Source organism: Phaseolus vulgaris, chromosome 7 (genome assembly GCF_051622355.1).
Source record: "Phaseolus vulgaris cultivar YP4 chromosome 7, ASM5162235v1, whole genome shotgun sequence".
NCBI lineage: Eukaryota > Viridiplantae > Streptophyta > Magnoliopsida > Fabales > Fabaceae > Phaseolus > Phaseolus vulgaris.
Window position 1 is genome coordinate 2,492,710 of NC_143504.1, and position 72,089 is coordinate 2,564,798.

General features: G+C 29.2%; 5 protein-coding genes across 12 annotated transcripts; 1 reads left to right on the forward strand and 4 right to left on the reverse strand.

Moving 5' to 3' along the window:
• Window positions 1–894: 894 nt before the first annotated feature.
• Window positions 895–2,949, reverse strand: LOC137828834 (uncharacterized). Its single transcript, XM_068635566.2, has 4 exons — window positions 2,629–2,949; window positions 1,961–2,154; window positions 1,803–1,869; window positions 895–1,667 (listed from the first exon to the last, which is right to left on the reverse strand). The coding sequence occupies exons 2-4, from the start codon at window positions 2,107–2,109 to the stop codon at window positions 1,350–1,352; spliced, it is 534 nt and encodes a 177-aa protein (XP_068491667.1). The 5' UTR covers window positions 2,110–2,154; window positions 2,629–2,949; the 3' UTR covers window positions 895–1,349.
• A 4,805-nt stretch (window positions 2,950–7,754) lies between these two features.
• On the reverse strand, window positions 7,755–10,918 carry RPL15 (ribosomal protein L15). The gene is made up of 4 exons (XM_068635568.2): window positions 10,760–10,918; window positions 10,359–10,686; window positions 9,289–9,440; window positions 7,755–8,143 (listed from the first exon to the last, which is right to left on the reverse strand). The coding sequence occupies exons 1-4, from the start codon at window positions 10,817–10,819 to the stop codon at window positions 7,913–7,915; spliced, it is 771 nt and encodes a 256-aa protein (XP_068491669.1). The 5' UTR covers window positions 10,820–10,918; the 3' UTR covers window positions 7,755–7,912.
• Window positions 10,919–25,672: 14,754 nt separating this feature from the next.
• JAG (C2H2 and C2HC zinc fingers superfamily protein) lies at window positions 25,673–28,163 on the forward strand. Of its 2 annotated transcripts, XM_068635570.2 has the most exons (5): window positions 25,673–26,014; window positions 26,134–26,228; window positions 26,741–26,872; window positions 27,152–27,239; window positions 27,392–28,163. In XM_068635570.2, coding segments are annotated over exons 1-5 (768 nt in total). In that variant the 5' UTR covers window positions 25,673–26,012; the 3' UTR covers window positions 27,843–28,163. The 2 variants fall into 2 exon arrangements, with proteins under 2 accessions (XP_068491671.1, XP_068491670.1); XM_068635569.2 differs by lacking the exon at window positions 25,673–26,014 and having other exon boundaries at window positions 26,096–26,228.
• Window positions 28,164–53,732: 25,569 nt separating this feature from the next.
• On the reverse strand, window positions 53,733–58,118 carry LOC137828010 (Regulator of Vps4 activity in the MVB pathway protein). 3 transcript variants are annotated; one of them, XM_068634402.2, is made up of 6 exons: window positions 57,981–58,118; window positions 57,382–57,514; window positions 57,183–57,286; window positions 55,591–55,762; window positions 55,346–55,486; window positions 53,733–54,359 (listed from the first exon to the last, which is right to left on the reverse strand). In XM_068634402.2, the coding sequence occupies exons 1-6, from the start codon at window positions 58,028–58,030 to the stop codon at window positions 53,985–53,987; spliced, it is 975 nt and encodes a 324-aa protein (XP_068490503.1). In that variant the 5' UTR covers window positions 58,031–58,118; the 3' UTR covers window positions 53,733–53,984. The 3 variants fall into 3 exon arrangements, with proteins under 3 accessions (XP_068490503.1, XP_068490505.1, XP_068490504.1); XM_068634404.1 differs by having other exon boundaries at window positions 57,629–58,016; XM_068634403.2 differs by lacking the exon at window positions 57,183–57,286 and having other exon boundaries at window positions 57,368–57,514.
• Window positions 58,119–59,751: 1,633 nt separating this feature from the next.
• On the reverse strand, window positions 59,752–63,389 carry LOC137828471 (caffeoylshikimate esterase). 5 transcript variants are annotated; one of them, XR_016523273.1, is made up of 8 exons: window positions 63,019–63,389; window positions 62,847–62,876; window positions 62,618–62,747; window positions 61,924–62,070; window positions 61,718–61,848; window positions 60,972–61,227; window positions 60,413–60,511; window positions 59,752–60,257 (listed from the first exon to the last, which is right to left on the reverse strand). XR_016523273.1 is itself a non-coding variant. In XM_068635073.2 (8 exons), the coding sequence occupies exons 1-8, from the start codon at window positions 63,310–63,312 to the stop codon at window positions 60,039–60,041; spliced, it is 1,188 nt and encodes a 395-aa protein (XP_068491174.1). In that variant the 5' UTR covers window positions 63,313–63,385; the 3' UTR covers window positions 59,752–60,038. The 5 variants fall into 5 exon arrangements, 3 of the variants coding, with proteins under 3 accessions (XP_068491174.1, XP_068491175.1, XP_090161100.1); XR_016523272.1 differs by having other exon boundaries at window positions 60,968–61,109; window positions 63,019–63,388; XM_068635073.2 differs by having other exon boundaries at window positions 60,972–61,109; window positions 63,019–63,385.
• Between the last annotated feature and the right edge of the window lie 8,700 nt (window positions 63,390–72,089).

Here is a 72,089-nt window from a genome sequence, read left to right on the forward strand (position 1 = left end):
TACAAAAAAGTGTTATAATATTAACTAAAAGTATTTGTCAACCATCAAACTTTAAGAAATGATTCTATAGGGAGTCACAAATATAGATATAGATTGAAACATAAGAATTTTCTTTATACAATTTTACAAGACTATATATTCATTTTTTGTTAATTTAATATATTAATGCACAAGTACAAACATGAAACGAGATAAATAATTAGGATACATAAAAACGTTAATTCACCCATTATCATATTTTTTTTTATAAAAACTATCTGTGGAAACAAGATTAAACTAATTATATAGAACACACTTATTTAACTCTGTATAAGTATCAAATAGGATCACGACAGTCCTTTCTTGTCAACCACATCTCAATCATTTTGAAATAAATTTCATTCATATAAAATATTAGTAGGAATTTAATTGAAAGAATAAAGATAAACGGATACCAGATAACTCTATTTTATTATTTTATTAAAGTGAACCTATGTTGTCATGTTTCCAAATACAGATTAATTGCTGCACCTAATTAACAAGCAGTTTCTCACCGAGATTTCCCTGTTATCAAACTACTCTACAATTTCTTCTAGTAATATAATAATCTATATTAAAACATAACAAATATATAATTAAAACAATAATATATTAAATTATAAAGTGAGAGTAATTTTTTAAAGGTGTAAACACATCATCACCTCACCCTGCTTTCAACCAAACAAAGAACTCATTGTGTTGAGAACAAGTACAACAGATTCCAAAACAGTTTTGAAAATGCCACAGCACCTAAGAAAAATGACCAGCAAAAAACTCGTTTTCCTTTATGCTGTCCCCCATCGCAACTCTATTGTTCTTTAATTCTTTGACACTATTTAATGCATAGCGTAGAGTATAAGCAAAGTCAGAGGCAAATTTTTAATTAAATAATAATAATATTATTATTATCATACAGTCAACTTGTTCTTTTTTTTTTTACATTCAACATTCTCATATAAAAACCATTTTGTACAAATTTTCCATCTTAAGTTGCTAATAGTTACAATTTAAAGACCCATAACAAAAAGAAATCTTACCATTCTCTTGAAGACTTCTATCTACAAAAAAGAGAATGGTATTTAAACACAGACCTCTGATCTCAAATCAGTCCTATATCATTATTTGGATACTAGACAATATTTCTTTACACATGACATGATCAACTGAGTATATTTACAAACAGACACAAGATAATACTTTATCTCTTCCTCTGAACTCAAAAGATCCAAAAATTACTTCTTCTTTCCGTGTTTATTGTATGAAGACTGGTTATGTTTATGTTGAACTGTTGAACTCAATCCTAATATTAAAACTGCGAGAGAGGACAGGATCTATGCCAGGGCAGGGATGCTGCAATTTCGTCTATCCCTATCAAGGCAATCGAATCCCTCAACTCTCACAACAGGATTGTTACCAAAATTAGCTCGAACACACCCTCCCTTCCTTGAAGAGGATGAGGGAGATGGTGGAAGACCTGATGCCGTCGGAACCACCACCCACGACTGCGGTGAGAGAGGAGAAAACGTCTCATCTCCAAATCGAGCATCTTGAATCAAAGGGTTAGTTGCTCTGCTAGGCGGCGACCCACAGAAAAATGGTGGCGAGGAGGCTGCCACTGGCCATGAGTGCTCTACATCAAAATCACTGTCCTGAAAAACCATCAACACACAAAATCAATTAAATCTGAACGCAACCTTCATATCAAAACAACAAATTAACCTAAACCACATGGCTCAAAACAAAAGAGAAAAACCAAATAAAAAACATTAAAGAACAATACCTACCTTGTTGAGTATGTTGTCCAGAGGATTCGAACCAGAGGAGGTTGAATCACACGGCTCGACCTGGCAGCTGCAGAGAAACAAAGTATGCAAAGTTTAGCAATAATAATTGTAATAATATTTTGAAATAGAACAAGGAGAAGAAAGGAAAGCGCCTATACCTGAGATGCCATCGGAAGTTTCTAACAGGGTGATCGTTGACGGGAAAGTTGAAGAGGCCGCAGAGGCCGACGCGGCGGGGCTTGGGACAAACCACGCTAATCTCATCGTGTGATGGAACGACCACGTTTTGGATGGCAAACTGCTTCATCTTCCTGCTAGGATTTCAATCTATGTATTTAATTACAACTAAAACCTGCTCCACACCAACACAAGTAGCAAAGGAGAGAATAATTAGAAGAGGTCATTAAAAGAAAATTCAAAAACAAAAAGCAATAAACAAATCAAGCGTGTCAAACCAAATTTGGTAATAATATATTAAACGCAAAAGCACATGTAACTATTTGAACAGCTGAAGGTTCAGATCTAGTAAAATTGAAAAACCTAAAGACAAAAACAACTCATAATCACGCGTGGAGTTTCTTTCTGAAATCTCAATCACCTAGCTCCTACCATAGCTACACACCTCACCTACAGATCTAACTAAAACAACAGAATTATTTGCGTGATTTATTTATGCAAATAAAAAATGGTTACATGAATTGAGACAACATAGATCGAGTGAGATCTGGAAAAGGAAATTGCTGGTTTATGATTATTAAAATTAAACTTGAATTTGGCACAGACAAGGATTATAGATCGAGAAGAGTGGTGATAGTAGAAGCAGTACCTGTGAGGTGAGGTGAGGTTTGATTAACTAACTGTACAGAGGCTGTGAAGAAAAGAAAAGGATTTGAATTGAAAGAGGAAGATTGAGAGAGAAGGGACAGAGAAAAGTGAGGGGAGAGGGATGGAGAAGATTGAACTATGGCTTGCAACCACACTTCCTTTATATTTATCTTATATTTATAATTTATAATTTATTTTAAGGGGAGATTTTTATTTTAATATGTATGGTTAATTCATGCGGACGGTGCCTCCCGCGATAAATCACATCGATTTTGGCACCCATGAATCATGAATACTTTGTCTTCTTAAAATATTAACTATCATACTATGATGTGAAAAATATCTTAAATATCAACCCATCCCTTGGGAATGAGAATGAGTCTTGTATGGTGGAGCATTGCGCAACGCACTACGTTTAACCTCCTCCCTACACGTGGCACCCTCTCCCCCTTTTACAACCCAAGGTCGGCAAACTCATACTTTACTATTCTTTTTCCTTTGATCCTTTTCTTACCACCCTGTTAAGACTCCATCATTCAAATCCTTTATATCATCATACCATACTATTCAAAATAATTAAACCCTTTCTCTAACAATGTTTTTCAAACTTATTTCTCCTTTCTCTTTTCTTTCTTCAAACTACTTATTTTTTTCTCTTTAAATTCTTTTATCATTTTTCTTTTTAACTTTTCTCACTCCTATTTTAAAATTTGTGATGTGTTTTTATGCGTATTTTTTTTTTCTGATTTGATGTTTATGATTATTAGGTGTTTGACTTATTTATGTTTGTTGATAAAGATGAGTTTAGTTGTCGGAATATTTTTTTTTTTTTAGAATGTGATTCTCTTAAAATGTTAATTTATTTGTATTATATTGCGTTTATGTCTCCTATCTTGTCTATGTCAATATAGTTGATGTGTTGTAATGTCGGTTGAATTTTCAGGTATTTAAGTGTTAAAAAGTTTGATATATATAAGAGATACGATACTCTTAAAATATCTCATTTTATTTTTTTATAAAATTCCTATAACCATTTTTATACTTATTCAAATGATTTATTCTAATTAATTTTATGTTACCTATCTCACAACCACATCACATCTATCTTTCCTTTATGTAATAATGTATCTATTTCATTCTATAAGATCAGATATCATATAGATTTGTTTTAACATTTTTATTAGTCGTATCTCTCTTATATTGCTTATAATATTAATTATATGTAATATAACCAATAACATGTACTATAGCCTAGAATGGTGATTCAGTAACCATTTTTTTTATAAATGTTAGTATACATATTCTACTTTCGGAAATATAGTTTCTAACCTTTTATATTATTACTAGTGAAAACTTAGTAAATACTATAAAATATTTAGTGTGGCATGTTATTGTTGTTGTAATCATAAACAATTGTTGTAATAGTAACCAATTGTTGTTGTAAATTTCACCAAGTTTTAGTTGGTAAGAAAAAACAATGAGTTTAAAATAACATGTTGACATTTTTAATTGACTTTCCTTTTTAAGTGTATATTAATCTCATGCAATTACTTATTTGATTTTAAAAAAAATAAGTATATCAAGTGAGAAAGTTGGAGTTTTACCACGATATTAATTTAATTGCATGGTCTTTATCCCAAATTTAAACACCCATCTCACTTAATTTTTTTATATCTGTTTTTCAAAAACCAAAGACAAATTCTTGCAGCAATGAAATCCATTTTTTTAAAAAATATGAAATATTTTGACATATTTTTCTATATACGAAATTGAGATCAAATATCTAATGTTCGAAAGAGAAGATATTTCCTAATCATGTTCCAGCATGTTAATCTCATTTGATATATCTTTGCATTAATTTCGATCTTTAAGTTCGGTGTTAATTTTAATAAAATAAATATTACATTTTCATTTGGTATATATTGATTTGTTATATACTGTTTTCATTTATTTAATAGGGCTATTAAAACTAAACAAAACGAGATATAATGTTTCACCATGTGAATCTCCCGATTATTTTGACTTGAGTAACAATTTTGTTTTTACTAAAAATCTATTCATTATGTTTTCGATTTGTATAGGGCAATTTTTAATTTTTAATTATTCCATAGGTCTGTTATTAACAAATTTATATACACTTAAGATGATTTTCACTTAAAAAATTCCTCAGATAAAGTTGTCATATAAATCGTTTTTTTTTTTGTTTTAAAAAATTGAACGAAGTAATAGCTTTATTAAATGTTCTTTGCATTCTTCTGACCTTCTCAATTTTTAAAATTTGTGGACTTCCAATATTTATTTTTTCACTATATTTTTAGTGAGTGTAATAATATATAACTGTACTTGCTTTATTACACATCAATTAAAAAAATTAGACACCAATGAACTACCGTTGAATTATTATTGTTTTTAAATATTTATTTACGATAGTTCAATCTGGATCTTATTCTAATAATAATAATAGAAATGTGTTGAAAGATGGGGAGGGCTTGTTTGTACAAAAGAAACCCTAAAAGTCAAAGAACAGAAAGAATGTTAGAGACGGGCAGATGATGAGAAAACAGTGAGAAATTGAAAAAGGAAAGAGATATTGAAGTAAGTTGAAGATGACAGTGCTGGAAAGAATTCGAATAAAGATAATCAGATATTGTGACGCAGTGACTTTTTGGCCATTCGAATTTTGACCCTCAAACTGACCCAACACATATGCCATCTACATAAAATACAAATAATTTTTTTTTATCAGCCCATAAAATACAAATAATAGTTAACGGATGAATGTATTTGTTGCAATTTGATTAGGATTTGTCAGCAAATTCATTCCTTATATAGCAGTTTTTTAGCAAATGACATGTTACTACAACAAATATAGAAAAAACTTCCAAATATTATGTTTTAAACAAGAGTATATGAGACTTTCGATCCAAAACATTGAATGAATGTGGTTAAGAATAAATATATTTTTTATGGGTGTGTATTAAATTTTTTTTTTAAGTATTATCTGGTATATATATTGTGAGGTCATGAGATGATCACTGAGGGGCTGTGAAGTCATGGGACGATCACTTAGGGTCTGTGAGGTCATGGACTAATCCAATTAATATATTATAACAGTCCAATCCGAGAAATTAATGACGATACCCGCAAAATCTTCATAAAGAATAGAGTGCGAAATTGGTAGAAGTGGGTGTTACGAGAATTTATGAAGGAATTAAGTCATGAAAGAGAACCGTTACAAAGAATGGCAGTGGAGAAGTTTTCTGTAAGAAAGAAAGGAGGCCGAACAGGAAAAGGAACCAGAAAATTGAAAATCACTGTTTCCTAATACATTTGATGCTCTAGCTAAGGGTCATTTGTCTTGGCTAGAACATATATATACCAAAATTCCAACTTCTCTGATTATGATTTTGTCTTAGTTGAGTAATTAATTGGATCTGCAAATTGAAAAACGTCTCATAAATTACCAACTATCGAATCAAGCCCATAAAGAAAATCCATAAATTGTCAATTATCGAACCATACCCATAATCTTACCTATTCTTAAAAAAAAAAAAAAAAAAAACATATTGACGAAGAAATGAAAGACATATCTTTTCTTGCATCTAACCCCAAAGTAGTGCAATCATATTCTATTAACTGTATGCAAATTACCTATCGGTAAAGTTTACTTCATATGATTCTTTTACCAAAAATTTAAAACAAAAATGGCCTTGATATGATTTACTTTCTGTCATCAACATATTATTTATTAATTGCATAAAAAGCATATTATTTATTAATTATATAAAAAGCATGTGAGGGGGTGGCCAAGTTAGGCTTACGATTTGGTGAAAAGGACAGTTTTTGGTTTGAAAGGATTGGCACGCGTTGGTCCCAAAATCAAGTTGGTGTTCACACAACACAGCTTTTGGCAGTGGCTTTTAAGAGGAATAGATCCAAAATCAACACTAATGGGGAAGCATTATAAACGATGCCCATGCTTAGCATTACAGAATCATTTTGTTGACGTAAGTAAGCTCGTAAAAAAAAAACTAGTGGGTGTCTTAGCGTCGACAATAATACTTTATTTTCACGTGCTTCATATCCACTGGACATAGGGTAAGCCAGCAATGATTTGACATCAAATTGCTAAATTTTGTTGACCATTTTCTTACAATTTCAATTATGAAAGAAAATAAAATCCTGGGTCTTCCACAATAATAGGATTACGTTGTTTGTTTAACAAGCAAAATCAATGAAAGTTGTAAAACAACCACGAAAAAAAAATAGGAAAAATGGTTTTAAGAAAAAAGACGTAGTCTTTTGTCTGTTTGAGATAAAAGGGTAGGGGAGAAAGGATATAAGAGGAACACATGTGAATTTGGAAGAGGTTATTAACGATAATTTGATGAAAGGAAAAAGGTAAGGTGATATTGAAAGTTTGACTTATTTATTATAAGTCCATGAATTTTGTAGCATAAATAATATAATACCTTTTATTTGAAATGTCACATATAAACTAAGACTTGTATACAACTAACTTTGTAGGTCATCTTAAACATTAAAAATTCTTATTTCTCTTTTCTTTTTCATTAAACATATAATTATTAAAACTTTCCACTCTATTGTTTTCTCCTTCTCCATTCCCTTAGTTTTTTTTTTCACACCATCCAAACAAAACAAAGCATTAGTTGTTCTCAACTTGTAAGACTTTGTTTGGAAAATGCCACAAGCGAAAGAAAAAGGAAAGTGGAAAAAGGGTGGTGTGAGGAAGTCGAAGGTTGAAGGATGTAGGTCATCTAGTTTTGGGAGGCATTTTGTTCTGTGATGCAATGATCAAACGAAGTAGTTGCTTCGTGACGTATTGGGTTGGATATAACTGGATAGGGAAACATTGGCAGAACCAATAACTTTCATTATCCACCATAAATAGTAAACTAGAAAAATATCTTTACCAATTACAACTACTATGGTCACCCCACAATGAAACTAAACACGCAGGAGTTTCCCACGAAAAATGGCAAAGCAAAATTTACATTTTCTTACGCTTTCCTTTTTTAAAAACATTTTCCGGTGATGGCTGAAGAAAATGTTACAAGGTATACAACACTAATCATCGATTGGAACCAGAACTAGAACACATTTAAATGCAGAAAGAAGAATGGATTGATGCCTTATGTAACAAAACAGCTTGATGAGCCGAGAGAAATCTGAAGAACGACAAATATGTGAGGTGGTTCCTAAAGAAATCAATCTGCAACTCTCTTGAAGATTTCTAAAATGTGAGGACACAGAACTGGTCAAGTTCAAGCGGGGGCTGCCTCGGTGGCTGCTGCAGCTGCAGCTGCAGCGCGCTTCTTGGCAAAGTATTCGTCAGCGCGAGCAAGGTTTTTGGCAACTGATGGCTTAACCCATTTCTTGCGGCCAGGAAGCAAGGTGAGAGAACATCCAGCACCCTCAAGTTTCTCCTTTGCTGCTGTGGAAAAGGCACGGGCTTTTAGCGTCAATTTCTTGCTCAGTTCTCCTTCAGCCAAAATCTGAAACCAAAAGGCACAATAAATTTAGTTTTGATCCATCAAGACCAAATTTGAGGACCTTCGGAGTTCGGATGATGCATTGCATGGGTAAATAGAATTAAAAGGCTAGCTTAAACATGCTATATTATCTAGTTTAAAGTTGTATATAACCCAATTTTTTGCAAAGATTTTCCTGCGTGTCTAGGAAACCAGAAATGCTTTTATAAAGAATGAATACAGTAAAATTTAATCAACAGATGCATGATGATCAGAGTACACAACATTGGCCAGGGCGAACTAAAGTTTCAACCACCAAATTAAGTAAATATCCTCTCAGAAATTCTAGAATCATTTCAACCAGCATACTTCCATTTGAAAAGCTTATTGAAATCATTGTCAGTGTAGAGTGCAGTTTATTTACCCGAACATTAATTTTCTTTTGGTAGAAAAATTATCATTTAAAGATTCTGCTACACTGTGATGGGAATCCCACAAAGAGTATTTTCAACAGAATAATGAGTCCAGCATTTGGCATCTGGAATAAAGATATGGAAAAGACTATCACCTTTTATTGTCCGAAAAACAAAGGAATAGCATAAAGATATGAAAGAAGGACATAAATCAATGACTTTGAATATTTTCCTCCTGAGCTGTAGGCTGCAAAGTAATTATTGCTTGAAAAATCACCATAGAGTATGTTTTTAAGGGGAGTACTGACAGTCTGAAAAGTAAGCCAACAGACCATAACCCAATTTATCCATGTGGATGAAAGCAATGGTCTGATTCACAATCCGAATAGATACAAGTATACGAAAGTTTTGGTGTTTGGAACAAAATTTATAGCCTCAAACCACTGACACATCCACCTAAATATCATATCACACATACCAAAAGTGCAGATAAACTAAAATAACAAACTAGGATGAAAGGACAAAAAAATTAACAGAAAGTAAGTTCATTCACAGCAGACCAGGGGACTCTAAAGAATTGACCTTTGTGATAGTTGTTGTTACTGCTAGAAAACTAGCATCCTCATTTATATTTAAAATTTAATCATTCATACATAATACCTCTACACATCCAGAAAATGATCATGAAGAAGTATGATTAAAGACAACAGCTAAGGAAGAAATTTAGATGTCCTTAAATCAACAAGTAATCTGTACCTTCAAAGGAAGTCTCCTTTCTCTTCCTGATGGGTTAATCACACCTTTCTCCTTCAGTGACTCAAGAGACACCTCTTCCCCTTCCTTAAATTTAGCACCTTCTATGTCTCTCAGATTTACATGGACATATTTGGGCAATCCCTTATGCATACCTTAATATAGGACAAATGAAAAGAAAAAAAAAAGTGCATAAAAAAAAGTTCCGAAAGAGATAAAAGCACAGTCATTGACTAAACAAGTTAAGAGAGGAAATAGAAAAAAGAAGAAATATGAAAGAGTGCAAAACCACACAACCTCTACTATTTGCTGGTTAACGTTATTGGAAACTATATATAAAATCATATTTGAAATACATTAAATCAGTGAGACGAACACAGTACTGTGACTTATAATAAATTTCAGCTAATAGTGTGTTCGAAAGAGCATGTTGCAAACATTTTTCAATGTACAACATCTGAGATGAAAGGGGACATGATTAGTAAAGATGTCTGACATAACAACATCCCAAATGCAACGATTCCCTTCCTACAAGAATCACCATTTCCGGACTCTTGTGTCCTCCGAATGCTTCTTCAAATATTAGAGAAATTCATCGTGTGAAGTCCCACATATATATATATATATATATATATATATATATATATATATATATATATATATATCCCGTCTCTAGGGTTGATAACAGCTTGATGACTTACCAAATACAATGTAGCAAACTATATGTAACCAAACTGCTGCCTACTAATAAAACAGTTTACACTTCAACTTTTGATTTCAATTTTAAAAGTCACTCAATGAAAAAAATGAAAAAAATGAAAAAAGGGCAACAAGACATGGATCATGAAGGTATCCCAAAGGAATTAAAGTAAAATGACATGTAACAATACCAGAACTAGAGCACAACATACCACAATACACACAGGTAAAAGTAAACTAAGGTATAATTTCAGTCACAATTTTCTTATCTGCTTCAAGGGATTGCAACACTCATCTAACTTGCAGTTTTAAAAGTAATGTTTTTCATTTTGCTACTGATAATGAAAGAATCGCCAATTAATTGGGGGCATTACCTCCTGCAATTCCTCTGAGTTTGGGGAGTCGTCGATAAAGGGGCATCTGACCACCTTCGAAACCCTTCATAACTCCAGGCCCCGATCGAGATTTCTGACCCCTCATCCCAAAACCACAACTTGCGCCTTGCCCTGCCGATATTCCTCTACCCTTTCTCTTTGCCTTCTTCCTGGAACCCGGTTGGGGCCCCAAATTGTCCAGCCGAAACCGAACGCCCACCATGGGCGCTGCCACCGGGGCAGAGGTAGACTTATAAGCCGCGGAAACGACTGGTCTTGGTCGCTGAATCTTCAGACATGGTTTGGCAACTAAGGTTTTCACTGTTCCCTGCAATGCCCAAATGGTTGAAAAGAAATAGAGACGAAGAAGATTCGTATTTGTGTAGAGGAAGATGAAAAACCTTGAAAGGAGCAGACAGCGGCGGTAACCAGGAAAGTGGAATGAGAGAAGCAGTGGCCATTCCTGTGGATGATAGACTCAGAGAGATGACACGATAACTCCAGGAACAAACTTCAAATAACGGATAGGATAACTTCTTCCATTCTTCTTTTTTTATTAGGAAAAAATCAACTTGTTTATTTCTGTAACACTACTGTACTGTGATTATTCAACAAAATTCATAAATAATTTGCATGAATATTAGTAATAAAACAAAACTAAATTCACTCCCAAAATGGAGTCAATTGCATAAAACTTTGTAACTTTTTAATATTCTTCTTAAAATAAAAAGCTATTATAATAACGATATAATAAAAGTCAGACATTAATTAAAATTATGATATTATAAAAAAAATATCACTAGATTAAATAAAAATATTTATCATTTGCTTATATTTAAAAAATAAAAATGCATTTTTTCTTATATATTATAACAAATATTTCTTCTTAGAGTTTCACTATCTATAATTAATTCTACATAGATTATTTTATTGCAATTGTTCTCCTATAGTACATCATCATCACAATTAATAAACATATAAAAATAAAGATAACAGGGTAAATTTAGAGTTGAAAAACATTATAAAATATATTTTATTCAAACATTACTAAATGTATCAAATTCAATCTTATTCATTCAAATGATCAATAGAATCAAATGTGTTTAAAAATAAAATGAAATATATGCAACTCACATATTACAAAATACTTAACTTTATTTCAGAAAGATACATGTTCTAAAATTATTTAGAGATTTGCATTTATCATACTACATTCATTATGCTATATATTCAACACAATTACACAAAATAGTAACTTAGTCTTTTCATATGACATATGAGACTAATTATCTTTCAAATTGCATACTTAATCGTATGGACCTCTATCGACTCTCATCACCTACTCATTTTTATATATGTCATTTCGATATATCAATATAGTTAAGATATCTCATTTTAGATGAATATTAAATTCAATACATATCTTATACATCTCAACATAATATTTAATTTCCTGATAATAGACATGTCTACATATTTCATCATATTACCAAATGCTCATAAATTTATAACTCAAATCACATATCAATACACACAAATTTTATATATTTTACTCTATAGAGTAATTCATCACACATTATACCAATTAATATTATAAACTTTAATATGAAAAACATATTTAACACAAAAATCAAAATACAAAATTATAGAATTTCATAAATAAGTATTTTCGGCCAACGAACATTCGATTCGATCAACAAGCATTTAGTTTGCTTAATGACCAGAGCTCTTAAGTTATTATAAAAAAGAATTTCGTCCAACAAAAGTCTAACTCGACGACAAATTTCATGGGAGCTTTTATTTTTATAGCTCACCAATGAGAGTTTGGCCCATCCAACAATCAACTCCCAAAGAGGTTTTATTTAACAACTTGCTCACCAACCAAAACTCTAAGATTTTTCATAAAGTCAATTTCGCTAAGCGAGCAAATATGCATAGTTAAAAAAATACATAATTCACGCATAGGTCCAAATTGGTTCAAGATGAATTTTCTCTTAATTTTTCTTCATAACATTAAATATTTCATCTCAAACTAACTACAATGTACCTATTTGTCTCAAATGTAGTATTCAAACAACTAGACTAACACGTACACGCACACTCATTGCAAAACATTCAAAATAAACTAAAATTTTCATTTCAAATCAATTAATACCTCAATTCAAAGTGAAGTAATTTAAATCAGATATCAACTTACCACGTAAACTTAATGTATTTAAATCATAAACTAATACACCAATTACTACAAGAATTTAAAAAGTAATTTGACCATATCACCTTCACATATAAGTCATCTAACCTAGAAAACTAATTAAAATTTAACTAACTAGCTTCCGTTACGTGTTAGTTGCTAGACATAAGACCAAAAACTCATACTTCAATATTCTCATAAGCAAGCTAAAGATGTAACATACTTAATAATCACAATATGAACATACTCTTACCATCTAGACTAATAGACATTTGTCTTACATCTATAAACCCCACATTCATCCAAGTTTTCTCTAAACATGTAAAAACTTCTCAAATCTGGATAAAAAAAACTTACTCTACTAATTATGATAAGATAGTTTTACTTTATTCTTCTCCAATAATATTATGACACTTTGATCTTTAAGAGGATGAATGATTGATTAAATTTTCAGAGAGAAGTCAGAAAAAAATCGTAATAAATGAGTTTTTAAGGTGGAAAATATGATGCCGCTTCTACCCAGCACTTTTTTGTCATCTTGTGGTTCGGTCCTCAAACTCTTTTGAATTTATCTGTCAATTTTTCAATGGCCGCTTCTTCCTGCACCTCCATACCTTCTTCTCTTACCTCCATAGATTTTTATATTTCCAAAAATACCCCTCTGTAATATTCTGGATTACATAATCCAGAAGTCATTTTTCAAATTTGTAATTAGCTTCCGGATTATATAATCTGGAAGTCTTTTTTCAGATGCATGATTACTTTCCGGATTACATAATCTGGAAGTCTTTTTTAACTTTCAGATTATGTAATCCGGAAGTCTTTTTTCAAATGCATTTCCGGATTACATAATCCAGAAACTATTTTATGGGGGTTGCACAAGAAGGATAAGAATGTATTTTCATGTTGTGTATGGAGGTGCCAGAAGAAGATATGGAGGTGCAGGAAGAAACAGTCTTTTCCAATTGAACAATTTGGTCCCATATTTTTCACTAGTGGATCTTGATTCTGTTTCTAAGCTAAGCCACATGTCCAACTCTTGAATTCTTCAGGCCTGAAGTTCTTGGGCTTTTATAATTTGATAAGTGCGGGCTTCTTCTTCTTATTATTACAGTGACTTAATTCCAGCACTGTCTACACCATAGAAAAACGCGTCCAGCTTCAAGACTTGGGCAAAGAAGTAGTTAATAAACACTGACACAAGACATTTATTAAACACTGACACGTGTAAAACAATTTTCAAAAATGACAAGATTTACATGCAAAAGTTATTTTCATACATTACATCACAAACTGAATTTTACATGCAAAATTTATTTCGATACATTACATCAGTAACTTTAATAACTCAAATGTGTTACATAATTTTGAATAAAAAAGAGTCAAAGCATCTTGTACAAACACATCAAATACATTCGTTGGCTTTTCCTTTTGATTTTTGTTTTGTTTCAAACCATCTCATATTTTTCTTATCTATACCCCTCTTAATTTTAATTGTTTTTATCATAATGTTTTTAACATCACAACATCAAATATAAGTTACGTTTCATTCTTATTGAAATATTATATTAACTTGAGATAATGTTAATCTACAAGTATATATAAATTAAGTACCAATAAAAGAATATATAAATGAAGTAATTCATATTTTTTAATAAAAAAAATTGATTTTTAAAGATGAGTTAAACTTAAATTTATTTTTTTATATAATATTAGCGTATATCTTATTGAGATTTGATGAATATTATCTTAAAAAAATGTAGACTTATACACAATATATAAATTAGACCATCCTCACCTTACAAGCATGCAATCACAAGGTTTCTCATTGATTTTTTTAAGTTCTTGAATATTAAATAATGTACAATTTTAAGAAAGAAATAAATGTAAACAAGCAGAAAACAACTATAAATGAATTGACAAAAAGGAAGGCCACTGATATAGGTTAAAGAAAACAAATGTCTATTTCATTAGAAAATAAAATACTTCTAATACCTTCAATGAGCAACTTCAATGAGCAACTTTTCTGGTTCTACTGATTTGAGTGTTTTATGTGTATGTTGGTTTTTAATATAAGGTTGGAATATCCTTAAAGTGTCCCGTTTAATTTAATTTATTTTATTTTTTGAAAAAAAAAATTTAATATCTTCTATTTTTTTAGCATATGTGTTAAGACAAACTTCAAAAGGAGTTCAAATCATAAAATAATAAAACCCAACATTCTGTTCACCATGGGATGTAATGAAACATTTTCACCACTTCTATCTCCTTGAGCTAAATGATAGACAAAGTAATATGTGGAACGGAGTTTGGATAACATTAGTATGGATGATTTGGAATCATAAGAACAAGATTATTTTTAGACATTAAATTTTTGTTGTTATAAGATTGACAAGGTTATATCATCATGTTTTCTAAAACTGTTTGTAGGTGATTGATACCATATAGATAAGTCGGATACGTGTTATAATATATTTATCTTTTATTTAAAAATATTAAAGTCAAGGTGACATGGATTGTATAAGAGTGGTCTGGTCTGTTTTATATTTTGTAGTTGTAGTACTATAAAAAAAATTCCATGTGAAAATATATCTTAGGAAGTGAAATTTTAAGATTAATATAAAATTAGTTTATAAAATAATATATTTTAAGAAATAGACTTTTAAGTTTAGTTAAACTTTATAAAATTGATATAAGATGAGATTTGTACGATTTTATATATTATGAATCTCTTTATTTTGACATTTAGTTAGTTGGCGTAGATCATACTGTTAGCAAAGATCTTGTTTAGATTTTAGATTTTGTGTCCTGTTTTGAAGGTGTGTTTTTTTGGTGGGTTGATGTAACTGGAGATTCTATATCGTTTTGGTATGTGATTTTTGGGTAATGTGGTGTAAAGTTTGTTGGATCCTTAGCTAATTGGAAGCAAAGAAACTTGTTTTGATTTTTTGTATAAGGGTTGAAACACCTCTAAAGTATGTTATTTTATTTTATTTATTTTTTATTGTTAAAAAAATGAAGATTTTATTTTATTTATTTTTTATTGTTAAAAAAATGAATATTTTATTTTTAATTGAAGTGAAATTTGCAAAACATGTAATCAGCCACATAACATTTAATTACATTTGTTTCTGCTACAAGGAAAATAGTAGGGACATGAAGAGAAAAATCTTGGAAAAGACATAGATAAAACCAGCGAGATGCAGGTAGTGTCTGTAATAAACTACCATACTTAAGTGAGAGCTCTTATTAGGCATTGAAGACGTAAATAAGAGTCTATATCATAATGGGGGCATGTAGGATGGGAAGAAGGGTAACACTAACAGCTCTTGGTGTTGGTTAGTGTGCCCTTGGGGCTTGTGCCTGATTATGCTATGTGTAGCTTACTTAGAGCATACCACTTAAGGGTACTTTCCGGAGTTGGTCATAGTACTAATTTGAGTGTGTAAAGATTTAAGTGGTGCACTGTGTAGGCAGCCAAATCAATGCAGAGCTAGGTAGCCAAAATAGAGGCTCCAGATTAGTTTGGTGTACAAGTAGCAAGGAAACAAAAGATGCCCTCACACCAACCAATCTTTATCAAATACATAAGCTTCTTGTTAGTTTGGTGTACAATGTTGAGTCCACTTTAGTTTTTTGTCTGCAAAATTGAGGCCACTTTAGTTATTTGTAGTTGGTATGCAACTTTATAGAGAGAGAAAAAAATAACAAGAGCAAGAGGCTAGAAATTAGAATAGAAGAAAAATATTATTTAATGATAAGGTTTGTTCCTGATTGGGAATGAAGGTAAGCTAGAATGAAGAAGAAGTAAGGGCATATGGTAGCATTCTGGTGAAAGTAATAGGAGAAAGAACCGGGAGTGAATCCAAAAGCATAAAGACACAATGCATGAGGTCTACTTTTTCTAAGAACAAAAAAGGGTGTATATGCAAATGGAAACTGCAAGCTGAAAAATCAAAGTAACTAAACAGCTATTCAATCACAGAAAGTTTGAAGCAGCTGAGCCATGATCTCATTGTGGCAAGCACAGTACGTAGTGCAGAGCTATCTGAGAAGAGTGAACAATAACTAGAGGCATCCATTTTTGGGGTCTGCATATATAAGACCAATCACCCTACCATCAATAATTTGGCACTGATTCAATTAGGTGAACCTGTGTGTTATTGATGGAAATTCAATGCTAATAGGGATGCAGACAATTCTCTGATTCGTCTTCTCACCACCACCACTACGTACCAAGACAGTGATGTAACCTTCACTGGTTCCATCTACCAACTAATTCTTTGCAAGTTATCAGTAATTTTCCTCGCAAAATCTCTCTTTCTTTACTTCTTCCTCAAAACTTCCAATTCCTTTTTGTTTTTTTTTCCTTTTATGTGTCTCAAACCAGTCACAGGGTTCAACTAAATTTGCATGATGCATTTAGGTATTTTAACATTTCTACCATGACAATCCTTTGTCTACCCTTGCAACTTGAGAAATTATCATGAAACAAAAATCATCTAAAAAAGTGGCTAGAACTAGAAGTAGCAAATCATGGATGTGTCAAAAAGTATCAAATTTGCACTAACACACTTCCCATATACACCAAAACAAAACTAAATTTCCTGTCAATAAGCTAATTATAAGAAAACTAAAATAATTAACAAGATAAAGAAGGGGATTTTAAAGAGTTTATGATAAGATAGTAAGATTGTAGATGTGCCCTAGAGCGTGGCTGATTAATAATCGAACAAGAAAATCAATAGATAGAAACTAATTTTTAGATAAAAAATAATTAGTTGCAATAGTAACTAAATTAGAGACCATTTTAGAAACTAAATAAAAAATTGGTTTATAAATTAGTTTCTATTATTGTTAAATAATTTTTAAATTGGTATCTAATTAGCAACCAAGGTTTTAGAGACTAAATTTAGAAACTAAATAATTGGTAGTTAAAACCTTGATTGCTAATTAGATACCAATTTAGAAATTATTTAATAATAATAGATACTAATTTAGAAACAATTTTTTTATTTAGTTTCTAAAATGGTCTCTAATTTAGTTACTATTGCAACTAATTGTTTTAGTCTCTAAAAATTGATTTCTATTTCATGATTTTCTTGTAGTAAAAAGATAAAAAAAACATGGATGAGAGACATATAATAACACTCCTCCGATTTCTAGAGATAAAGCATATATTCCTATGTTACAAATCTCATCATTAATTAAAGACCTAGAGGCAAAAAAATAAAATAAAAATCAAAACATACATGCTTAGGGGAAGCTTTATTGATTCTTGATGATATTTATATTTTTATAATAAATGTGAAACTAGCCTTTTGTAATTAGAAAGTTGAATTTTGATGTTCTATAAAAAAATTGAAGTTTAAATTTTAATCTACATAAAAAATAATTGATTAAAAAAAATGTATCCGATAAATTTTTTAAAATATTATCTTGCTTGTAAAAAGGTATTTAGTAATGAAATAGTTATTTTTTTTTATATGACATGGCATCATTTCACAAATATAGTTAATATACTATTTATGGTTTAGTTTGCTTGGTTTTTAACTTTGTTATGAGATCGACAGAGATACTAGATATTATAGTAGACTAAATTTAATTTAAATAGTTAATGTATAATGCTTTTTTTAATAGTTTTAGTCATATTTAAATATTTCTTTAGTTCATGTAAAATGAAAAGGTCTAATTTTTATTGTAATTTTTTTATTTTTCATCATTTTAAAATTAGACATTTTGATTTTGATCATTGATATCACTACGAGAAAATCATGAAATAAAAACTAATTTTTAGAGACTAAAAATAATTAGTTGTTATAGTGACTAAATTAGAAATCATTTTAGAAACTAACAAAAATCTATTATTGTTAAATGGTTTCTAAATTGGTGGCAACCAAGGTTTTTGCTACCAAATTTAGAATCTAAATAATTGGTAGTGAAAACCTTGGTTGATAATTAGACAACAATTTAGAAATTATTTAACAATAATATAAACTAATTTAGAAACCAACATTTTTGTAGTCTTTAAAATAGTCTCTAATTTAGTCTCTATAACAACTAATTATTTTTTATCTCTAAAAATTAATTTCTATTTCATGATTTTCTTGTAATGATGTTGTTTATTTATTTAAGGGAAATACATTTCAAAGTATCTTCTACTAGTAGCTGAATTATAATGCTTTATAGGTTGTACTAGAGGATTGCTAATAAAAAAAAAAGGTTGTACTATAGGAATTTTTTTTTATGATGTTTTATTAGAAGTAGACCATATTTCTTGTAGGATGTGATATTTTTTTTTATAAAAAAATTGTATTATAATACTAATATGTCATATTTCAATATTGTTTATAAGAGAATTAAAAAAAACAATGATTTTAATTTTTTTAAAATTAGAATAAAATATTTTTTATTTGATTATAAATAAATTTTATTTATTAAATATTTTTTTTAGAAAGATAAATAATAATAATAAAATTATAAAAACCAAAATAAAGTCGCTATGTTTATAGAGGCTTACAAAAATATACTTTAAACCATTTATTTATAAATTAAAAGTCAGAACATCTTTTTGGAATCCAAAATATAAGAGATTATTACTTAATTGTCATATACTTGATTTTGAACATTCACATTTCATTCATAAATCTACTAAATAGTAAAAATCGTTATTTTATTTATTATTTTAAAAATAAGTAATAGTGTATTCTAAATTTTAAACTCATTTTTCTATCAAATAATAAATAAAATAAAATGAACTCTTCAACATTATCTAACTACTTCAATTGAAAAAAGAGATTTTTTATGAATATGATATATATATATATATATATATATATATATATATATATATATATATATATCTTTTATTTAAAATAAACAATACCAAGTGCACAACTCCAATCTTTAGCTGGTTTGGCTAGGGTATAGGCAACAGAGCCAATTTATTTAATGTGTGTGAAGTCCTTTTTCTTTTTTAACAACCTAGTAATGCATTTACATTTTATTTTATTTTATCAATACAAAATGTATTAGGAAACCTCCTATTTTCAGTGACATAGTGAATAAAAAGGTGATAATTTAAATAAAATGCTGCCGCTAATAAGTCATTGTAAACGTTTGTTAATGTAGTAAAAACTAATACGACCCACGGGATTTATTTTGTTATAAAATAAAATTGAATTATAATTTTTTTTTTATCTAATAGCACACTATTGTTATGAAGCACAATATTGGTTGTACAATTAATAAGAAACGAAAATAATTAGAAGAAGTAACAAAATGAGACATGAAATATAAAAATATTTTTGTATATATGCGCCCAATTTTTAGTATTGACCACGTGAAAATATTAAGTCAATACACTTTAAGGAAGCACACAAACAATTAACAAGTAAAAGTGAAGAAACAAACAGAAGAAGAAAAGAAGGAAATATTTTTTGATAATGTACATATTTAAAAGATAATGAAAAAACATATATTTGTAGAAATGAAAGTTACAAAAAGTAAGAGAAACAACACAAATAATAAGACATCAAAATACAAGCGCTTTCATGTGTATAGGTGACATAATTTTAGTTTTGAGAACATGAGATTATTAAATGCACAAATTTAAAATAAGACAACACATTAATCATAGTAGTGGAAAACATAACTTTCATGTAAGTGACATATCATAAAAAAAAATCAACACAAATAATAACAAATGAAATTATTATGTAAGTGACATAACTTTCATGTAAGTGACATATCATATATTAAATTATTATGTCAACACATTTAAATTAACAGATCACATTACATACATATAAATATCTTAATGAAAAAAATACACCTAGAAATGAAAGTAACAAAAAATATAAAAATATATATAAAAAAATAACATATAAAATATAGATGAGTGATTTTGTAACTATCTTAATTTGAAAGTTATTATAAAAAAAATGTGTAAGCAAAGTAGTTTTTTTTTTCAAAAAACATAAATGTGAATAAAGAGCACTATGCAACAAAACATTTAAAAATATATTATATTAATTATAATTTGTAGTGCTGAAGCACAACTATCATTACAAAGCACCAGATCATTCCTGCAAGTAATAAAAAAATTATCATAAATATAATTAGTAAAAATAAAATTGAAAATGCCAATAACATAAATGTAAGGCTGATAGTACAACTATAAATGAGTATGACAAAACATAACATAAATTAAAAATTAACATATATGAAATATAGAGGTGCAAGTTTGTCTATGTTAACATTTCAGTGAAGAATACATTAAATTATTAAATCAACATAGTTAAAATAAGTCAATAAATTAGGAGTTAAAAAATAGAAATAAGAAAGAAAACTATTTTTTTTATCCAAAAACACGATTGTCATTGCAAAGCATTATCAAAGGAGATTATTACACTACAAGAAAATCATGAAATAGAAACCAATGTTTAGAAACCAAAATAATTAGTTGCAATAATAACTAAATTAGAGACCATTTTGGAAACTAAAACAAAAATTGGTTTTTAAATTAGTTTCTATTATTGTTAAATAGTTTCTAAATTGGTCTCTAATTAGCAACCAAGATTTTAGAGACTAAATTTAGAAACTATTTAACAATAATAGAAAATTTAGAAACCAATCTTTGTTTTAGTTTCTAAAATGGTCTCTAATTTAGTTACTTTGCAACTAATTTTTTGGTTTCTAAAAATTAGTTTCTATTTGATGATTTTCTTGTAGTGTTAGTTTTATTTATGAAAAATAATAAAGAAATGATAAATGAGATTGTTGGAGATCCCATATCGACTAGAGATTAGGATATTTTATTCTTTATAAGTGAGTGTACACCTCACTTTATAAGTCGGTTTCATGAGATTGAGTTAGATTTAAAGTTTACTTATTAACATGATATGAGAGTCTTTAAGGCTTGGGTTGAATGTTGTTTAGGAGGCTTTTAGTTAGTTAGTTTGTTTGTTAGGTTACCTTAGGAGAGTTTGTTGGGCCTATCGCGTGGCACCCGATATTGGTCCGTTAAAAAACATTTACAAAATTTACTATATTAATTATAATTTTATGGTAGAGCACAACAATAAATATTAGTATTATCTACGGATTTTTGCTCACGGATCTAAATCCGTAGGTAAATTCAGCATTACTTACGGATAATACTTACGAATATTACTTACGGACAACATTACTTACGAATATTACCCATAAATATGAATCTGTAGGTAAATTCAGCATTACCTACCAATTATTACTCATAGATCTCTATTACATACCAACTTTATCTACAAATTTCTATTACCTACAAACTATTACCCATAAATCTTTATTACATACCAACTATTATTCACAAATCTCTATTACGTACAAACTATTACCCACAAATTTCTATTACGTACTAACTATTACCCATGAATCTCTATTACCTACTAATTATTACCCACAAATCTCTATTACCTATAAATTATACTCACGGATCTCTATTACCTACAAATTATTATCCATGAATCTCTATTATCTACCAATTATTATCATAATAACTATAGACATAATATTAAAAAAATTACTATAATATATTAATATTTATAAAATCCTAACAAATATTCATAAATAATAATAATAATAACTAATAGGTATACATATTATTAATATTATAAAATTAATAATATTAATATAATAATATAAAAAATATTATTAGTATTATATTAATAATATGAATAATATTATTAATGATATTAATAATATGAATAAAATTAATAAAATTAATAATATTAGTAATAATATTAATATATTAATAATAATAATTAATAATATTAATATATTAATAATAATTAATAATATTAATATATTAATAATAATTAATAATAATTAATAATATTAATATATTAATAATAATTAATAATATTAATATATTAATAATAATTAATAATGTTAATAATATTAATAACATTATTATAATAATTAATAACGTTTTTAATTTGAATAATAATAATATTAATGAAATTTATAATATAAATGATATTAAATATATGAATATAATGACATTTATAACTCCCTTAACAATATTCGCAATTTTTTTTTTATCGACAAGGAAAAAATAAATATGGATATCTTTAAATGTGGTCCAATTCTTATATATCCTGAACATCTAACAATCAATTCAACCTAAGAAAACCCACATCCCTTCACAAACAGTACAAAAAAAAAAAATACTTTTGATCAACCTATAACAAATCACATATTTCTAATCGAAAACATAATGGATCTAAACATGAATTGGAGAAGAAAAAATAGACTGATGTAATTTTGGAAATAATCCAAGACCAAACCATTTTTTATTCTTAAAGACATATTATTTTGTATTTGTCTCAATGTTTTTAAAAGGGATAGTGTTAACTATTTTTTAGGCAATCAAATACATAAGTAAAATTTGGAGAAAGTAATTACGAAGAAAAACGTAAGTATTGAAGATAAAACAGAATTAAAATTTAATAGGCGCAATAAATTAAATGATGAAATGAAGAAAACAATTAAAAAATATTACATAAAAGTTATTTTTGGATATATAGCCAAAGCTTCCTGATTTTGATTAAAGTTGCTGTCAGTATCTGTGTAAACATTAATTAATCTATCTTTTTAGTCAGGTTAGGCTATTCAAAAAAGATACTTCTCAGACCAAAGATAAATATATCTCAATTTGCACATCAAATATTAGTATCCCTGGGTAAAAAATTCAAACCAAATGATCAAAGGCAATCCATTAACTTTTTCGCATGTTTGGGGACTTTTTTTTTATATTTTTGACATAAATGTTAATTGTAATATATATTCAAAATTATGAATATTAAATGTTTTTTTCAACAATTAAAACTAGAAAAGAAAAGTGATTCAAATGCCTATTAATTATTTTGGTGTCAGATAATTTATTATTTTTTTCATGGGAAGAAGTTGTTATTAGAGATTGCTATCAGTAGGTCTAATCATGGTATTTATACTGGTATGCACTATTTACTGCCACACCAGAGGTCAAGCTTGACCTAAAAGAGAAGAAACTTTGAATTGTTTGTAAACAGTTGATTGTACAATTATGGCTTTCTAAACTTTAAGGATTAATTTGGTTTGGTGATAAAAATGATTTGATTTAATCTGGTTTGAAAATTTTGCTGTAGTGTACTGTCGGTTGGTCTCATGAGTTGAAACCTGTTGAGATTGCATCATTGAAGAGCTACCCCACGCCTCAAATGAATTTGTCAGAAAACTTTTTTACCTCTAATAGATATCACCATAATCTGATTTGTAGTACCACGATCCGGAACAGGTATTTTCTCCTCTCCACGTTTTCATCAATAGAATCCAAAATGCCTGAGAAGTTTTGAAGTATGAAGTAGTTTTAATGTTTCATTTGATTTTGTTACCAATATTGAGTTGGTGATGGTCTGAACATGTATGCAGTTTGTTAATTTGTTTTATTTCTCTCCCTAAAAATTCTCTTCATTTTGCTTCCCGTCTACATTATTAACTAGTACACATAAATGCAATGCACTTTCTGTCACAATGGGAAAGGTAACAACTTTTCAATTTAAATTTTGACTGCTTGAAAGGAAGGAGGGCAGCATGGTGATGAAGACAATTTCCTCTACTGGTTTGTAAGTTGGCCTTGCTAGAGTTCTGAACATGGAAGAAATGTTTGTTGGATTTACTGCTTAAATTGGTGAAGGACCACTTTAAAAGTAATCATATATAGACACACACTTACAAGAAAAAATTTCAGATAGTTGGGGCGCGCTCATATTGCATGAATCTTTGGGTCCAGGTTTTAAAAATATCAAATGTCTCTTGCAACATTTTCTTCATAGTACCAACCAGCTAGTCAAGGCCAGCTGCAGTAGTGTGGTCCATGAATCACCTGATTTTAATGCCTAGCTAGCTCTCTTATTAGGCAGTGTCTTCTTTCTCCTTTATAACCATTTCAGGTGTGGTGGGGAAAACCTCTCACTTTGTGGACAAGAGGCCCTCTCTAATTATTGTTTCTTTTTGCCATTTCACATATATTCTGCTCCAAATCAAGAGGCACACCTTAATTAAATTCAACAAACTTACGTCAATCACTAGGTAATTAAACAACTGGTTAATTCAAGCTATAGCAACATTTTGTATATGTTTGGATTCTCAGAACTGTTTCAATGCTTAAAAGTATAAATTATTTAAAGTAAATATAACTTTGCAATACACAAACACAAACACACGTATATTCTCTATCAGTTACACAGAGACTAGAGAGTTTGGATTCAATGAAATGCATCTAAAGAGAACAGAGAATATAATGATGAAAACATAAAGAAATTTGAAATCCATTTCTTCACTTTCTTCATGCACATCTAGTGAAAAGGACTATGTATATGTAATCTATGAGATATAGCAACTTTCAAAGAATAAAACAATAAGTGGGGGTCGAGTCTATCCCAACTTAGATTGCAAAAAACCCTAATGATAGATACTGATAGCAACCCTTCGTGGATGCAAGTCTAAGTCCCCTGGGTAGAATTTTACACCCAGAAGGAGGCATTGAGCTATTGTGGACCATACACAACCTGTTCTCAAACATCCCCCTCTTTAAGCACAATAACCACGCTAAAATGTCTACGTACGCTATGCCTTGTCTTGCTTTCTTTCTGGTATAAATGTCATCTTTCATTCTTAGGGCAACCTTTAATGCTCAAAGATTTGTACTATACATTTGATTGCCATCCTTTGTTGGTAAAGATTTTCTTTTCGAATATTAGTTAATCATTTTTTTCAATGCATTTGACTGAAATTATTTGAATATTTTTGAACCCTTTCTTGGCAGTTCCAGCTAGGGCAAATAAAAAAACAAAAAAAAACTAGAGGCGGAAGCTTCGTATAATTATCCAATAACCACTATAAAGCTCATTTTCTTTCTATCTTTCTTCATCATATAATTCATTTTTATATTTTTTTTCCCTCTTATCTTGATACATATATTAATATGATTTGGCAGTGTATTAGGAATAATTAATACAAAAGCAACATGTTTCTGAATCCTTTTCTAATTCCGTCTGTCATTTCCCAAGTCTCAACCAAACCAGACGAAGCTAGGTAGCATTTTGCGAAAACCTGATTAAGCCCCCCACTCCCACTACCACACTCACGCTCTCCTTTTAAAGTCACGAGACCCACTGTCCCCATTGTTCATTCAATTTTTTGTGTGGGGGGAGATAAGAGAGAGAGAGAGAGTGGCAGAGGAACTGATAGAGAACTTTCAAAGCTCTTTATCTTCTACCATCACTCAACTAGCCTCTATATTGCAGTCTCAAACTGAAAGTCTAACATATTTTGTAAAAACCTTTAGTTTTATCCGCCCATCTGAAACAAAGAGTGTTTGCCTCACATCGTTTTTTTTCCTCCTTTCTCTTTCTTTCTCTCTCTCTCTCTCTGTCGGTACCATGTAGGTCTTCTCCCGCTACTATACCTTCACACCCTTTTCTGATTCAGTATCTCCTCCTCTTTCTCCTTCTCTAACCCTTAACTTTTTCTCTCTCTTATGGCTTTGCTGTTTCTTTACAGGAGACCAGAAGGAAACCCGTTAGATCTTAACAATTTGCCCGATGAGTACTCTAGAGATGGCAAACAAGTCCTTGAAGACCATACCTCTTCAACCGGTAAACTTCATGATCGTACCTATACTCTCACATACACGCTAAAATACCAAAGGAACATATTTTTTTCTTTCTATTTTCCGAATTCTATTTCCGAATCACTCACCGTGGGAAGAAGGATTTCACTTTTCACAGGAAACAAAATTGAACACTGCCGTGATTTGTTACCCACCACTTGGGTATATTCTTTGACTATGAAACAGTGCTCATCAAACTCTCTTTTTTCTTTTTATTTCATTCCTGTTTTTGTCCTGGTGTCTTTTTCCTCCTATTCTTCTTTAAACTTGAAAGGTAAACATCATGCAATCTGGAAAAGTAGATAGAAGAAGAAAATACAATAAAGGGGAGTTGTAGTAGTTAGTTAGTAAAGCTAAAAATACTGGTTTTTTCTGTGGGCGGTTGGTTAATTAATTAATTAATTAAATTTATGTGATGGATTTGGGTAATCGAGAATGGGCTTAAAGGGAAAGAAGGGTGTCATGGAAGTTGCTTTAATTGGATGGTTATGGTTGCAGGTTGCAGGAAAAAGAAAAGCGGCGGGAAGGATGGAAAAGACGAGTGTGGGAAGGTCTACGAGTGTAGATTTTGTTCCCTTAAGTTCTGCAAGTCTCAGGCTCTTGGGGGACACATGAACCGCCACCGCCAAGGCTAGTACCACCTATACTATTACCATTACTAACACTTTTCTTTTCTTTTTCTTTTCTTCCTTTTTTTCTTCACCCTCTTTCTTTCCACTCTTTAAACTAAACCATTCACTCAACCAAGTCAATGATTTCCTCATCAAAGGTTGTCATTTCAATCACAAAAAGTTGTGTTTTTTGTTGGATCGCTGAAATTCGAGAGGGCCCCTTTTTGTTTTTTCTTCCTTTCAATTCTTTGCTCTTATTTATTCATTATTATTTTGTTTTTGTGATTCTTTTGGGCAGAGAGGGAAACGGAGACACTGAACCAGGCTCGTCAACTGGTATTTCGTAGTGATCATAGCCTTGCTGCACAAGCTCCCCCTCACTTAGGGTATGTATATATATGCACCATTACTTGTTTCTGTCAAATATTTTTAGCTTGTTTTTCAATTTTCAAGCAGAAGCAAGGTAGCATGCAGACATAATATTAGGGTACACAACAGTGTTTAGTATTGATAAAATTTACTTTGTGGTTATATTTAGATGCTGCCAACCGATAGGAAGCGGTGGTTATCACCCAACAGGAGATCCAACGGCACCACTAAGATTCCCGAGGTACTTCTCAGGTTCATCCTCAACTCACATGCCGCCAGCAGCACCGGCACCGGTAGCACCACAGCCATACCTGTATACCTCACCTACAAGGCCAGTGTCATTTGGGTCATCACACTTCCCTCACCAGCATGCGGTGAATGATTACTATGTGGGTCATGTGATGAGTGGGAGTCACGGACACTATGTGGGAGGAGGAGGAGGAGGAGGAGAGAGCACAAGCAGTTACACATGCATTGGTGCACCGGTGGGACAAGGTGGCGGTGCTCCTGCTGTTAAGGACGGGTCACTGCATAATAATCAGGAGGAAGGGTTGAGTTGGGGAAGGGGCTATCGTTTGGATCCTCCCTCAGCGATCAATCGGTTTCAAGATGGTTTCTAATGAGATTCTTTCTGTGAGGGGTAGTGTTTTTGGTTTGTGTTATGTGGTATCATAAAGACACGCAATCCAGAGAGAGAGAGACATTACAAGCTGACACATGGGGTCATGGAGGTAGCTAAGCTAGGAAGAAGAGAGAGAGAAGTGGTTTTGGTTTATCTACAGTAACCAGGGACAGCTTTTGAGCTTATGGACAGGCTCAGCTACTTTGGCTTGGAGTTGTGGGGGTAAATGGGTGGGATTTGTTTCTTCTCAGCATGCTCTTTTGTATTGCTAGCTAGCTAGCTGGGACAACCAGTTAGATATGAACTGAAACTTTCCAAACTCCCTTTTTGCATTTCTCACTCATTCACTTCCTTTTGCATGGCAAATTACAATCACTTCCCTCCTTATTTTTTTCCCTTCACTATAAATACTATACTATATAATACTAATATATATCTATTTATTAATTAGTACTATATATATATATAATTTTATGGCAGTTTATTTAGCATTTCAAAATTCCCTAAAGCTGAGTGACTCTCCCACTCTCTCTATCCAAACCAAAATTGGGATCTTCTAGTTTCTTGAAATGCTTATGGTCTCAGTGTCACACCATGCTTGCACAATTAGGGTAATGAGGCAGAGAGGTTTTGGACTCCTCTTGCGAATAATCATCTTGCTGAATGCTCCCTGAATAGGATATTCAGACCATCAAACCTGTCAAATAACAATTCCTTATTAAAGAAAAATTCTATCCTCCTTCTCAGTTTCCACAATATAGTATATTGTAGATAATTAATGTAAAAGTTTAAAATACATATTATTTATTGCAGCAGACAGTGAATGCAGCTATATTTAATTTGTTTGGTACATACCAAACAAAACTACTATCTAAGGAATAAAAACACTCTTGCTGTCAGCTCCAAGAGCTTCTACCAAATGCAGCAGCTTAGAGAAATATATATATATATATATAGATTTATCTATCTCATCATCTTTGTTGAAACAGTAAAACACGTGCAATTAAATAAAATCTTATAAAAAAATATCCTAAATTTGATTTCTTCGCTTCTCCATTATCCTTTAGATTATTTTTGGTTACTGGGATTATTTTTAATAATTTTACTTTATTCATTGTTGATAAAAAAAATTATTCTTTTAGATTTCTAGTTTGTTATATAATTAACAATTTAAATTAATTTGTGTTTTTCTCAAGGTGCATTAGTTCCTTTACTTGTTTTACAATAGATTTTCACTTATCTGTGACACTAGTTATAAGAATTTTTTTCTTCAATATACTGAAATTTGAATTGGAGAACTTTCACACATTTTATACAAAAACTTAATTTTTATTGGACAAAAATTATATTAACAAGGAATAATTTGTTTAAACATTAAGGGATGGTGAAAATGGGGTGCATGTACAAGAAAGGTGTTTGTTAGTGACAGTGGTAGATTTATGGCAGTAGCAAGACGTGACAAGAATTTAGCGGCATGAGATGATGGCAAATGAGACATAAAAAAATTATAGAATAGGCAAATGAGACATAAAAAATTATAGAATATAGGATTGATTTATGAAAAAAGATGTTGCGTCAATTTCTCTTATTTATTTAAACAAAATTAAATTTAATGAAGTTAAATCTGCGTTTAATTAATTTAACATTTCTGAATAAAAAGGGATTTTAACTAGTCAAATGAAGTAGAATCACAAATAATTTAACTCATTCTCAACAGTTTAAAAAACAATTATCAAATGGTGTGATGTTTAACTAGGTGGGGAGGGGTGTATCTAATATCTTGCTTTTTATAAGATACTGGAAGCAACAAATATACTTTACTTTATTTGTAGTCATAGAATCTTATAGGATCCTTAAAAGAAGGTCGTGCGGATAAAGTTACAGCAAAAAATTAAAAACTACAATAATATTAGAAAAAAAGAAGATAAAGATGTGCTTGGGGTTAGATTAAAGAAGAAATTAGTTTGCTTTATAAGAATATAATACTGTTTGTTTTTTCTTATCATAATAAATAATAAATTAATAAAAAAATTGAACCTATATCATAAAAAGTAGAAGTAAATATTACATATACATCACTCTATAAAAAAAGAATCATTACCTGCCGACCTTACACTACAATTTGTTAGATATAACATGTTTTTGGTTATTTATTTGAGTTATATGAATAATTTCTAAATCCGGTAAAAGACATGAAAACATGGTTGTGTCTTTTAAATGAATATAAACAAAAGTGTGATTATTTATAAAGTTGTGTCCATGTGAGGGTATTGAAGGTGAAGAAAAATGAAGGAAAACTGTAATCAGTTTGTGTACTTGAGTCGGTCAGACTAGTTACTTCTGGGTGATCCGAAAGTAATTATTAGAGTGAGTTTCAATACTTGACCAGATCATTGAGTTGAACCTCAGAAAAGTGTTTAGTAGGCATTAGTTAATTGAAATTAGAAGTAGGAGTGCATAATAGGTAGTTTAGCTAGGTTTAGCTAATAACCTTTACATGCCTAGACTCTACAGTGAGGTGGGTGTAGGTAGGTAGCTGATGAAGTGATTAGATAGAACCCAAAGATTACTGTGAGACATTTCAGGCGGCCTAAGCTGCATAGCCTTGAATTATAGACCAAATCCATTTTTGGGCAAGCCATGGACATGCATGAATTTGGGAACAGATATTAGGGTTTCAGGTGTGCTTAAAAGTGCAAAAACCTGGAGGGTGTGTTGGATTTCATAATAGTAGCTGTTAGGTATTGATTAGGTAGGTGCTTAGGAGGAAAAGGACAAAAAGATAGAGACAAATTAATTGAGAGTGGTGTTGGTGTTGGTGATTGTAAGCAAATTTAGGCAAGGAGCTATGGAAAGAGCTAGGTAGATAATAAGTTAGCATGGGAAAACATGTGATCGATGTTGAGATGAGATGAGATGAGATTGATTGATAAGGTTAAGGTGGTTGGTTGAAACCAGAGTATCTATCCATGCAAGATGTCGCGCCACCACTTGGCATTCAACTCAGATATATGTTATTTTGTTAATTAATGGAGCAACAGCTTGGGCCCATTCCCCATACATTTTACATTCACCTTTAAGCACAAGAGAAACATCAACAGTGTCTAAGAGCAGTGATTGACATCTCAATCTCAAATGTTTTTATATACACACACATTTTGCTTTTTCCCTGCTACCTCCCTTCGTGGGGTCAACCTTTTAATTACAACACAACAAACACTAGTGTTCCTCTCCTACTCTACCAATCTCTGCACATTTTTTAATAAACAAACACTAATTACTATAACACTACACCATGAAAAAAAAACATTTATTACATTATAAAGGGTATAAGAGAAAAAAATTGTGTGATTTAAGAGCTGTGTTATTTTTTATTCAAAATCATTTCTACATTTCAACTTTTATCAGTAAGGTGCAGATTAGTCCTGATGAGCAAAACCAAAATAATGATTCTCAGCAACTACCACTTTCTTTCCAACCTTGAACCTCTAGTACTTGTTGCATAAAATGACTAGAGCATTTATTTGGCAAAACAATATTAAATTCTAAATTCCCACTACCTAAAGCACCTTGTTATATCCATATGTTTTCACCTGAAAGCAAATTTCTAAATTTCAGGGTAACTTTTTTAATTTAATATAAAATTATTTTCTATTACTTCAATTGAATCAAAGGTTGAGACAAAATCAAATTTTCTAACCAATAAATAAACAAACAATAAACTTCTGTAATTTTAAGTGTAGGTTATATAAGATAAATCAATTTCAACATTTCTCTCTCTCTCTCTCTCTCAAACATCACACGCACAATAAATTCAATAATACATTATTGATCTATTTAGATAATTTTTAATAGAGTTAATAATGAGAAAAAAAATTAACATAAAAAAAATATACATTTTGGTACTTAACCTTTTGGTACTTTTAATTTGTTGTTATAAAAGAAGTAAAATATACTTTTTTTTTAATAAGAAACACAACAATCATTTTCTTTTCTTTTCTATTACTTCATTGTTTGAGGAAAAATACGAGAGAGAAAAACTGGTTTGTTCTTTAAAGTTCTTTAGTAAATGTTTATCTTATTTTCAAAGATACCATGTTATTGTTTTTACGATAGTATTTTATTTTCTTTAGTAAAGTTATCACTAAAAAAAAATATGAAATAAAAATCAATTTTAGAGAAAAAAAATAATTAGTTGTTATAGTAACTAAATTAGATACCATTTTAAAAACTAAAAAAAATTGATTTCTAAATTAGTTTCTATTATTGTTAACTACCAATTATTTAGTTTCTAAATTTGATAGCAAAAATTTTGGTTGCTAATTAGATAACAATTTATAAATCATTTAACAACAATAGAAATTAATTTAGAAACCAAAAATTTTTTAGTCTCTAAAATGATTAATAAATTTAGTCACTATAGCAACTAATTATTTTTTGTCACTAAAAATTAGTTTCTATTTCATGATTTTCTTGTAATGTATACTATTATTTATTATTTACTTTATTTTTCTTTTAATCTTTTAATTTAGTTGTGAATTTATGATGTTTTGATATCTAATACTGGTATCAAAGTTTGATACTTATTGTATTTTGCTGCTATTATCGGTAGAAAAAAATATCTTACTCTTAGTATGTTTTTGTTATTAATACTAGTTTAATATTTCACATTAAAAGAGAATTATTCTTAGTAGTGGATATAGAGCGTTGTACTTTGAAAGTACATATGTCTAGACAATTTTTATAAAGGAAAAATTTAATGGAAGTAAAAAATCTTGGTACATCAAAGTTTCGAAGTAAGAAACATTTCAAATGAAACTGTTGTGGTAAGAGAAAACATAGAAATAAAGATTGTTGAAATAAGAAGTCTTGGAAGTACCTCAAAAGACAAATATTTTAGTGAGCAAAACAAAATTAACATTAATGTTGGAAAATATTTACATGATAATGGATAGTAGATCACTTGGCACATGACTCTTCAATGTAATTGAGTTTACACTTATATATCTTAGGTGGATTCGTATTCATGTAGATGAACATGACTTAGACAATGTAGGACTTAGTACCATAAAAACAAAAGTGTATGATGGTATTGTACGCACAATTCAAGGAGTATGCTATGTGAATTATTTGAAGAATCTATATTCTATTGGGCAATTAGATTACCTCGGATGTAAGATTCGTACTAAAGGTGATGAAAGAGAATCTTGTAGTGGTGAAAACATAAAATGTTGAAAAATGTAATCTCCAAACTAGACTTAAAGAGGTTTCTTTACCTTTTCGCAAGCATTGCGTGATAAGCAAAACATAGATCGAAATTTATTAGAGTGACTACTAGAAACAAACACATATATCTTATGTATGGATATCACAAGCATTATTCTTTAAAGGAGAAAAATATTTTGTATAATTCATTAATGATTATTCTAAAAGATTGTGGGTGTACCCCATCACGAGAAAGTCAAATGTGTTTCTAGCATTCAAGGAATTCAAAACACGGTAAGACTTGAAACTAGAAAAAAATAATGTATTTGATGATAAATAGTGGAGAAAAATACGTAGATTGAGATTTTTTAACATTATATCAACAAAAGGGTATTATGAGACAATGTTCTATTTCACAAAAAACGTATGAATAAAACTTTTTTAGATAAAAAAAAACTATGCTAAAATTTTGATTGTTAAATTGATTACTAAATAACTTTTTTAATGATAATAATATACTTTTCCTGATATAAATCACCATTGTTTGATTATTTTAGGTAGAATCAAGTAAAAATGTGAATCTATTTTTAATATTTGAAACTATTTTGGGTAACTTGTTTCTATTTTATTACATCGAAAACGGGATATGATATTCCAATTTCAAATTAAATCTACACACTAAGACACCAAAGCCATTCCCCATAAGGAATATATGGAAGCAAAGTAATTTTTTATGAAACCTCTATGTAGACAAAGTAAATGTTTATGATTTTGAAACAAGAGTAACTCGAACTTATTAAAGCTACCAAGCACAATTATAAGAAAATTATTAAATAAAAATTAATTTTAAAAACATAAATAATTAATTATTAAATTAAATACTATTTTAAAAATTAGAATAGTTATTAATATTTAAAATAATTTATATTATTAATAAATACTTTCTGAATTTTTGAATTAAATTAGTATATAAGAAATTTATAAAACTTTTGGTAGTTAATTAGATAATAATTTAAAAACTATTTATTAATAATAAAATTTTTTTTTTTAGTATTAGCATGCCAACAGACCAAACCAAAAAAAAATACCTCACATAAATTTCTACACTGCGAGGTTCATAAAAATCTCCAATTAGCTCCTTGGAAATAAGCATATCCACACGCTAAGCTTTAAGTGCTGATAAAAAAAAAAATGCTAAGCTTTAAGTAAGTTGTGACTTTTCCCCTCTCAATTATCCAACTCCAATTTTTAAAAATTGGACTGTGTTGTACATAAATAGGGAATATGAGAAATAAAAATTAGCCGTATAAACTATAAGAAAATCATGAAATAAAAACTAATTTTTAGATACCAAAATAATTAGTTGTAATAATAATTAAATTAGAGAACATTCTAGAAAATAAAAAAAAAATAGTTTCTAAATTAGTTTATATTATTATTAAATAGTTTATAAATTAATTTTTATTATTATTAAATAGTTTTAGAAACCAAATTTAGAAACTAAATAATGGTCTCTAAAAATTGGTTTCTATTCCATGATTTTCTTGCAGTGATAAGATCTTCAGATAATTATATAAATAAATATAACATTCTGTTCAAAAGTTTATGCTATAATTTGTTAAAAAGAGAAAAAAAAGAGCATGAAGAAAAGCAAATAGAAAGAAATAAAAAGTCGGTATGTTTAGGTATACAAAAAACAAGGGAGGAAATAAATTTAAAGTTGTGAGACCGTAATTTTATTTTTTGTTATTTTTTTCTATATATTTAATTATTTCTCTTGAATGAAATATTTTTATTTATTTATTTTATCTATTATACTTTGTAATTTTTTTCCTTCTTATTATATTGGCTACAAGACATTAAATTTGTAAATTTAATTTGTTATTTATATGTTGTAGGACTACTTAAACACTCCGACAAACTTCGAATCATTAGCTTTGAAACCTATTCGTTGAGGAAGAAAAAGGATAAAATAAAACATTGGAGAAATTTTGATCAGTGAAAAAAAGTGAATCATAAAAGTAAAATTAAATCTAAGGTTTGTTATTGGACGGTGTTTTTGTAAGATGTTGGTTTTTGAGGTGATATATTTTTGAATTTAATCTCTAGTGTTGTTTGTTTTGAAGTTTGGAAACTTCTCCTGATGTTCTGGATTTGTTGTTAGTTGTTAATTTTTTTATGGATTTGAGTTATAAAACTTATCATGTTTGTCTAGTATTTATAAGGATCGGATCATCAGTAAAGGGATATCTCTATTTATTTATTTATTTTACTAATAAAAAAAGTAAAATTAAATCAATTTAAATAATGAAGTTTATACATTTTTATCACTCCTACATATATTTAATATTCTCATTTCCGTACCCACATAATTCTGTCTCGTGCTTCCAAACTTTAGAACGTTGTATGAAAGTTTGAGTTCAAATATATTTTGCATATAAGAAAATAATTCACACTCATTTTATTAAAAAAACTTCCTATTTTTTCTTAATAATAAATAAATGAAATAAATATAAAATTTAGAGATATTTCAACATTTATAAAAAAAAATCATTAGCAATCTCTTATCCTATAAAAAAAGGAATAGATCAATTACAATAAAAAAAAATTATTTCAAAATAACACAAAAACATAAGTGAAAGCACTTACAAATAATCTACATGAATAAATATTATCACCCACAAACCTTAATCAAGCGCTATGAAAAGGAAAACTTCGTTCTTACCCTTGCATCTCAACATCTCCTTTTCTATATAGTAAGAATACGTATAAAATTGTTTGCGCTTGTAATTAATAGCGCTTTGGTAATAAATACGTATATTTGAATTTTATTTTTTATTTTGCAAATCCATAAACACCTTCAAATTTACCAATTTTCCATCTAACTATTTTTTTAATCTTTATTACTGTTATTATCATCATAATTATTACACCTATAGGGAACTCATCACTACTAAATCTACCACCACCATGACTGTTTCATCATTTATATATATATTATCCAGCTAAATTCAAAATTGACTCATGATGTGTCTATAATAATTGAGATCAATAATTGAAGTAGTATACGAATTGAATTTGAAGAATGATATAAACATATTAATTTAATTTAAAAAAAGGGTGTAGAAAATCCAGAAAAACACAAAAAAGAATGGAAAACGAAAAATGGGAAGTCGTACACTATAAATACAGGCTTTGGCTAACAAGTCACTGAGTCTCTCCGGGTCCCCCTACTTTTTCATCTGAGTACTTTTGTTTTTGCACAAACAAACAGTACACTGATAAAAGACATTATCAAATTGCCATACTCATAATCTATAGTCTTTGACAAAAGATATTCACACACTGATAAAAGACAGTACTAGAGATCAATTTTTTTTCTTTGATGCTGAAACACTGATCCCCAGTAAAACTACCTTCGTTATACCACATTCCCTTTTCAACAGAGAATCCAAACATCTTTTCTTCATAGTTATCACACACATTCTGTATATTATGTGTGGCTTTAGCAGAAAGCTAGCATAGTGTATACATACATGTATATGCATTCCTCCTCCGTTACAAAGATTGTTATTTCATACATGTTCATTTTCCTTTTCATCTCTCAATGACCTTTATTTATTTCTCCCCCCTGTAATGATCTTAGTCAGTCTAGTGTACTCTTCAAACTTTAATGCCTCTCGGGATCAGAGTGAGAGAGAGAAGACCATTAATGTGCTGTGGATCTTGGTGATATATAGGGCCAGAACTACACTAAAAAAGTTGCATATTATGCTGCTAAATACTGAAACGGCGTGAGAAAGACAGTATTGCAGGCCCATATATCTTACCTGCAGAAAAGAAAACAAGAGAAAACACTTTTAACAAAAAAATTTTATCACCACCAACAAAAAATAAATGAAACACTACAAATAAGTGTAACCAGACCTATATTTTTATATTTTTTAACAGAAATGATCCAATCTTTATATAAATCGAAAAGAACTTTCAAAACTTCTTTCTAAGAAAAATACAGTAAACTCCTACCAATAATGTCAACTAGCAACACATAATTAAGTAAACACTCAACCAATAACAAGGAAAAAATCAACACTAAATCAAATTTATAAAAACAAGACGTTGTTGGAGATTCCACGTCGACTAAAGATTAGAGCATTTCATTGTATATAAGTGGGTACAAACCTCAATTCTATGAGCCGGTTTTATGGAGTTGAGTTAGACTTAAAGTCCACTTACTAATACTCTTAACTGTAAGAAAAACCAACTGATGTATACTTTGAAAACGAACCAAAACCAAACCTGAATAAGAGATTATACTGTGATTCTTAATAATTTTTTGAAAATGCATTATTATCTGAAATATTCTATGTAAATATCCTTGCTATGTTCTGAGAAAAAAGAAAAGAAAAAGAACAGCCGCAGGAAAAGTTGATGAAGAAAGGTTGACTCAGATTTAGCGATGACCGTACATTGCATAAATGAGAGAATGTTTAAAGATGCTGAATGAATTTAGTGTGAATTAATTGGTATCCTAGTTCTTCATCTTCTTCGACTACATCAATGATCCTTCTACATCTTTATAAAGAAGGAGAAACTGCACTCTCCTTTTAGTTGTTTCCAATTAATGTTGAAGAAGTCAGGGATAATTAAAAATCATGAAGATGCTTGCTTTGTAACCCTCACCCAGCAGCCCCACCCCAAGTAATAATAATAATGCAGATCCATATCCCTTTTATAGCAGCTTTCACAGTAATTTTTTCTGTCACTAACACCTTGCTTTCTCTCGCTGTGTCTTAATTATCTCCTTCGTTAATGTTGCACTAAGTAGTCCTTGTCTCTGCTCATAACAAAAGAAACAAAAACTTTTTATTTAATCTCCCAAAGCATTTATACTTACCTTTAATCTCTAGGGTATTCATTCTAGCCCATGAAACTTCAACTGACTTGGTTCCATCCAGTTGAATTTAAACCTTCCCGGTTATGCTTTCAACTTGTTCGCATTAAATCACTCAAAATTTATCTCATTTTAGAGGATTTTAGGTTTTGAATTTCAAGAAACTCTTTCAAGAAGAATGCTTTTGAAGCACAGAAGTGAGAAGTCCCCCACACACAGTTGTCATTTTAAGTTTTGAGAAACAAAAATATAGGTTAAATAGCAATATTCATCTATTCACTAAATTACAATTTTTTCTTCATACTCAAAGGAACAACTGAGGCATTTGTTACGAGGAAAATCTTCAATCCACAGGTATCTTGGATACCTAGTGTACGATAGAGTGGTGCTATATACATAGCTTCTTGGAACATCACTTGGCAACCTTTATTGCATGTCTACAAAAGCCAAATTGAATATATCATATAAACTCAGTTCATTATTGCAGAAGGTAAATACCGAAGATGTAACAGAAGATATAGAAAAGTTCATTACAGAAACTCAATTCAGGTTCCTTCAGTTCAGCATTTAGTTGAAGATGAGTACACAGGGAAATGAAACCGATAGTGAGTGTTAGAGGTTGTTTCTGCAATTTGCATGATCTCCATTTTTCTTTTTAATTTTTACAATTAACTTCACCTACGCTATAAAAAAACATCAACATCCTCTTTAGTATAAAACCTTCATTTGATTAATATGCGATTCGTTAATGAATCATGACACAGGTGACTTCATACTAAAGAGAAGGTTTCTACTTGCTAGCAAAGGTGTGAGCTCTTTTGGGACCAAAAACTAACGTTTAGAAAAGAGATGGTGAAGTTTGTTTGGATACTACTTTCTCGAGGTGAAGTTTAGCTTTGTTTGAATGGAATGAATTTAGGTTTTGATTAATCTGGTTTCTATTTTATGCAATCGAAGGTATACTGCAATTCCCAATGCCTCCATGAATTGACTGTTTGTATTTTTCTTACATGCGACAGTAACTAGATTAGAACTTGGAATCTTTTACATAATATTATCAAAACTAAAAAATTTTCTGCCATTAGATTGTTCTAGTGGGTTGATATCAATACTGAATGGAGTAAACAGTTGTAAAAATTATGTGTTTTGCAAGAGATCGTCACTTTCCTTAATATTTTAATTGATAATTGATAAATAAAAAATATTATATCGACAAGACATAAAACTAAACTCTTTATGTGCTCATGTCGATGCAGAAGTGTTGAAATTGTTTGAAATGGTTGGACCAGTTTTTTTTTGTTTGTTTAGGCAGTTGATACTTAATATGGGCATGCAAATCATAGAACAGTAAAAAAATACAGATTTTCATTGTTATATCGATCAAAGTGCCACAATATTTATTGTTGTAAAATCTTATGAGACGTTATTTTCATATCGTTGAAAATTTCATCAGCCTCCACAACTAGCATACTACACCAGAATCTCTAACGTCTTGCGTCGATCCAATGCATCTGATAATTAATTAGTTTAGAAAAAAGTTAAACCATTCTCTCTGCCTCTAATCACTCTGTGTAAACCAAGGACCCAAATGACCTATCAGAATGTCTTTTGAATTATACTTTATTAAGGTAAATATGTTACAATATGTTCTTGATGATACTTTGTTTTTCTACAAGATAAATATAAAAAGTATGTTTAATATCAAGGTCATGTTAAGTTGTTTTAAATTGTTTTGATCTGATTTTTGTCTCAAGCTGAATTTTTTTCAAGAGTAGATTAGTGGGGTTAGGGTGAAATAGACGAAAATTTTGAGTTTCGCGTTTGTATTAAATTGTGAAATTATGAGAACTTCTTAAACATTTATCAATTTAGTCAAAATTATTTAGAAATAATTTGTATGTTTGTATAATTTCACTACCAAAAATGCCATTTATTAATAGACATAACTTAAATTGTGAAAGTTGAAATATTTTTATGAGACAATTTATATCAATCGAGACTAATCTGTGTCAAAGTCTTTAGGACACATGTCACTATTTATTTTATTTTATTTTTATCAGTAAAAAGGAATAAAATAATAAATATGGATATTTTAAGGTATTTCAATTCTATTAAAAATGGTATAATTCCGGTGACGGGCTCTGAGTGTAACGGGATCTGTGAGTGAGTATAAGATTTGTGTTATGTACTCCGGTGAATATGTGATGTCTTACAAGATATATTTAAATAAAATACTTGTCTTTTTTCGATTTATGTGAATTGTAATGCCTCTCTCTTATAAATTAAAAAAAATAAATTCTTTTGCTAGTTTCTACTAAATAAAAAACTAATGGGAAGTAATATTTTACTAATATATTGATAAAAAAAAACTCTTTACACGATCACATGTTAGTTAAGAAATCTTTAAATATTGTTAATGAACAAATATCATGACTGCATGTGCTACTGTATCAAAATTTTGTCGTTTCAACAGTACTATTTCTCATTTTTTTTTATTGGAAAAAAATAATTTATTTATCTTGAGACACTGGATCTCAACCTTATACACAAAATTATCATGCTGATAAAAAAAATACACAAAATTATAAATGTTTATAATCATACCCCTCAGCATGTAATGCATAATCCAAATGTGCTGTCCTCCTCACAGAATTTATTACCATCTCTCATTTTTCTTAAACAATAAAACTGCAACAACCTATGCTATTAAGTTGTCGATTCTTCTTCTTCTTCTTCTTCAAAAAGTTGTTGACTGCAGAGCTTAATGCTAATCAGGATGATACACAGATCAGTTTTTAGTTGGTTGATTCCGACATTGTTGAATCTGATTACAGGAAAATGAAGATGAAGTGGTGTGTTAGTGAAATATATATAGTGTGTTTTTGGTTTGAGGAAGTGTTAAGTTTTTTAGGAGAATATTTAAGTATGTGGCGAATAAAGGAAGTGAAAGAAGAAGTTTGTGTTGTGTTGTGATTGAACATTGAAAGGCAATGACAGATGGCAAATGTTGTAGGAGGGGAAGGTTGGGCCGGGCAAGCAAAGATAGAGGCACAGCACAGTGTATCTGTCTGAGAAGAGAAGACACTTTCCATTGCATTGATGTTCATGCAGGCAATAATAGTGTATAGCAGAGTTCCAATGGTGGACGCATGCAGATGCAACACATCAGAGAGCACGTATATGTGTACATAGTGGACCATATTGGTATGGAACCAACTTTCCCAAAACAGAAAAAGGAGAGCCATGAAGCCATACGCATGATCCTTTTTCCCTTGCTTATATCACGGAGTTTCACTGCATGAACACACTCACTCATCACAACACTGTCTTCAGTTGTCGGAAGGCCAAGAAGATAAAAACATGCAGACACAGAGGCATGCATGCAATGCGAGTAACTCATAAATGACTCAACCTCTATACCCTGGGGCCTCTCCATGCCTTTCCATTGCATTGCATTGCCTACTTCGTCTCATCATCAACACTCTGAACCTTTCTTCTCTCTCTCATATCATATCATCTGGTCCAAACATTGTACTACGTTTTACCACACTACGACTATCACTATTACTATGACTATGACTACGTTTTCCAACTGCTCAGTCTTATTCCACTCAGGTTGCCCCACTGGAACCTACCATCATTGTTTTATCTATCTTCTGCCGTGCAAATTAAATATTTGCACAAACAATCTTATTTATTTATATTGCTACCACTACTTCTCCTTCTTCCAATTCATATACCTATTTTCTTTCTTTCAATAATTTCAACAAATTAGGGTTTAATTCTTCTGGTACGCATTTCTATGCCGTAGTGCAAATTAGGGTATGCAATTCTCTGTAATGGACTGTTCAGTATTTTTAAGAAATGAGTGCATTTTGGGAATTGCAATGCTATATATATTCTCTTATGTCTGTGTTTATTGTTATGATAAATTAAGGTATAACATTTTTTTTAACACTGATGCGTGAAAGGTTAATTGGGAATCACAAACCAAACTCATTTAAGATGAGCTCAAAGAGCTTAAAACGTAAAAGAGAAAGTAAAAAGCGTTTTCCCCTCTACTTTGTCCCTGTTGAATCAACATGTCGTTAATCGCTAAAGTGTTCATCAAATTTTTAATAAAAATTAATTACTAATAAAGTGGGTGAATACTGCATAGCAAAGCAATAATATTATTAAGAAAATCAAGTTACTGTGATTGAGTTAGTGTCCCGAAATTTGAGTATCATAAATTTAAAATTAAGCCTCGTTAAAATTTAAAAAAAACAACATCAAACACCTTAAATATTAATAAGTTTGGCTGAAATGGCATAACCTAAAAAAGTCTTGATAGATTCAGAACTACTTATAAAACTGGCTTTTATTTGATTTACTTTTTGCTTGATAAAAATAAACTTCTAAAACGATATTTTCAAACAGAGAGATGACACAGTTTTGTTGATTCAAAAATATTTTAGGTGCATAAAATAAAGCATAGAAGAATAAGATTAGAATTCAGTTGAAAGTTCAAAGCAACAATTTTTTTTGTGCAAAACCAAAAGATATGTGTATATACACCTGCATGTTGTGGAGAGAGACAAAAGTTTATGCTGCCCCCCACTGTATATCTGTCAGTTCTCATTGGTATAGTTTAGTTTCATTTATTTTTTAAAATATACATGCTTCTCTACTTTCAATGCAAGTCCAGATGTTTTATTATTTATCATCAGTTTGGATAAAAAATTAAATAAATACTTTTGATAGTTTTTATCATATTTATTTACTAAATTTAAATATATACAAATAAACAATTTAATTAACAATTTACTCAATAAAATTTAATAAAATGATAATTTATTTATAAAATTAGCTAAAATAAGATCAGAAAAGAGTTTTAGTGAATTTCTTCAATCCAAAAAGTTTATTAAACTATTTTAAAATTAAAAAAAAACATAGTTAAAAACAATTGTAACTGTAGAAATATTTATCAAAATTCATAAAAGAAAATGATATTGTCTCAAATATAAAAAAAAAATATTTGTGTTGAAATATTTCAATTTGGAAATGACAAATTACTTCAATGAAGCATATGTCTCTCAAAGCTATGTAAGTGTCATTCAAAGCAAGAGACTGAACATCTTAAAGAGATGCAACACCTGCTTTCACTTTTTTTATTTTTCTTAACAAAGAATAAAATTAAATTAAAAAAAGACACTTCGTTCCACCTTATACAAATTAAAAATAAATAAATAAAAACACCTGCTTTGAGTGGCAAAATATTAAGTATTTTGTTTAAATATTATTATTTTCACTATAAGTTATGTGATAATATTTAATTAATTTAATTGATCTGTAAACAATTTATTTAAAATAATTATTAAAAAATAAGTTTAAGTATAATTTATGTTTACAAAATCGGTTTGTAAAGTTATGATTATCTTTAGCTATAAATTGGTCTCTATTTAGTTGATGTGAGATATTCAATATCTCAATGCTAAGACATGTGGAGTTCTGACGTCGATTCGATATTGGATAACACGATAGATCTATCAAATCTTACTAATATCATATTAAAAAGTAAATTTAAGTATAATTCATCCTTATAAACCAATTTATTCTACTAAATTAATATTAATATTAATATTTATATTAATACTAAATGTATGTGAACACAAATAAATATAAATTTAAATATACAAGTCATTTATGTTTTACTTGCATAGATATTATTTTTCATGTATTATAATTTTTTTTTTTAAAATAAAAAATATAGAACCTTTTATGAATGCTTCAACCTATTAGACAATACAAGTTATGATTTCGGTGTTATCTTAAAAAAAACAAACATCCACCAAAAGAGTGCTTGCACCACTCAATCACCTATCTCGTGACAGAATTTCTACTCAATCATGTATTATAATTACTTATCATAAAATTACAATGACTAATCATCGTTGCCATCTAATTATCACTACAAGAAATCATGAAGTAGAAATCAATTTTTAGAGACCAAAATAATTAGTTACAATAGAAACTAGAATAGAGACCAATTTAGAAATAATAAAAAAATTATTTCTAAATTATTTTTTTTTATCAGCAATAAGGATTGAATAACAGGAACGGTGCATCCCTTATACATACCTATAAAATTGGTTTATAAATTAATTTCTATTATTGTTAAATAGTTTCTAAATTGGTATCTAATTAGCCACTAAGGTTTTAACTACCAATTATTTAGTTTCTAAATTTGGTAGCAAAAACCTTGGTTGTTAATTAAATATCAATTTAGAAACTATTTAACAATAATATAAACTAATTTAGAAACCAAATTTCTTTTTTGTTTCTAAAATAGTCTCTAATTTAGTTACTATTGCAACTAATTATTTTGGTTTCTACAAATTGATTTCTATTTCATGATTTTATTGTAGTGTATGTATCCTTTTATCTTGGACTGATTAAGGTGTCTAGTCTATTGAAAAAATTAATATAAATTTAATATAAACAACCACAAATTTTCTTAAGAGACAATTATCATGTTTTTAAAATTTTTATTTTCTTTAGATAACTTTTACGTAATACTCTTTCCTTATTCATATTCACATAATGTGATATGATTTGGAGAACTTCTAAAGGAAGAAGGAAAAAAATGGTTTGCAACATTCACCCTCCGATCCCATATCACAAACTTGTCTTCTTTTCTTTCCATTCCTCCGATAACCATCATAAGATAAGATGAACAGCTAGACACATCATTCTCTTATAGTGTGACGAGGTTATGATAATCAACAAAGTAACCTAAAAGCTTAAATCACTCATCACTTAGACATCATTTACATGTAAGAAATAAAAAAATTAATTTTAGACGTCATTTACATGTTAGAAATAAAAAATTTATTTGAAATTAAGTGGTATCAAAATCATCTAAATTACAATAATTTTTTAGGCCTTATGCGTCATTCTTACCCGTCTTATAAGTCTTTCTAAAAATATTCCAATATGTAGAAGTGCTATTTGCAATACTTTTTAAAGAAGAAAAAAAGTTAATTGAGTTTGTGATTTGAATGAAAAGTAACATAAAATTTATTATTCTATTATAATGGTCTGAAATAAGGATTGATCCTCTCGTACCAACCAATTATTGGAGGAATTTCTACTATGGACATCAATCCATGCTCTATCATACAATTCTTGTAAGTTGCAAAGAATAAATAAAATAAAATAAAATACTTCAATATGTCTCAATCTTTACACAAGAAAACTCAAACTAAGCTACATAACACCCAACCAAATGGGATTCCAAGAGATTCTAACAAAACAACAACCAGAGTGTTATAAACATGACTACATCGGAATACAAATACAACATCTCTCCAAAAGGCCATATCACCTTCTAGCCAAAATAACAATACAAAGAAACTCTCACAAAAGAAGACAAGATAGAAAATCACCCTACAACTTTCTCCAACTTCTAAAGAGTCTTTACCTATAAGCTGAAGCGAATCAAACCAACTGAGAACCAGAAATGTAAAACAGACTTGCAAGATACTACAAAAACAAAAAAACTTGTACTAAATCACAACAAAACTTCCAATCCTAAACAAACCGTTAAAAAGAAAACCACAAACATCATTTTTTTCAAATACCTCATAAATATATAGGTTCCAAACACCAATCCGAGTAAGAAAATCTGACAATCTTTCCTTTACCGTAATTCAAGACCAAATTTTTCTTTGTATCACACTAAAAACCTCAACCAGAACTCGCTCATTCCTAAAATTAAACCTATTCCTATGATTCCAGATTCCAGATTGTTGTCTCATTGTAACAAGAATTCAATCCCCAAATGAGCATCATGTTAAACCTTATCCATAACATTTAGCAAACGTTCTGAGGGTATTTTTTTTATCGGCAAGAAAAGAATGAATTAAAGGAGATATTTCAGGGATATCTCATCCCGTATATAGAAACCTGCCAAACACACACAAGCCAACTGCTCCTCTCAAGAGGATGAGTTCCTAGGAAATATAACAGACCTCATACATACCATTGGCTCAAAACACCAATCATAGAAAGAAAAACACACACCTTGCGCTTTGCTCGCAACCCATGACCATGCCTTTACCTGCGACATTGCAAAAATTTCAATATGATCTACCCTACCATTTCTAAATACCTTCCTATTCCTATGATTCCACAGTTCCCCTACCACAGCTAGCCACACACACCCCCAAACCTGATTTACACTTTCCTTGACCCCACTCATCCGGAAGCTTAAAAAGTGGTCCTTCGGGTCCCTGTGACTCACAAAAGTCGTGCCCACCCACTCACTGCACATTTCCCACACAAGCCAAGCCACCCTACAAGTACAGAACAAGTGGGACGTAGTCTCTTCCTCCTCCCCGCACAAGCTGCATATGTTATTAATTAGCCCTACCCCCCTCCTTGCTAGATTGGCTTTGGTATACGAGGGTGTTGAGAATCTTTGACTTATGATATTTAGCATATAAAAGGTAATTAAAACAAATAAAAACTTTGTTTAAATATCATATGAATATAGATATAGTTGAGTTCTTAGGCTTTACATTAAGCAACAATGCTTAAAAACTTTGTGCAAACTTAATATGGATATCGACTAACACTTAAGATAACACTTATTGTTCTGGGTTTCTTTGTGTGGGGTTGGAAAGCATATTATGTTTCTGAGTATGAGGTAGGTTGTTGCACTAGTCAAAGGAAGGATGACATATTTATAGGTGTATTCTTGTGTACTATGTTGTTCTTTTTTTTTATTTGGCTCTTTACACTACAAGAAAATCATGAAATAGGAACCAATTTGTAGAATCCAAAATAATTAGTTGCAATAGTAACTAAATTAGAGACCATTTTAAAAACTAAAAAGAAATTTGGTTTCTAAATTAGTTTCTATTATTTTCTATTATTGCTAAATGGTTTCTAAATTGGTATCTAATTAGCAACCAAGATTTTTGCTACCAAATTTAGAAACTAAATAATTAGTAGTTAAAACCTTAGTTGCTAATTAGATACCAATTTAGAAACTATTTAACAATAATACAAACTAATTTAGAAACCATTTTTTTTTTTAGTTTCTAAAATGGTCTCTATTTTAGTTCCTATTGTAACTAATTATTTTGGTCTCTAAAAATTGGTTTTTATTTCATGATTTTCTTGTAGTGTTATTTTTTAATTTTTTTTTTATATAAAGTTCGAACATTCTTCAAATACTCCATTTAATTTAGTTCACTCTTTACCAATAAGAAAAAAAAAGTTGACCAGCCATAGAAGAATCTTAAGCATTCATGATCATTAAGTTGAATCTATTAAATAAAGTTACATACCTTTAGTATGATTAATTCACCTAATTAATTAAAAAAATGATTATTTTAAACAAAGACTTATTTTTTAATGTGTATTATTATTTTTTTATTTTATGTGACTTTTTTATTATATTTATAATATGTAATAAATATTATTTTGGCTCTAGGCTGTAGAGTTTTTTAGGAAGTCTAAACTTACTACATGTTTTGCTTTATTTTTGAGTTGAAGTTAGTGGAAATTGTAAAAGGGTTGTAACACTTATGTTCTCTTTAATTTAATTATTTTTTCGGGAAAAAAATGTAATTTATACTATAATTTAATTTCTATATAATTTAAATTTATAATAATATATATCATTGTCATAATAAAAGGTTAATAAAATAATTCTATGCCGATATTTTTATTTCAGTCATTAAATTCGAGTTTTACATTGTTATATTAAAATATTACTAAAAATAAAATAGAAAAATTATTGGTGTAGTAAAAACTCTTATATATATATATATATATATATATATATATCATATTAACTATTATATTATATGTACAATGAAATCATAAAATATAAAAAAATAAAGATATTTTTCACAATACATGCTCACATGATTTGAACAGAACCAGTTATGCTTAATTGCACAATCCCGAAAATATTGCATGATCTGATTGTACTACTCCACCATGATATACATTGCACTGTCGTCGTACACTTGCATTATTAGTTTATTTAGGTCTGATTGCTCAAGGTTACTTGCACGTCATTTTTTGTTTTATCAATGCATGAAAACAATAAAAACTGTGCAGAGAAATATCAGCATATTACTGCATAATCCCAAATGACTCAATATTTTCTGCTTTTTTTAAATAAAAAAAACTGCAGTAATTTTTCTGCTTATTACTTCAAAACTATAGGAGCATGAGCATGAAAAGATCCAAACTGTAATGATCCAAATAGCAGAATTAAAGCATGCTGCATACTGAAAATGTTTTGTTTATTATATATAATTAAAGACAGTTTAAAGGTTATTTGAATATGATTTCAGTGGGCATGGTCAAAAAGAGAAAACAAAAGGATGTAAAGGAATTGCATGCAGGAAGATGCTTAAGAAAAAAGAATGGAACAATGGCAGATCTAAAACCGACCAATGGGAAAATGTGAACTGTTAAAAGGAAATTGAAGAGGAAAAGGACCCTTCATCAGCAAAATCAATGAGGCTTCTTTCTTTAGGTGAAGTGTACACATCAATGGGTTCACTTCAATTCTCTCCCTCCTTCTCACTTTCATGCTCATCAATACATAATACCATGCATGCAGGCCCTGATTTAGAAATTGACTATTGAGACTTCTAACACTTTTAACTTTCTTCTTCTTTTCATTCCAAATTCTTATTTTTTTTTAACTAAAATAAATAAATACCTTTTTCTATTATCATAATTTAAATATAGTATTAGATTCAAGTGCCTACCCAGACAACAGTTAACAGCTTGGAACATATTCATTATTGTTAACTACTAATTAACATCATTCAGTACAAATATTTAATGTAATTATATATTTAAATTTCACACTTAAATTATAACAAAATTTAAAGTATAAATAAGAATTTACATAATATAATATTGCCTCAAATGTGCACCTATAATATATATTGTTTTGTCACATTCTTAATTTTGTAATTAGAATTTTAAAATATTTAAATATTTTTTTATTGATATTGTATTTTAAATCAAGATCTTTCATTTCATCAATTCTTATAATTTATTTTAATACTAAAATGTATTTCGTATTTTATTAGTTTGTCAAGAAAAAAATTATTAAATGAGTTGTGTTTATTGTTTATCTTTGTATAAGAATTGGGATACTCTCAAATCCTATATAAATTTATGTACTTTACATATAAGGGTGAGTATTTAAAAACATCATTGTTTAACTTCAACTTTAGTACTATATTTAAATTTGATTTAAAACATCTATGCATAGCAGTTTAAACGGATTATTTATCTTTAATTTTGTTATCCTTACAATACTACACATGGATTTAAATGTTTGGCATAAAGATGCACTTCAATTTATGATTATTGAAGGAAGTGTTCAACTTAATTTTAAAATTTTATTTAAATTAAAATCTCTCTTCCAAATCATGATTATTTAATACAGTATTGTTTATATAAGCAATATTTCCCGTTATTTGCTCTACTTATAATTTCTTGAATAAAATTAACTTAACAAATGACCTTATCATTGTCTTTTGTAAACAATTACCCAAGTTTATGACATAGATAAATTAAGTTACTATGAAGATAACTATATAGAGTTACTCACTCAATATCTTTATATATTAAAATTTAACTATAAAACTTAAATGAAAAATATATTGAATAAATTTAAATAAAAGTAAAATATACTTTTTTAAATATAAATAAATAATGACTAAAAAAATACCTGATTGTAAATTTCCATTTATCTTAAATAAATTTGTATACAGAATCATCAACATATTCAATGACTAAATAATTGAATGTTAGTATATGCCAAAAAAATTATTAAAGAGTAAGTTGACTGGAAGCTAATCTCACTCCATACATATGACTACAACTTTACCTAATTTAAAATTTATATAAAATTTAATGTAAATGATTTTTTAGGTCATATCAAAATACTAAATTATACACTACAACAAGAAAATCATGAAATAGAAACCAATTTTTAGAGACCAAAATAATTAGTTGCAAGAGTAACTAAATTAAAGACCATTTTAGAAACTAAAAAAAAATTGGTTTTTAAATTAGTTTCTATTATTGTTAAATAGTTTCTAAATTGGTATCTAAATAACAACCAAAGTTTTAGAGACCAAATTTAGAAACTAAATAATTGGTAGTTAAAACCTTGGTTGCTAATTAGATACCAAATTAGAAACTATTTAACAATAATAGAAACTAATTTAGAAACCAATTTTTCTTTTAGTTTCTAAAATGGTCTCAAATTTAATTACTATTGCAACTAATTATTTTGGTTTCTAAAAATTAATTTTTATTTCATGATTTTCTTGTAGTGATATATATATAAAGAGTTATGAGATAGTGTAAGTTTGATACCCACAAAATACTATTTGTAGTGATATAAAGTTGTGTTTATAATATGTAAATCCCAGGTATATGTTGTGGATATGAATGGTGGAATGGGGGAAGTAAAGTGAAGATAAGGAGTGTGGTAATGAAAAAAGAGAGATTAAGTATATGAAAAGTATAAAGGGACCACGGATGCAACATGAATCAATGAAAAGATATGAAGATGCATACAATGTGTTGGGGTTGGGAGGCCCGGCCCCTTCTTGGTAGCAGCTACAGGAAGGTCAGTGATCACATAGCATCCCCACCAACTCCACCAAATTTTCTTTACTATTCCGGTCTTTATCACTTATGTCCTTATTATTTCTCCCTGCAAACCTACGTTACATCTTTGTCACACACAAACACGAACTTTCTCTCTCTTTCTGATCACACTAGTGAATAAATGTACGGTTAGTGTGCCTCTCACAGAACTGTTTGCTGAAGTTTCATGCATAGGTACTGTGTGTCTTTTGTGACTCAGACTAGAAGAATGGAGTTGTATGAGAGAGGGGTGGGGTTGAGAAGTGTGATTATGCACTCAGTGTGTGTATTAAGATACAATACAAAACTAAAAATCTCTTGTCTGAGAAAAACCTCTACCTACAAAAAAGGAGTGAAGGGTTGTGAGAAGTGACAAATGGGATGATGTAGATATAATAGCGTGTAAAGGGCTAGAGCTACAAGGCTCTTATGTGAAACCTAGGGACCTTAGGGTTCAGCCTGAGGGTTCACTCTTTAGTCTGCTTCTGTGTGTGGTCACTAGAGTGAGTAGGGTGAGTGAGAGTGCATGTAGGTCATGGGGTTTGGGAGTGCCAACAAGAATGTTTTGGTTCTTCTGACTCACTTGGTGTGTAGCCCTGCCACCACCTCTTTTGGTGCCCTTATAACCAATTATGCTCCCCACTCAAATACTGCATCTCTCTATCTTCTTGTCTCTCTTACTTTTGTATTATAAGTCTTTTTGTTTCTTTCAATTGGATTTATTACTTTAGCTTTGCTACACTTCCTCTAGTCAGGATATCAAATTTGTATGTTTAAGTAGGAACTTAATGTAATATGTGTTGATCTCTTTTTTTGCAATACATGAAATTTAGAATTTAATAGTAGCGTCAGTGTAAAACAAGTTTATTTTATGGGATCATCTAAAATCACAAACGAGTGGTAATATGATTTTTAAAATAATTATTGTGGAAGTTATCAAAATATATGTTATTTCATAGTTAAAATCATTTTACATTTATATAGACTTATTATATTTTCAATTATCTCTGTTTAAAGGCCCCTCTCCGGGAAAACTTTAGAATTTCAATTTCTAAAAGACAAGAATTTTGTAATTTCTAAAAGACAAGAATGAAGGACCCTTCAAAGCCAATAAGTCCGTTTTGATTATCTTTTCAATATGCTATATTTGAAATTGCAGACATGTTCACTCTTGTAGAACTCCTAGAATTCTTCTATATAGAAGCACCTGAAGGTGGCCGGCGGCAGTAGCAAAGGCAAGAGGTGACAGAAGGAGCGCAGTTTTATCTTCTTTCATCCCCATGAAGGTGCAGGAAGGAAACAAAGGAGTGCAAAACGAAATACCCACCCGTAAAAGTGATGAAATAAACTAATCAAAAAGCCCAAAACTCAAGCTTGACTAGTTAGAAAAAATTATATAATTTAATGTAAACATAATTCACTCTTTGCTTCCTGCACCTCCATATTACTACCTGCACCCCCATATCCATTTCAAAAGATATTTATTAGCAAAGTATTTCTTACAAACTGGAATATCTAAATATTGCTTCTAACTTCCAAACAGTACGTTTTGGAACAGTGATATAAGTGTTATGGAATGACTATTCAAGAAAACATTTAGAACAACCATTTCGAAATACATTCTTGATAGACCAATTCAAAAAGCATATTATGGAACAAATTTTCTAAGTTGGGAAAATCCTTGCAAAAAGCAATCTAGAATTTACTTGATTTGAAAATTTCTTTCATAGCTTCCTTATCATTTCCTTGTACTAATAGTGAGTAAGACCTAATTTTTTTCTTTCAACTTAGGGAATCCGGTCTCTTTCAATGCCTACGAGGTATGGTTGATGAATTGAATTCAAATAAAAGATTAAAAGAAAAAATTTGAATGAAATTTATACCTTGAAGGAGGTCTTGAGGCACCTCTTGGGATGGTGATCGGGAGCAAATTGTCAATAATAGTCATATAAACGATGACGATGATCATCTAATCGATATATTGAATTTGAATTCAAATAAACGATAAAAAGAGAAAAATAAGATGAATTTATACCTTGAAAGAGGCCTTAAGGCACCTCTCGACATGGCGAGGGGGAGGAAGTTGTGACAATGGTCATCTAAGCGATGACATCATCTAATGATCACGCTTTGATGATGGAATCGTTGTGATTAATGTTGGACACAAGAACCCTTCTCTCGTCGACCTTCCTCTCTGTCACCGCCTGTTCATCTTTCCGCCACCACCTCAGCTCCTCCTCCATCAGCTTCGACACTGTGATTAACACCTTTTCAAGAATTTATAGAACTTAAATAAAATTTCTTTAATATGCTTTCTGAATTTGGCTATGAAGTATTCTGGAAATGTTATTATAGAAATTTTTCAAAATAGTCATTCCAAATCTCTAATATCACTATTCAAAAATGTACTTTCCAAAAGTTAAAACTAACGTTTTGAATTATCCAATCCAAAAGGAATACTTCTTTTAAAATGTGTTTCAAAAACCTCTAGCAAGGGTAGGACAACCATTTTTAAAGTTATGGAGGTGCATGTAACAATAATGGAGGTGCAGGAAGTATAAGACCAATAATTTTAACTTGACCTACTCAACCTACAATTCAAATAGACTTCAACTCATTTTTTAAAATAATAATTATATTTCTAAACATTTTTAAAAATATTATTATTTTATTAAAACATATACATATAATATAATTTATATTGAATTAATTCTTTATAAAAAAATGATTTCATTCCCGTAACATCCTTTTAAAAAATAAATAATTTTATTTATTTATTTTTTAAATTATTTTTTTGTTGTTTTAAGTGAACCAAAATAGCCCACCAGAGGACCAACTGGAGTTAAAAATTACAGACACTCTGAAATATAACCAGACTTCCCATTTTGTCCCACACATCTTTAAATAATAACTGATGATAAACTATGGTTGTCAATAGAATAATCTATCCTGTCAAATATAATCGCACATGAAGCTATCACCACACTTGCACGTGTTGGGTTGAAAAGGGCACAACACCTAACAAGTAGATGATATCACAACTACAAAAAGTTTATACCATACCTGCAATAAAACATGCCTGAGATGATAAGTATGTATAACAACTTTGAAAATGAACACAATGATTCCCTGTAGCAAGAATAAGGAAAGATTTAGAAAAGTTTACACTCTTTAGTACTTCATTACGTTACAATGATATACATATATAAAATATCGAATATACAATGCATACCGCACACTTTTTATTACTTAAAACTACTTTATGAAGCTGTCACCTCCACAACAAAGAACATAACTTTCTCCTTTGGCTTTTAGTTCCGAACGTTTCTTTTGCATTCTTACGATCACTGTGAAGATTTATTTACCTTCCAGTTTCAATGATCCAAAATTACTCTGGACTAGTGCAGCAGCAGCACGAGCAGCTGCAGATGCGCGATCTGCAGAAGCAATGGCAGCCCGCGCCTTCTCCAGTACATCAGAAGATTGAAATCTTGTCTCACTTTTAGCATCTCCAACGGGAACATCATTATTTTTGTGTGACTGTTCAATTTCATTACTATTCAATGAAGAATTATTGTTAGAAGGGCTGGGAACTTCACGTTGTTTATATTCTTGTTTATCGTGCACGGACTTGATAGAAGGTTCCGTAGTACGAGATGGTGAATTATTAGAACCATTTCTGCTGGGTATATGAGAAGGCGTAACTCCAGCACTAACTTGCTTTGCTCCTCCCTACAGGTAACACGAGAAAATCATGATAAAAATTAAGAAAAGATGAGCAAATTCCCAACACTACAGTAAAAGAGAGACAGCAAAGTATTAAAGCTTCAAAAATCGGGGAATATTAGCTCGCAACACTTGGTTTAAATCTATAAAGTATAATACGTAGGTCAGTGAATTCAAGATTTAGATTTCCATTGTCTAGAAGAAACAAGCTTCTAAATGTCAAGTTCTAATATAAACGTGTATATTTAAGTCGTATATATATCAAAGGAACTCTAAGGCACTGTAGACTCACATTGATTGACGACAGAGTTAAGCAGAACCAGTTGACCAAATAACTGAAATTATTACTACCACTGATAATAAATGGAACCTCCCTGCAAAAGATTTTAGTCCAGTACCATGTCTATGAGAAGGAAATCGCCCAAACTCCCCATTAAACAAGCTAAATTTGAAAAGTCCAGGAACTTGGAATAAAATAGACACCTTAATATTTGAAAAATTGATGAAAAACGGATAACCTTGAGATCTCCAGCATTCGCGGAATATCTCACTTATAAACCTGCCCACTTTGATCCTTGTTGCAATTCTTTACATAGTCCCTCCCAAGCCCATATAAAAGGTGAAGGTTGTGTTAGACAATCGACAATCAACCTACACTTTGTAGAATATCTATGACATATACAGAAGATATGTGAGGAGATTTAAGACAAATACCCTCAATAGCTAGAGCCACTTCCCAATGCTCATGGTAGAACTATCACACGAAGACCCAAGTACCCTGAGATTAGGATTAAATTCTCAGTAATTTCTGGGGTCAGAGTCAGGGATCAAGATGGTAGTAGACCATTATAGTTAGAAAAGTGATAAATTATCGGTTATACAGATGGTATCTATTGTCAATGACTATTATGATATCACATGAATCTAGTAGAAGATAATATTTTTAATGTAAACTAATGAAGGAAGAAACAAGCATCCACTGATAATATTACCAGAAGATCTTCATGATTTTTCCTAAATTCAGCCTCAGTTTTAGAAGAATCCCATCCTATATTGTATTCTTCTGCAATCTCCCTCAAAACCTTGAGTTTTACCTCTCCAGGTGGAGCAGTAACTGAAAGCTTTTCAATGATCTGAAAAAATCATATCAGAAGAACAGATGGACAAATGATAGTAAGCACTTGTTTAGAAGCTGTAACAGTTTGCTACTCAGAAGCTGCAATTAAAGATAAATCACCGTGCGGTTCACGCCTGAATCAGGCCGAAGTTCCGATACTGCAGAGACAAATTCTTTACCATATTTAGTAGTAAACAAGTTCTTGATGTGCAATAAGTCTGGTACATCTGAACATCTAGGAGCAGCAAAAATTATACTTGCAATGGCTTCTCGCAATTCCGAGGGGCACTCCCTATCATGTGGAGAAGGAAGGCTTCAAGTTTGACTAAAAAAGTATTTTGCTTTAAATTGTATAAGGTGCAAATGTTTGAAAACTCAATTCAGTTATGAAAATGAATATTCTCTATACTAAAAGTGATTTGGTGTGATGTATATAAATGCCTACTATAAGTGAAAGAGAACTCAAAATATTCAATGCATGGAAGATCAATAAATGGCAGTAGAATCATTTACTTATTCCTCCCTAATGTTATTTAAAAACAATTTTGGTGAACCAAGTTTAAAACCATACATTTTACGCCATTTAAGTTCAGAAACAAGGTCATTGAATCACAATTCATAGTGCAAATTGTTATGCTAATTTTTTAATCATGATTCATAAATCGTACAAGTGAAGAGGGTAGATTCACAAAAGTCCCTGAAAACACCAGTGAGAGTGGATTATACAGTTTTTAGCCCTGTGAAAAGCGAGAGAGACCAAGAAGGACATTGGAGAAAATTGTGAGCAGGGATCTCATGGAAAACAATATTATAAAAAAATAATTTTAATCAAACTGAAATATGCTTTTATTTTTATTTATTTCATTGATTTATAAACTGTATGAAATTGTAAAATTTAGTGACATAACAGAGAATAACTTGAAATACATCATTTAAATAATTAATAGTGCTAAATGAAATAATTTTAAACTAAAAAAGACCAAAAGTCCCACAGAACAGAAGCACGAGTTATAACTGAGTGTTTGAAACCTATATTTTACAAGGCTTAAAACAGCAATGGTACAGCCAAATACAATAGATAGAATAAGTGAGTGACAACATGGAACCCCTGTTTTAGAATAATTAAACTAAAACATCTGATTAATAAAAAAGGATGTGTTTAGTAGTACTCCTTTAGTTTCTTTTCTTTTGTATTGGTGATATGGAATTGCATTGCTTCATCCATGTATCGTAATTTATAAGATTCACAGTGATCCACAGCTTTATCTCTTTATGCAAATATTCAAATCATATCAAAGTCAAATCCTGTTATTCAAACTGCAAATCATAAGATACTAACACTATGTTCAAAAATATAAATATTTTACCCCCGTTGAAGATTCAAAAAACGATGAAATTACAATTACTTGAGTTTCAACTGACAATAGAGGTCATCTAATATGTTTTTCACTGCTAGCTTCACCAAAATACTGCCAATAGTGTACACAGATTTTCCCTGTTTCTGATTTCTGATGTATTGAGAAAAGCATCTAAAATTAGTTAAGCAGAAAGAAGCAGAAAGATCGATCTATTTTAGATTTATGAAAAATAGCATTGAAAACACAATCTGATTTGCACGAGTACTGAAGTTCATGCCCGTTAACCATAGAGAAAATACACAGCACGACAGTATGCGGTGTGCCAATAAGTACTAATATGACCCGAGGACTTACTTCTGGTTCTCAACTATAGGTACACGTGCAAGAACAAATTCACAGAACAACTCCAATATTTCATATGCAGCCCATATATTTTGTTCTCGTATAATATGCTCCACCTATTTAAATCAACACATTTCACAAAAGGCACGTCACAACACAGGGAGAAAAGATCCAGAAACTAGCAGCTATTAACCAACCGTTGAAGGATTACCCGGATTCTAGCAATTGCCTCTTGGCCAGCCTGCAAAAATTGGCTTATCTCCTTGCACATTTGTTTCAGCTGCATATCTCTTTTGTTCTGTAGCAGCTTAATGCGTGAAATTGCGAGGTTCAGGCATGTTTTGCTACAAGATGAAAAAGAACGAAAAGCAGAATGTTCACAGGTGTATTCGCATTAGATACATAGTTCAGAGAAAAACCTATAGAACATTCATTAAAATCCAAAACTGCAAAGCAACCTTTTGAACAATCACTATCACACCAAGGACAGTCATAGAAATGATCCATCAACCAAGGATCCGTGTTCTTTCATCAGAATAGCTCACTTTCCCAAACACCCTAAAATCTGTCTATACACATTGGATATACCTCAATATCTTACATGTTTCAAGAAAGTAAACAAACCCTAAGGAGTCAAAACTGAAATTGAATTTGACACGACAAACACTTCAATTATAATTTGAGCAAGCATATGATAAACAAAAATTGACTTGAGCAACGTAAAATCCAGTAACACACAAACACCCAAAACCTAAAATCAAGTATCATGAGAATCAGAAAAGTTAAATCTTATAAGCAATGGGAAATCACCATCGAGTTCCAAAAACGCCTCTGTTAAAAAGTTGGTTAAGAAGTGACATGGTGCTTGTTTCCTAGATGCCACTGCGCGTGTGAGACCAAAGGTAACAGAAAATGTCTCTGCCCTTCAGATATATATACATGTATTCCATCACTTTTAAAAAAAAAAAGTTAGAAGTTCTGAAAATCGGGCACTCCTCTTAAATAGTGGCGTGTTGATATCCGATATTTTTATCGAACATCGACACTCATATGACACCTGTAGGACACGTATCTATGAAGTGTCCAATTCAAAAAGTATTTGTTAGATTTCTGACAATTCTAGTACGATTCTAACACAATTTTAAAAAGGAAAAATACATTAACTTTATCAAAATTCAAACTTTATTGTATAAATTGTTATTATAATTATAAAAATAATAAACAAATCTTTGTGAACCAATCATGAAAAACATCTTTCTGCTATAAAAAATAATCTGAAACAATATATTTGTATACATAAATCTTTATTGTCAATTTATATAATTCATAATTATATAATATATAGATCTGTGTCTCTGTGTCCTACATTTTAGAGATTTTAGATGTCTTTGTATCCGTATCTGTGTCGTATCAGTGTATATGTGTCAGTGCTACATAGGTTAGAACGAAGAAATTAATAAATATAATAATTTTTTATTTTAATAAAATATTTATATAATTTTCTCTTTTTTTATTTATACATAGTATATATAAACTTAAAAAAATAGATAAAAGATCAAATTACAAAGAATGTAAACATTAAAAAATATAGGTAAATAAAAATATTTAAAAAATACTATACTTCAATTATCGAGTACTATTTATGAACGTTATCAAAACTGAGCCATTAATAATACACAAATGCTAATTTGCACAAAACTTGTATTCCATCGTAATATTTTTTGCTTGTCCAATAAATATTTATTTAAAAAAAATATTCTATATCACGTGTCTTGTGCTATTTATTTTCCTACCAACGTCCTGTTTAGTATGGAAATAAATTGAACGAAACAACGAAGACTAACGAGGAACAATTTCCTTTTTTTCCAAATAAATGTTAATTTAACAAATTAAAAAAACAAAATAAAATATATTATGGAAAAATAGTTTCATACTAATTGTTTATTTGGATGAACTCCTCAATAAAGATTTCTATAATAGTTAAATAAAATTCATTTTTTATATATAAAAAATAATTTATAAAAGTGTTTTTAAAATACTGTTTTTAATTTATACATTACCTTATGGGAAGATTAATTCCTTTTTTCTTTCTTATGAGAAAAAAATTATTCAAAACATGTCATAATACATTATTATTTATGGTTTTGTTTTCTCTTTATCAATTAATTACTAGTAGAAAAGATAATTTATTGGTCTATTTACGCAAATTAATATATCCTGGTATTATGATTAATATTTAAATATTTAGGTTTCTTCTATGTAAAAGAATATAAACCTTGTTTGGTGGTTTTTTCGATTTTTATTTATCTCACGGTCTCTCATTATTATTATTTTTTTGGAAGGAAAACTTTATTAAATATAGTAATTCAATTATTCTATGGAGACGAATAGTCAACAAAATTGATAGATATTCTATATTAACAATGTAAAAAAGAAAATCTCATCTTAGATTTTAAATAGTGTTATTTTAAAATTTAGTAGTATGGATTAAAATAAAATAATATATACTCCAATAAATAATTTTGACTTTGTTAGGCAATTATATTAAACTCTACAACTATAGTAATCTCATCATTCAATCTGAGGTGTTCAATTCACTATATTAATTTCACAAATAATCTCACAACTCACAAGAAAGGGAATAATGGATTACACCTGGTTTGAAAAGCCAATGAGAGAATAATAAGATTAAACTCATAAATGAGCCTCTTCTGATAAGGTAGAAAGCTTAATTGACATGTACATTAGCTACCATAATAAGAGGTGCCATTCCTGTGAGATAACTTTTGTGAAATTGTTAAGGTTGTCTGTTAACTAAGATCAAAAAATATCTTGGTGGTGCCAACACTAAAATATGAAGTATAAACCTCATTCAAGTGAGCGCCTAAAATCAAGCCACGAGATAATGTCATTATGGACAGCAAAAATTCTCTCATCAGGTTCCCCTTCCAAGATGCCGTGGTAACCTCCTTCATAGATCTTTAGTGTCTTATCCTTGCTAGAAGCTTTCTCATAAAGAAATTGGCTCACTAATGGATCTGTCACCTTATCTGCTGCTCCATGAAGAATCAATAATGGAGCTGAAACCTGCATTACTCTCAAAAGATATAAATGTTTTCAATTTATATGACAGTTATTGCATGCAAAAAATCACATATAAACCAGAGCAGAAATCCACATGTTGTTCTTGAAAATAACATGTAACAGAACTACAGAAGGGAAAGAAAGCAAAAACTAACCACCTTGTTTAATTGTGACTCGATTTCTTGAGTGGCACTTAGAAGCTCCATGCCAGTTTTCAACCGTGTTGGATCATCATAAGAAATAACATTGTAACCAGCCTACAAAGGAAAGAATCAAGTCCTATAATTAGTTTGTACAGAAGTGCAAACTTTCAGGGACTAGTTTTGCTCAAGTTCTTTTCATAGTTCACAATAATTCAATGATAGAAGATACTGTGGATCAGTTCATGCTTCAGCCACTTTCAGTCATGAACTTGAAATCACTATATAAGAATTAAGGCAAGGGTGCATGTCACTTTTTTTAACAGAAATATATATGTGGTTTAGCCTATGATCCCACGATGTTGCAGAAAAAAATTGTGACAAATGGACAAGCTAAATGCCACCCACTAAACAGGAGGTTATAAATTAAAATTTATGAAGAGAGATCATTAGGATTTGTGACCTCAAACATTTAGTAAATGTAAGACAAGTTACAAAAAGGAGGGTATAGAAAGACACTGGTCAATCATTTCAACTTGTAAGCATGGAACATTTAGAGGTTGACAAAATTACCAACCACTTTTCTCTTGCCAGGTTCTCGGAAAGTCAGCTTAGATATATCCTTGTGTGGGAACAGCTTTGCCTTTGGCATCACTTTAGACAGAATACTTAATACCTTCAAAACTGCAGTTGATGGTAGCATGCCCTCTGCAATCTTGGCACCAAAACAAGAATAAATCAGGGTTTATCTGATACATATTCAAATATTCCCAAGAAAGGCTATTCTTCAAATGATGGATGCTTTCATTTTCCTATAGATTGACTTTGGACTCCTTCCAATTTTGACTGGGAGAAAAGTCTCATCAGAAGTTTTTAAGACAAGCATTAATTTTTTAAATTCATTGAATGTATAAGATACCAAATATTGAATACAGATCACAAACATAAATAATTGATAAGAAAAGAAGACTTTAAAATTAGATCCACTCATAATCGGATCATAAAATTCTGTGATACATATTACATTGTTCTTATCTTTGAAATATTAACAGCGCCTATTGAATTAGGAGGTATTAGTCACAAATTGGAGGGTGATGTTTGTCATGTCCAACTTCAGAAAACTTAAGGTGTGGCAACGTTTATTGCCAATATCTATTTTGAGGGTAAGGAGCCTTCAGAAAAACAAAATTGAACCTTAGAGATGACAAAGACATGACAAGAATAAAACAGTTCAGAGCTCTCAAACTATGGAATGAATAAGAACATGAAATTTATAATAATGAAGTGGATGACATCAACTGCAACATGGAGGAATGGACTTACTTTACACATTGGTGCAACAAGGATTACTCCATCCCAAGTGTTTGGTTCCTTCAAATGAACCTTAAGAGCAATTGCTCCACCCATAGACTGCCCCATTATATATCGAGGCAACCCACTCACCTCAGGCCTATCTGTCAATTGAAATATAAAGATTACAAATTTACAACAAAGATCGATATGACATCATGGATGCCAAAAAGTCTTACCTTTGATTTTTGTATACTGTTCTATAACATCATCAACCAAATCATCAAAATCTGATATATAACCGTGTAATCCTTCAGATAGACCGAAACCTGGATAGTCCATAGCATAAACACCATACCCAGAAGCAGCTATTCTTTTGGCAATACCTGAATAAAAATTCAAATACTCCCCCTGTTACATTTGGCAAGTTTCAAGCTTTGATAAAAATTGACAGCACAACATACTTCAAAGGGCAACTTAGCTACTTTTTAAAATGAAATTGGGCTCAATTATATTTTTGAGCACTCTAAACATCGTGACTTTTCTATTTGGTTTCCCATTTTTAATAAGTTGTAATTTAGTCTTCGTGAATATTTTCTTCCCTATACAGTCTCTATAATCTTTTGTATGTTTTGTCAATTTAAAGGGCTCGAAGCAAAACTCATAATATTTAACAGGACAAAATCTGTAAGTAAAACAGACACTCAACTACATTACTAGTGTACAAGAACAACAAAAGCTTTACTCACTTCTCCCACCAGATAAGACGAGTTACCTTGATCATAATGCATCACTTGCCTCAATGAAATACTAAAACTATAGTATTAGATTACAAGTTTTTTTTCAAAATGAGAGACTAAATGACAAATTTTTATCATTAGACTGAGTAAAAACATATCTAAGGGTTTAAGGAATGTAATTATGACAAAGCACCTTCAAAGAAAAAAGTGCAAGTGCTGCCATATCCATGACAGAAACACAAAGCAGCCTTGAGTGGAACGCCAGATTCAGGCATCCAACTTTTGCAGAAAATTTCCAATCCCCTGGAGTTCCTCTCGTACCACTAATAAACAAGAAACCAAATTGATCATATTTTTCAACAAACTAACAAAAGAAAGCGTGTCCCCGCAGAGAGTGTTTGCCAAAAATAGAAAAGGCTTACTTCTTCAGTTCTGATCCCAGCAGGAGCAGCCTAGTTAGCCAACCCAAGACAAAACAGGGGAGATATTGAAAAATCAAAACGAATGAGTGATTCTTTAACAAGGCAAAAATCTGAAAGATGGATGCAACCAAAGCCATATTGCAAAGATAATGATAAATTGGAGAGAACTAACCTTGAATAAGAAATGGTCCAGTTGCTGATGTACCTCGGCAAAAGCTGCACGGACCCGTCTCCGCGAGGGTGCGAAATCAAGGTTCATAGAGGCTATGGTGGTCAACTCTTCGCTCACACCTTCGATGCTTGACTTTTTCTTCGCTGTTGTTGCCACCGACAGCGTTGTGTTTGTACTGAATTTTGGTGGAATGGGTATGACATGATTGTGAGGGTGCTCTGTGGAAGAGATGGATGCACGCCGGAAGAGGGAGAAGCTGTGTGATCGAAATCTGAGTACCTCGGACACCTCCATGATTTCTTGCTTAGTGCGATGCGCCAACAAGACAAACGTGTTTTTAATCAGCGTTGACTTCAAAATTCTCCTACCTATCATCAAAACAAATGTCTTTTCCATAAAATACGTTTGAATGAAAAAATACGTTTGAATAATGTACTTATTTTTTTTACTAGTTTTTCTTTAAATTATAGTGATTCAACTTTGAGGGAATTGTTGAAAATACTTAACTCTAAAGTTAATAAGAACATAAAATTTTGTATATGTTATAAATATAGTGCTAAAATTCTAGTTGAGAGTATCTTTTCACAGAATTTGAATATCATATATATAAATCGGAGTATTTTGTGATATAATCGAAGTATCATGTAATATAATAAAAAATATTACGTAAGTAAATCAGAATATTTATATAATATAATAAGAAATATTGCATAAGTAAATTAGATCATTTATGCAATATAATAAGAGACATTGTACAAACATATTAAAAATATTGATTCTCATAATATATTTATTTAAATTAATATTATTACACCAACATAATTATGTGAAAATTAATAATAATAATCTAAAAAATCATGGTTAATTTTATTAGTTCTAGATTTTCTCATGATTTAGATCGAAATGGAATACATTTGACTTTGACTTGATCGGTATATGTCTTATACAATACGGTGATTTATAAGAAAATAATGGTTAATTTATATATAAGTTAATTTTTCTAACAATTATTTATGATTTTTTTTACAATTTACTTTTTACTTGATTATGTAGCCTTTACTATAATTATTTATATAGGAATTTATTCAAAGTAAGAAATTCTGTAAAATGATTTGGAATGATTTAATTTAAACTAACTTAAATATATTTGTAATTACATTTAATAATTTTAATTAATTTTGTAATATTTAATTTAAACTAACTATAATATATTTTTAATTATATTCCGCTATAATTAAAAAATACTAATTTATAAGATCAAAGTTACTCCCAATTGCTTTTTCAAAGTTTACAAAATTTCCTTGCACACTTTTTCTCATAAAAAAGGAATATTAGAAAAGTGTCCAGAAATGAAATGTCAAAATAATATTACATAACCCCACTGGTTAACCAGGAGCAGGAATATTAAGATGTATGGAAGGTTTTGGTAATTAAATGTATTTGCGATTCACTTTGTACCTAATTGAACTAGTTTTATAAATAACCCTATCTATATATACTTCATAGTTTTAACTTCCCCTTCCTATGTTGGTATTTCTATAAATACCATAAATATTTTAGAACAAATAAAATAGCTTTTACAATTAAAAGCTAATTTATTCACAAATTAAAATTCTAATTTTGGATAAATTAATATTAAATAATGTTTACAACGTAACTCATTTAATAATTTTTTTAACATCTTAAACTTAATATAAGCATACATGATATTCATATAAACTTAAACTCTCCCTTCAAAAATAAATTTATCTTTTCAGAAAATAAAATTGTTTGTACATTTTAAAAAGGATAACTAAACATAATAGAAAAAATTATTTTCTCATCTTTTCGTTTTATCATCTCTTCACTTTAATATATGATCATTATAGTTGAAAATAACACACAAGTTAGAGTAAGTAAGTGTTTTAAAACTTTACATAAATGCATATATTAAAACCATATACATATATTTTCACGAGTCATAAAACTCATTCATATCTTATTCATACATTATTATTTATGCATATTCATTTCATTCATTAAACATATATTAGACTTAAGTGTCTAATTCTTACCTTACTAACTACATTTCATGTCATAAATCATAACATCAATATCATAAACACTTAACTTTATTTCTAAAAAACACATGTATTGAGTTAGATTAGATTCAAATATTTGCACATGTCACACTACCTTTACTAAGTAATCTCACAACAAAACTACAAAATAAGACCAAATTCATTTATATGACAAGGTGAATACCTATACCTACATATAACAAGTCCTTAATAGGTCATAGTAATATTCTTTTAACTCTGACCACCTGATATTTTTCTCTATGTGAGAGTCCAATATTAGCAGAGTCAAGATATATTCTTCAAAACTCCAAATTCAATACACAACAAAAAGATTCCAACATAATATTATCTTCTTGAAAAATAAAGATGTTTACAATATAGTACATGTCCTATGAATAATGATGATATAGTCTTATTCATACACATCCTAAATTAATTCAAATAATAATAAATTTTAATTCACACATCACTATAATAATATATATGTTGATAAAATATAACAACTTAGTGAAATATAAAAAAAAATTGAAACATTTAAAAAATGTTATTTAAAATTTAAAAAACATTATCTTCATTGAGCCACCAATTTTTTCTCGAAAGAGATTAAGCACAACAAACTGAGCACATATCTAAATTTGTTCAACTACTACTCTACTCGCTAGTAGTTTGCTTGTCAAGCAAACAAAGGTTTTAAATTTTGACTAAAATGAATTTCTCTAATCAAACAAAAGATAATTTTCACTAAAATGAATTTCTCTCAACAAACAAAATGGCACCCAAAATTTGTATTTATATATATTTTTTTTATCAACAATATTAATTTTGCATATTTATATAAATTGTATCAAATTGGTCCATAATGTTCTAGTTTATTTTTTTATAAATGTAATTAAATATTTCTTTATAAAGAAGATCATTTAAACCAATTTAACTCATACAATTTTAACTATTAAAAAATATAACATATTTCATCGTTTTCAATATCCCATATATCTCATTCATACAATATATTAGTAACTAACAATATCTATTAGGAACATTAGTTATACATATAATTCATATAACAAATCTCTTAAAAATTATTGTCACATAAATTATTCATATTAAAACTAAATATATTCATAATATTCTCTAAAAATAAAAATAAAAATCCTACTAAAAACTCAAAACACGGTGACCTACCCTAAGTTATTATGAAAACTTAACTAATTTTCATTACCTTTACAATTTGTTTAACAATTCATATATACCATAATAATTTTAGACTAGAGATTAATTTTTATTAAAAAAAACATCATGTATAAACTAAAACCATATGCATATAACGTTTCGCATAAAACCAACTAAAGAAAAAGATAAAGAAAAGCTTACTTAAAAACAATTTCTGAAAAGAGAAAAGTGTTTTACTATCCTAAGAGATATCTAAGATGAGTTGAAATCTATAAAAAGATATGAATAATTATCTTTAAAATCTTTGAGAAAATACAAAAGAAGAGTATTTTAGAAATATAAAGATTTTTATAAAATAAAATTAAAATAATTAACTATTTTCTATTTATAAACCTTAATTTAAATAATAAAATATTCATACTTAATCTTATTTAAATCACTACACAACAAGAAAATCATGAAATCTTTAGATACCAAAATAATTAGTTACAATTTTAGAAACTAAAAAAATAGTTTATAAATTAGTTTCTATTATTAAATAATTTTTAAATTAGTATCTAATTAACAACTAATCTTTTAACTACTAATTATTTACTTTTCACTAAAGGTTTTATGACTTTTAATTCTATTAATTTTTCTTTTTTTTCACTAAAACCTAATCACTATATAATTGTTATATTTAAATCTACACTGAAAAATTTGTTGTTTGCAAAAGTTTACGAGGGCCCTGCTTCTTGATTTGCATTTCAAGTTCGATTAGTATAGGCAATTAAACCAAATTCATCAAACAGTGATGAATGGTAACATAAAGTTATGGAAGTTTTTTAGTTTGTATTTTTATTATTACTTTTAACTGAGGCAAGATGTTTTCCCATCAATGAAGAATTCAATTTTTTTAAACCTTGTGAGGACTCTTTTTTCCATTAGTTTTTGTTTCCCATCAAATAGATTTGTTTTCAATCGTTAGCAAATTTAGAACTATGTAATCATTGACTTTATGAAGTGTTTGGTTAACTACATACACACTTGAGACACAAATTTTGAGTGATTTAGTTAACAATATAAATCAAATTAAAATTATTTTTATTGTTCATCTTGTTGAAAAGTTAGAAGAAAAAAAAAATATAAGGAGAGGGGTTGAATTGTGTTTTAATTAAATTTAGATTTTTTTAAAATATTGTTTAATTAGAAATGTTTAGATGATAGTTTTATTTATCAAGTGATCATACTATACTTATTGTATTCGATAGATATGTACATACGTAATTTGAAAACTTTCACTAAAACATCTAAAAGTAAGATATTGTTAACACATTTTCTCACAATAACTCAATAACTTTCCTAGTTCATTTGTCATATAATTAGTAGATTGATATAAGTAGATAATATTGTGAAATACACTTCAAATATTATTTGGACTCCAGTAAAAAAAAATATTGATTTACTGACAAAAAAATTACCGACAATTTTATCTGTTCGTCAATAATTTCTTAATTCTAATAAATTTTTATTGACGGATGAAATTACCAATGAATTTATGTCCGTTAATAATTAAGGGTTTATAATAGTAATAGTTAATATCAATAATATTAATAATACAATAATAATAATATTAATAATGATAATAATATTAATAGTAATAATAATCTTAATTAAAATAATAGTCAAATATTAATAATATTAATAATATTAATAATAATAATAATAAATATTTTTGCCACAAAGTGTTTTTAACATAGGTAAACTTAATGGTTATTTTTAATAGTCAAAATTTTCATTTATGAAAAATTTTAATTGTTAAAATTTACAGTTTTAATCATAATAAATATCATATTTGCTTTGCAGTGCAAGAAGGAAAGTAATTGAACGTTAAAATTATAAACTGAAATCTAATCTTCTTCCTGATATTATAAATTTTTAAATTAATTACTTTCACTTTTCGATTTAATAGTGTTTTGTTTAACAATTTTTTAAATATCCTTTTTTCCAGGAAGGAAATTAGGAAGTATGAGAATTCTAATTAAAAACAAAGTTGCAACAGTTATAATTATATTTTTTTCTTTTTTATTCCTATGAACACTTGTTATATTTTGCCCATTACTCTAAGTGCTTGTTTGAAGATTGTAATAACATATAAGGAATAGAGAAAAAAAAATCCAATTTGACTTTGAATAATTTATGAGGAAAGTTTTCAAAACATAAAATAGTTCACACATACTTAATTTAGTATTTTTTTTTTAACTTTTTATTGTTTTATATTATTGTGCTTACAAGATTAGGTATCTCTTATAGTGATTTTTTTTTTCGGTCTTCTCGATCTTCAGGTGTTGTAGTCTTTGATCAAATTTTTCTTTTCACCAAATTATTGTGAAGGATTTGTAAATGCAGACAAGTTTGAACGAGAAAGGTTATCTCCTCTATCTGATACTTTTGAATGACCCCTATTTTCATGAATCCGCTCGTGAGTTTAAAAGCAGATCCAATTGAATAAACTAATTTAATTATGATTAACTGGACTTTATTTAGGTTAAGTAAGTAATCTCGAACATCTCAACCATTCAATCATTTCCATCATCTCCATTATCCGGTGGCACATTTATCATTAAGTTTTAAAATTGCTTATAATTTTGTTCATTTTAATATTTCTATAAATATTTATTTTGTATTAAAATTTAGTTCATATTACTAGTCCGAAAAATAAATATAATCTAAAATGGTGCTCTGATGGGCACTTAATGAGCCTCTTTTCCGTACGTCGGTTCACCAACTGATATGGTTGTTCATTAATTGTGATTTGTTGAATAATTGTGTTAGCTAATCTCTTTGTTTTTGTGTTCATATTGTTTAATATCGTATTAGCTATCACCTTTAATGCTACTTATTGCCTTATTGGGCCGACGAGGCATATTTCCGCAGCATCCAATAAATATGTTTCAACATTAATCAATTCACCAATAAATGCTACCAACCATTGCCTTTTGGCCCATCTCACTTTACATCTTATTCTTATTCATTCTTATCTAATTAAACTTTAATATCCATTCTTCACAATTCCACATTTTCCAAAATAATAATACTTTTTTATAACTGTGTTTTTAGTCATTTTTGTTTGGGTATTTTATGTTTTAAAATGAATCGATATGATTCCTTAGTCGGTTTCACTATCAAAATAACATTTTTTTATTTTAAAATAGTTTATTTTAATATAATGTATATTATATTTAATTTAAAGGTTAAATTTTTTTTTCTCGTATTCTCATAATTTCACGCAAAATTAATTTTTATCTTTAATCTAAATTTTATATCTTCTAAATATTTATAATAAAAAAATATTAAAATTAAATATTGTCAATTTTTTTCATATAATAAAGAAATTGTGAATATAAATTATGTTATTAAAATATTTCATACTGAGGGTTATAATATTATAATAAATTTTACTTTAAAATATATAAAAAAAAATAATAAAAATTTATTTTAATAATTTTCTTATTATAAATATTAAAAGATCTAAAATTTACAATAAAATAAAAACTATTTTCATGTTATATATAGAGAAAAAAACACATCTAACTCTTAAATTAATTTTATTACTATAATACATATAATTTAAATAATGTCTGATATTTTTTAACCTATACCATGGCTATTTTAAGGAATAAGAAATAGAAAATGTTTATTTTGAAACTCAAATAATAAACAACATACATTTGAAACCAATTATAATAATATAATAATATTTAAATTAAAAAATAAAATAAATATAATTAAAATAAAAATTTATTGAAGTGTGAATGTGGATGTGTTTTATTTGCGGATGTTAAAAGTATCAGTATCCTGAGAAATATCCATTACAAAAAGTTAATTGTTATGGAGGACCACTAAGGAGTTTGATGAAGGCAAGGGAAAAAGTTGATAGAAGAATGAAATTGGTTTGTTTTAAACGTTTGAAGGATGAAAAATGGAATTTAAAATTGAAAGAATAAAATAAAAAACACTAAAAAAGTAAAATACTAAAAAGAATATTTGAATGGAAGAGAAATCTAACCCTTTTTTATATGCAATACACTTTAGTACGGATGTGACAGAACAGAAGAAGTGTGAAGAAGAGCATGTTTTTGTTTATCGTATTTTTCATCCTTATTTTCTACATCTCTTCTTCCTTCTTATGTTTTTATTTTCTGAAAATGTCCTTTCTTGGTGGGTCCAATTTCTAACATCAAATCAGGTCAAATCTAATGATGAGGATTAGAAAAATCAAAAATGAAAAAAGATACATTAACTGTTGCACTTTTCAAACCATGCTGTGGAAAGTTTTTCCTTATTTGAACCACAGAGAATGAATGAAAGAAAGAAAGAAAGAAAGAATGGCCAACTCCATCAAAAAAAAGCTGCAAAATTTTATTTGGTAAACGTCCATCATCAACCCCATTATTTACATTTTGAAACAACCCCCTTGTACAAAACCCCTCATTTCCTTTTGATGGATGTTTTTTTTTAAAAAAAAAGTGAAAAAAAGAATAAAAAATATTTAGTTGAAGAGAAATTAGAATATTATTTTATTTGTTTTCATTATTAACAAAATCAGATTGAAAAAGAAAAGGAGTCTCTTTCATGATAGATTATGAAAGGTTGTATACTCTTCTCTTGTGTGAAAATTGTATACATTGTTTAAGTTTTAGAAAAATAAACTTTTATCTTCAATAGTTGCTTCTTACCATCCCCGTAAACTTTAACTTACTAAGTAACATAATTTATACTATATTAATTTAATAGATTGTAAGAACACATTTTATATTATTTTAAAAATATTTTATATTTTTACTGGTTTTAGGGTTAAAGAGTCCTTTTTGGGTGAATTTTTTTTTCTCTCTTTATGATTGATTAACATGATAAATCCCCATCTACAAATTATGGTATTTTCGGATTTGATGTTAATCGTAGTATCTAAGTAAAAAAAAATTCTTGTCCACAAATCCTAAACAACTAGACCAAAGTCTGACTCATTTTTTTATCTTTAAAGAGTGATTTTTTTAATAAGGTTTTAATGAGGCTTTGTTTCGAAATAATTTTTTTTGACTAATGTAAAATATAAGTGTCATTTTTACTTAAATCAAGATCAAATCTTAAAAAAAATTAATAAAAGATCTAACAACACTTTTTGAGATCACACGATCATCGAGTTTATGGTGTTTGATCAAGTCAAATGATTATTTAAATTTTTTTACAAACTTAGACCAAATAGTCAAATAACACCCCGAAACCAAACTGTCATCAGATCAACAATACTTAGCCAAGATCAAATGATCATCGAATTTTTTTTTCAAAAAACTTGAATCAAACGGTCAAGTATTGTCCAAGTTCAAACGATCATAAAAAATCGTATAAAATCAAAAGGATTAATAAACATTACATGAAATCAAAATCAAAAAATGATTTATGCTAAACCCAAACGAGTCTCATTCATCATTTGAATTGATCCACATGTATATCTTATCGAATTTTAAATGTCTTATGAACATACTCCCCAATTATAACAAGATGCATTCAGACAAATAATCACTAATTTAATCTAATATTTAAGACACATAAATCAAACAATCTTAGGTTATTCGCGACTATAGATTACTAGTATAAAATTTATTTATATCTCATAATAAATGTTTAATATTTTCTTATAGGTTGTTAGGATAAAATTCATTTATATAATCTAAGAACTCTTTAATGTTTTCTTAATGATCTCAATCCAATAAGACATATAAACCGGTGATAACTCTAAAAATAAAAAGTATTCAACTCTTTATATTTTCTTATACTCATAAATATCTTATATTCTTACAA

Bases quoted from the DNA above. Each gene is read 5' to 3' on its own strand.
- LOC137828834 (XM_068635566.2), bottom strand. From the start codon at position 2,109: ATGAAGCAGTTTGCCATCCAAAACGTGGTCGTTCCATCACACGATGAG. The intron at 1,870-1,960 runs GTATAGGCGCTT...GTTTCTCTGCAG, and splicing joins AACTTCCGATGGCATCTCAG to CTGCCAGGTCGAGCCGTGTG. The intron at 1,668-1,802 runs GTAGGTATTGTT...ATGGTTTTTCAG, and splicing joins TGGACAACATACTCAACAAG to GACAGTGATTTTGATGTAGA.
- RPL15 (XM_068635568.2), bottom strand. From the start codon at position 10,819: ATGGCCACTGCTTCTCTCATTCCACTTTCCTGGTTACCGCCGCTGTCT. The intron at 10,687-10,759 runs GTTTTTCATCTT...TGGGCATTGCAG, and splicing joins CGCTGTCTGCTCCTTTCAAG to GGAACAGTGAAAACCTTAGT. The intron at 9,441-10,358 runs GTAATGCCCCCA...TCCTATATTAAG, and splicing joins ACTCAGAGGAATTGCAGGAG to GTATGCATAAGGGATTGCCC.
- LOC137828471 (XM_068635073.2), bottom strand. From the start codon at position 63,312: ATGGAGGTGTCCGAGGTACTCAGATTTCGATCACACAGCTTCTCCCTC. The intron at 62,071-62,617 runs GTGCTTTGTCAT...ATTTTTATTCAG, and splicing joins TTGCACTTTTTTCTTTGAAG to GTATTGCCAAAAGAATAGCT. The intron at 60,512-60,971 runs GTTGGTAATTTT...TTTCCTTTGTAG, and splicing joins AACCTGGCAAGAGAAAAGTG to GCTGGTTACAATGTTATTTC.
- JAG (XM_068635569.2), top strand. From the start codon at position 26,111: ATGGCTTTGCTGTTTCTTTACAGGAGACCAGAAGGAAACCCGTTAGAT. The intron at 26,229-26,740 runs GTAAACTTCATG...TTATGGTTGCAG, and splicing joins AGACCATACCTCTTCAACCG to GTTGCAGGAAAAAGAAAAGC. The intron at 27,240-27,391 runs GTATGTATATAT...GGTTATATTTAG, and splicing joins CAAGCTCCCCCTCACTTAGG to ATGCTGCCAACCGATAGGAA.
- LOC137828010 (XM_068634402.2), bottom strand. From the start codon at position 58,030: ATGTCACTTCTTAACCAACTTTTTAACAGAGGCGTTTTTGGAACTCGA. The intron at 57,287-57,381 runs GTAATCCTTCAA...TGATTTAAATAG, and splicing joins AGGCAATTGCTAGAATCCGG to GTGGAGCATATTATACGAGA. The intron at 54,360-55,345 runs GTAATATTATCA...TGTTACCTGTAG, and splicing joins AAAATCATGAAGATCTTCTG to GGAGGAGCAAAGCAAGTTAG.